Raw genomic sequence first — 72,089 nt, 5'->3', positions numbered from 1 at the left:
GTCGATTAAATTGGCTAAAATAGTATGTCGTGGTTCATGTATTCGTCATTTTAAAATCAGATATATGTTCCATATCCACATAGTTCTTGTGTGTTTTTGATGCACGGGATCATATTTGTTGTGTTTATAGATGGTGTACGATACCAACAAGAGAATAAGAGTATCAAGCAACGATAGAACAATTAGTAAGGAACACAATATTTAACGTGGAAACCTTCCAAAAGATGGAGGTAAAACCAGGGACAACGATCAACAATCCACTATAAATAAAATCGATTACAATGGATCCAATAGTGTGTATAGGCTGTTGGAATTGAATATGAGATCAACAAAGACCTGCTTGAAATTTACTAGAAGGTAGCAGATGAACTAAGCGTATAATTGTGTATATGTATATTTAATCGGATAACGAAACTTAGTTAATCATGAGTCTTTAATATATTATAACTTTGCTTGGTAGTTATCTATTCCCAAGACCTTTTGGATCACGCCTCCAACAATCTCCACCTTTTCCATTATTGTCCGATTCATTCTCTATGCGACACCATTCTGCTGGGGAGTTCGGACGAGAGAATGCTTCTAGCAATGCCCTCCATACGACAATATGAGTTGAATACTTCACCACAAAACTTGAGCCCATTATCCGTTCGTAACTTCTTTACTTTCCGCTCGATTTGATCAATTAGCACCTTCCAATCTCTAAATGTGGAGTTCATCTTTGGTCCTAAGGAAAAAGGACCGAACTTTCCTGGAGTAATCGTCAATTATGGTGAGCATGTATCGTTTACCTCCTCGTGATGTAACCGGAGATGGGGGCCCACAAGTCAGAATGGATGTAATCGAGTGGGACTCTGTCATGTGTATTTGACTAACCTTCTTTTGTTTCCTGAAGACGCGGTGTACACGAAACTCCGGGTCGCACGTTTGTTTCAGCAGGCCCCTTTTGGCCAGTATGTTCATACCTTTCTCTCTGATATGCCGTAGCCTATAGTGCCAACGTTTTGATACGTTGGCTTGCGATTTTGGCTCAGCCATTGAGGCAGCTCCGGTGATGGTGCTCCCTTGAAGTACATATAATCCGTCCGAGTTAATTGCCTTCATTGATACAAGTGCACCTTTATATATTTTCGTAACTCCATTTCCCCCCGAATACCTGTAGCTAGTGGCTTCGAGGGTGCTTAAAGAGATGAGGTTCCGTTTTAATTCAGATACATGACGTACCCCAGTAACATGCCTTGTAATCTCGTCGTGCATTTTAATTTGAATTGTACCTTTTTCAACAACGAGGCATACCGCATGATTTCCCATATAAACGCTTCCCCCGTTGTAAGGTTCGTAGGTGGTGAACCAGTCTCGATAGGGTCATGTGAAAGGTACATCAAGAATCAATTATCCATTCGTCTTTAGACTTCTTCATGTTTATAGCAAGATATACGTCTCCATCAGACTCCCCTTTGGCAATTGGGTAACATCCTGAGATCGGGCCTAGGTGAAATGACCATTTTATCATTGTGTATGGCGTAATTAGTGATTTTAATAATTATATGTTTATAATTATTTGTGTATTTGGTTAAGACCAGTTTGTGACAAGGGTCATAGAACAGGTTTGTTTATTTAATTTGGACTTCGTTTGGGTCACCAGATGATGTACGAAAGATATCAGATAACTGATAAATACCAGTGTGTTGCACAGTGTGGGAATTAAACCCAATTAAGTGACTAATGTGCTGCTTCTCTCATCTCATTTCTAGACTTCTCCACACATACCTCGTTCTTCATCTTCACCTACACTAAAAACCCTAATTCTTAATCTTTGATCTAGAGCTCAAATCGTTCACATCTTCTTGTTCCTTGTGAATTACTGAATCTTTTGAGGTAGGAATCACAAGTTTCATGTTCTAATCTTCAAGAAAATTGAGTTTTTGTGTTAGGTTTTACAAAGTGTGTAATTTGGGTCAAAATGGTTGGATTTGATGTTGTCTGAGTCTAAATCTTGCGGGTTTATGTTTATACATGTTTAGTGTTTTCGATTTAGTCAGTTTTGAGGTTATAATCGAGCTCTAGAGCAAGAATTGGTTGAATTTGGGTGAAACCCGTAACCTTGTTCTTCAGCACCTGCAGATAAACACAGTCGGCCGAGTGTCTCCTGACACTCGACCGACCGTCTCGACCATCGACCGAGTGTGTTAGACACACGGCCGAGTGAGTCTGCAAGAGACCATCGACCGAGTGACCAGAAACTCGACCGAGTGAGTGTGGACAGTCGGCCGACTGTCTCTGACAGTCGACCGAGTGTCTTTGGCAGTGAAAAATTTTACTAAGTGTTGATTTGTAACCGTTATGCTGCCCGTTTGTATAATGATAAGTATATGTATTACATTGTGATTGTGATTGATGTGTGCGAGGCGTACTAGGAAATAGCTTTATTTTTACTAGGAAATGTTATTAAATACGATACAATTTTACACAAGATATTTATTTATTTATAGAATGGATATACCTAAACCTTGCTACAACACTTATAGGCAGTGTACCTAATCGTACAGTAGTGTAATTTTTAGTAAGTCCGGTTCGTTTCACAAGGAATCTTTTAAACAACGCTTAACGCTATATTAGTTTTAATTTATAAAAATACAAATATATATAAGTAATATTATTATTATTATAAAGGGGGGTTTTTAGCGTTTAATGACCGGTTTGTCGATTTTAAAACTTTAGTCGCAGTTAAAACCTAATGTAAAATATTAAAAATAAATACAACTTAATTTAAAGCATAAAGTAAATAATGATAAATAAAATTGCGATAATTAAAATTGCGAAAATTAAAAAGTACGATAATTAAAAGTGCAATTAAATACAATGACAATAAATAAAAGTGCGATAATTAAAAGTGCAATTAAATATGAAAATAAAGGAATTATGCTTATTTAAACTTCCGTAATCATGATGTTTGACGTGTTGATTTTAGTTTATTCCCATGGGTTAATTGTCCTTTGTCCTGGATTATTTAATATGTCTGTCTGGTTTTTGTCCATAACAGTCCATCAGTCATAAATATAAAGTGCGAGTGTCCTCGTCAAATTATCCTTATACCCGAAGTCAAATATTCCAGCTAATTGGGGACTTAAACTGTAACAAGGTTTTAATACTTTGTTATCAATTATGCCAAGTGTCCTTGTACATAATTTCACCCCTGTTTTAATAAATCTATTAACTATTAATCCATTCCCGTGTCCGGTTAAATGAACGATTATTCGTACATATAAATATCCCGCCCATCGTGTCCGATCGAGTGTATGTGGTTATTTATAGGCACGTCCAATTGTAAATCTTCATATTAAATTAACAAACTATCATTTAATTAAACAAATATAAAGCCCATTAATAGCCCATAGTCTAATTTCCACAAGTGTCGTTCTTTTGTTCAAACCCCAATTATGGTACAAAGCCCAATTACCCAATTTTAGTAATTAGCCCAACATCATGATTACTTCGTTTTAAATAAGCATAATAATAACTTAGCTACGAGACATTAAATTAAAAAGGTTGAACATAACTTACAATGATTAAAAATAGCGTAGCGTTACTCGGACAGAATTTCGACTTACACCCTTACAACATTCGCTAACATACCCTTATTATTAGAATTAAAATTAAAATTAAAATTAAAATTATAATATATATATATATATATATATATATATATATATATATATATATATATATATATATATATATATATATATATATATACGTAAGAGATAGATTAGAAAAAGATGTGTAAATTTCGGCAGAATGCTCGGCCTTTTACAGGCCCACGTAATACTATTTGACCTCCGCGAGTGCGGAGGTTTTTGCCTTTATAAGCTCCGCGAGTGGGGAGCTGTGGATTCTAGCTCATACAAGCTTGGCTCCTAGCTTGCCGACGGTTTTATAATATAATATAATATATATATATATATATATATATATATATATATATATATATATTAATTTTAAGAATTAATTATATATTATATTATATTCATGTGCATAGTTGACTTGTAATTTTTAGTCCGTTGCGTCGAGCGTTGAGAGTTGACTCTGGTCCCGGTTCCGGATTTTTGAACGTCCTTGCGTATAATTTAATATCTTGTACTTTGGGTTTTGCACCTTGTACTCTTGTAATTTTGAGACGTTTCTCATCAATAATTTGAACCTCTTTGCTTGTACTTTGTACTTTTTAGCTTTTTGGTCGTTTGCGTCTTCAATTTGTCGAATCTGCCTTTTGTCTTCACCTTTTAATATTTAAACGAATATTCCTTGTAAATAGGACAACTGCAACTAAAAGCTTGCCTTTCTTGAGGGATAATGCTATGAAATATATGTTCGTTTTTAGCATTATCAAATATTTCCACACTTGAGCGTTGCTTGTCCTCAAGCAATATAGTCTTGAAATATACTAGAATCACTTCTTTATTCTTCACACTTTGTACATAAGTGATTTCTATACGGCGGTATGAACAATGGTAGTAACGTTATGGTTTACAGTCCCACATGACTATAAAATTTAGATCCTTTAAGGAAATTGGATCTTTATGAAAATATTTGATCTTTTTGAAAATTCAATCTAGTTTTTACCCTAGATAAGTTTTCCAGAATAACCCTTCACCGATGTTTGCAAAATATTTTTGTGGGTTTGGTGGGTTAATGATATCTAAAATTTTAGCTCAAAACTTGTGGTTTTGTGCCACCCACTTGCTAACCTTGTATTGGGAAAGCAACACGTCCAGTATACTTTTCCGTATATTACCTTTCGGTAAACTACCGTCCGGTTGTAAAGGAAAGCATTGAACAAGCAACTGTTAAGGTAATGTCCCCTGACATGCTTTTAATTATGGTCTATAACGTGTAGGACGCAATTACTATCCTTTGTAGGAGCAATAGTAAAGCCCACCCTTATAATTTTCCGGTCTGGCACAAGGTCCTGTCTTTGACCATGCTATGCAACCACCGTTCTTACGGTTGACACCCGATTTGGTTCAGGTGACCTAATGAATTCCAGGTGAATTCCTAGGATTTTACGTTCAATGGTAATGAACGCATTAAAAATAGGTTTTCAGAAAACAAATCGGTTTGTAATTTTGATCAAAATATTTTCTCGTTCAAGCTCGAGTTTAGATATCATTGAATTCCATGAGTTTGTAATTCTCAATCTTTAAGGTCAATCTCAAGGATTGAGTAATATCAGGCTTAAAAGCTGATTTTTGATCTTTTAAGGAGATTATCCTTTCTGGGGGTCTGATTCATTAGTCTTATCAAGCTAATTTGCACGTCGTCCTCCCCATTTTACAAGACAGATCCTCTCATGGTTAGGATAAGTCTGACCACTTGGCGACCCTGTTTGATGCTGAGGTCCGTGGATTTCCTGCTGATTTTAGTGATGACTTTTCTAGATTTTTCGTCAACCTACAGCTGGTCTGGACGACAACTTCATGACCTAAATCAAGAAGCGCATTTCTTTTTCGGAAGACTTTACTTCCTTTAAGTGATGGAATTGATTCATCGTGTAGATCCATCTTTCTTACAGTAAATCGGATAAAACTGTTTAGTTTAGTCCAAAGCAAAAGTATCTTCAATTATTTGTTACAGAAATATGTGACATATGTTTAAGATAACTTGGTAAATTTTCCCACACTTGACTTTTATTTTCTTTTATTTGCCTTTTTATTGTCCTCTATTCCGTTTTAAATGAATTCTAACATTTTGGTTTGTTTCTCAATTGATGTCCTTTCCGAGGTAACAATAATTTCGGTGTTAACACCTAGTTTTATCGTTAATAAATATGTATAAACATGATTTTGAGTTCATTTAATTGAAAATTTTGAAAAATTTTACTAGAAGTGGGTAGTCAGTATATAAGACTAGGGCTGTTCTTTGTTATCAGAGAGCACTAGATTCTAATACAACTACTACGTTACTAGTATTTTTAATGGTAACCAAGTGTTTAAGTTAAAAATTTTAAAAATTCGAAAGAATTTAACCCCTTCCCACACTTAAGATCTTGCAGTGCCCTCATTTGCAAGAAATCAGTAACAATTTAAATTATTGAGGGTGATTAGCGTAGAAAAATGATTAAATTTTACCAAAGTTTTCAAACACATTGGCGTTTGTTTGCTGAATGATAAATGGTGCACATCATTTGTTCATTCCGTCTGTTGGTACATCACATTTGTTTTTCGTTTTGTCGTCAAAATTAATAGCTTTTGCTGAACTTAATGCCAGTCTTTGAAAATGCGCTGTTTTACCCTGTTTTGTATATGAGATAAACTACAAACACATATATGCATATTTTTGAAGTTGGGTTTTCACACCACATTCAAAAATTATTAAAATCTAATAAAGTTAGAAAATTATAAAAGCTATTATAATAATAAAATAAGAAATAAGAAATAAGAAAATTAAGAATTAGTAACATTACAATAAAATAAACAAAAATAGAAAATTACGGATGAGGAGGATGGTTCCAGTATGGGTCCCAAGCGTATCCATAGATGCTGTAAAATGCTTGGGCCGGGTCATTTGTAGGATATGGTGGTCGGCTCTCTAAAGTCCAAGGAGCAAATTCGGGCATAACGGTAGGAATGTAGTCTCTACCTACGTATGTACAATGACTTATGATTTGGCTTTGATGATACTGCCAATCTTGAAATGCTTTTTATCTAGCCATTTCATACTCGTGTCGAGCCATAAAAATTTGCATTTCCGTCATTGGATTACCCCCTCCCGGTTGACCTTGCTGTTGATCTCTCTCAACCTGTGGATGCCTGCCATCATAACGTACTGCCGCATTGTTTCGTTTCTTTAAGACCTTAGCACCATGATAAACACGCAAATCTATTCTATCATGGGGTTCTGGTTCTGCCATTAATATTCCCCCCCCCCCTCCGACTTCTATCCACACCGAGATATTCAGCAATTAAAGTAATAAATATACCACCTCCTATTATGCTACCACGCCTCATACCCCTAACCATAGTCAATAAATAATAACCCACACAAAAAGGTATACTTACAGCGCTCTGTGGGTCTCGAATACACATGTGGTAAAACAAATCCTGTTCATTTACATTTTCCTTATTCTTACCTCGTTGTGTAATCGAATTGGCTAAAAACCTATGGATTACTCTTAATTCAGCTCTATCAATATCAAGATAAGAGTATAATCCCCCCTGAAATCGGCGATGGCTAGTCATCCTACTCCATACATCATTTGTATCAAAATTCTCATCCACCCTCCTACCATAAACTATTAACCTTTGGCAATCATAAGATGCTAGCTCCTCGGGCGTATATATACCTAAAGCCCGAGCCATGTCTAGTAAAGACATATGGCGCATCTCCCCTCCTAATAAAAATCTAATAAAACTACGATCGGTTAAAGTATTTACCCGATCATTTATTTCAATAGTACACAATAACTCTATACACCATTCTCTATATACAGGTCTACGCATGTTGAATAAATGTACCCAATCACTAAAAGTAGAATTACCATACCTTTGAGTAAGTAATTCCCTGATTGGCTCGGCCAATTCCACTACCTCTAATGGCTCCCAATCTATAACTCTGGGTACCTCAACATTATTAGACACAAGGTTGTGCAGGTTCTTTTGATATTTTGGATAGTCTATCCAATATCTATCAAATCTCAAATTCGGATGTAAATCTGCCTCATGAATGTTTGAATATGAAACAATTGGGTGAGGCATATCTTGTCGGTAATGGTTATTAATTTCCTGTTGATTTGCATCTTCCGGAGGAGCATTGCGAGCCTGGGATGAAGATTCACCCCTTTCAGTCTGCAAAATATATCAAACACAATTTTTGTGTGCATTCAAATATGCATTAGTTTTAGCAAAATAACAACTTAAAACAATCACAATAACATGTTAAATCAAAATTAAACTTATACATATTTTCACATTTTTTTTTTACAATTCTATACTTTTCCAAATATACTTATACAAAAATGTATACAAAGTTTCTTCGCATTTAACTTCTAAAACATGTTAAAAATAATCATTATAACAATTAAACAAGTTCCTCATGGCATTCATATCAATTAAATCAAGTTTATGCAATTTTAGTTCAAAAAGTCCACTTTAATCTTCATAAATCATGTTTAGGATCAAAGTTTTGATCATTTAGCAACCTAAACATGTTACACTACTCAATTTAGCATAAACTAACAACAAAATTTGGCCATAACCTGTTTATATCAAAAAGCCCTAATTTTGCTCAAGAACACAAACCCTAGATTACTCAAAAATTGAAGTTCAAAGCTTCTAATCATGTTAAATAGCATCAATCTAGGTTATATAAGCATAATACACAAACAATTGAAGCATTATTACACTAGAAAGCATCACAATCGAATTAGGCATGAAATTGCTCAAGAACACTAAAAATTCGGATTAAATGGTGTTTAGGTGTAGAAATTTACCGATTTTCTTGAGTAATTCCTTAATAATAGTCTCCTCATTGTAATTTTAGCAACAAATTTGACGATTTATGGTGAAAAATTGCGAATTTGGGCGATTTTTTTCGTGGGTTTTTCGTGAAAAATGGGTATGGTGGTGAAGAAACTGGTCTGTTCGACCAGTTATATTTTTTTCTGGGTTTTTTGACCTCCGCGAGTGCGGTGGTGGGGCCATTTAAACCTTCGCGAGTCGCGGTGTTTTTTTTTTTTTTTTTTTTTATAAAACCTTATAACTTTATAAAACATAAAATTAATTTAAAAATTAAAATTTTGTTTCTTTTTAGGATGAGGGCGTTTCGGATCGATGTCCTAGTCCGTCCCTTGACAAAAAAATTTAAAATTTGTCATTTTTAAGCGTGGTTTTAAAAGCAAAGATTTTTGGGTTTTTTAATATTTTTGGCATACTTTAATTCAATAAGATTAAAAATAATGATAATAAAAGTTCTCGTCCCTCCCTCGGGTAAAGCAATTTCGGTTCAAAGACCTAGTCTTCAACTTACGACGAATTTTAAAAATCATATTTTTAACTTAGCGAAATAAAGTAAATTTTTGTTTTTAAATTCACACCAAACTTATTTTTAAAATGCATAAAATTGAAAATTCATATTAATAATTAAAAATTCACACCAAACTTATATTATATTTTTGTTTTTATACATACAAACTTATATTAAAAATATTAAAATTTTCAAATATTTACAAACTTAAATATATTGATTTTAAAAAAAAATTCACAATATTAATTTAATATTTATATATTAATTTCAAAAACATGGTAAAAATAAAATTAAAAATCTTTTTGGCTTTTATCCCACTTTAATCAATCAAATATTATCAAAAATATGCGCCCCTCTTTTCGGTAAAGTAATTTCGGTTCAATGACCTAATTTAACTCATGACGAATTTTTGAAATATTTTGGGTTGATTGATTAAAGATATTTATACCTTAAGAATAAACGTTAAATTTCGCAGTGATGTAATAAATTTTTGTATGATATCAATAATTTCGGTCGCAAGACCTAATTTTATCGAATACCAATTTAATACTTTATAGCGAACAATTTAGCGTTTATTATCAAAAGGTTAAAAATAAAAATGAAAACTGTACAAACTAACCTGTGAAAGAGATTTCTTAGTGATATGCTCTAGCCCACTCATAAGATAGTCGGACTAATTGGTTTTCCATAGCTACATAGGCGTAACCTCGAGCATTTATCGATTTTTCTTCTAAACATATGAACGGTCCGTCTCTGCATAAAGTAACAAATTCGGTGTTTGAATAGGTTTGATTATTTGAACATTTACCTTCGTGTGACCATTTTCCGCATTTGTGACATCTTTCAAGGTGTCGTGCTCTTCTTTTCGCTGCGGATTTTGATTTTCCTTTACCAAATTGTAACTTATTATTTTCGCATCTGGATTCTTTTCTTACTTCGTCCAATTTGCCTCTGATTAATGATACTATTTCACTTGGAAGGGTGTCATTATTACGTTTAGTAATCAAAGCGTGTAGCATTAGACCATGGTTTAATTCACAGGAAGTCTTCATTTCGTAAAACCTAAAAAAAATAAAAATTTAGAATGGGGGGAGAAGACTAGTTCTTTAGGGTCTGCTAGGGAAAGACCATTCGGGTTCCATTTTCGAGAACTACACGAAAACAGAAAATCTAACTTTAATAGAAATACATATTATCCTTTAAAGACTTGATTCTCCCCACACTTAGTTAGCTGTGGTATCGAAATTGTGATTAACTTCGTTGTCGACTTCCATCGGACTATCTATGTAATGTTTAACTCTGTGACCATTAACCTTAAATTCAATTCCATTTGAATTTATTAATTCTATTGTTCCGTACGGGAAAACTCTTTTGACTATGAATGGTCCAGACCATCTTGATTTCAATTTTCCAGGAAATAACTTGAATCGTGAATTGAAAAGAAGAACTCTGTCTCCTTCTTTAAATTCTTTTGAACTTCTGATTCTTTTATCATGTCATTTCTTCGTTCTTTCTTTATAGATTAACGAATTTTCGTATGCTTCATGTCTAAATTCTTCTAATTCGTTTAGTTGACTTAACCGTAGACGTCCAGCTTCATGTAAATCAAGATTACATGTCTTCAAAGCCCAAAATGCTTTGTGTTCAATTTCTACCGGAAGATGACATGCTTTTCCGTAAACGAGTTTAAATGGAGTTTTGTAGGCTGTTCTAAAAGCCCAGAGTGCATCCTCCAATTTAATGGACCATTCCTTCGGATTTGATCCTACGGTTTTCTCTAGAATACGTTTTAAAGCTCGGTTGGTATTTTCAACTTGTCCACTTGTTTGTGGATGATATGCAGTGGAGATTTTATGAGTTACTCCATATCTTTTAAGAACTTTCTCAAGTTGGTTATTACAGAAATGAGTTCCCCGATCACTTATTAAAGCTTTCGGTGTTCCAAACCTTGCAAAAAGACGTTTTAAAAAGTTGACTACAACTCGTGCATTGTTAGTTGGGAGAGCTTGTGCTTCCGCCCATTTAGATACATAATCAATGGCTACGAGAATATAGAGATTATTATGAGATTTTGGAAATGGACCCATAAAGTCAATACCCCAAATGTCAAATACTTCACATACTTGAATGACATTTTGTGGCATTTCATCACGTTGACTTATTTTTCCGGCCCTTTGACATGCATAACAGGATTTGCAAAGAAGGTGTGCGTCTTTGTAAATTGTAGGCCAATAGAATCCAGCATCGTAAACTTTTCTTGCTGCTAGTTGAGGCCCATAATGCCCTCCTATTGGTCCTGTGTGACAATGGTTTAAGATTTTACTAGCTTCATCTCCAAATACACATCGGCGTATTATTCCATCTGGACAACTTTTAAACAAATGTGGATCTTCCCAGAAATAGTGTTTTATATCACTAAAGAATTTCTTTCGTTTTTGGTACGACAATCCTTTTTCAAGGAATCCACATACTAAATAGTTTGCATAGTCTGCAAACCATGGAATTTCATTATAATCTATCTTCAATAGATATTCATCATGAAAGTTGTCTTGTATGGCCGATTCATTTAGAACTTCTAATTCGGGATTTTCAAGACGAGAAAGGTGATCAGCGGCGAGATTTTCTGCTCCCTTTTTATCTCGGATTTCAATATCAAACTCTTGTAAGAGTAAGATCCAACGGATTAATCGTGGTTTAGCATCTTGTTTCGAAAATAGGTATCTAAGAGCAGAATGGTCGGTATAGACCACCGTTTTAGCAAGAACGAGATATGATCGAAATTTGTCAAAAGCAAAGACAATAGCAAGGAGTTCTTTTTCAGTAGTTGTGTAATTTTTTTGTGCTCCTTGTAACGTCTTACTAGCATAATATATAGGTTGAAATCATTTTTCAATCCTTTGTCCTAAAACGGCTCCCATTGCAAAATCACTTGCATCGCACATTAGTTCAAATGGTAGATTCCAATTTGGTGTTATCATGATCGGCGCATTAGTGAGTTTTTCTTTAAGAATATTAAAAGATTTGATACATTCATCTGAAAAGATGAATGGAGCATCCTTTTCTAGGAGTTTATTCATAGGAGTGACAATTTTAGAAAAATCTTTTATGAAACGTCGGTAAAAACCGGCATGGCCTAGAAAACTCCTAACTCCTCTAACATTGGTGGGATGTGGAAGTTTAGCAATTACATCTACTTTAGCTCTATCCACTTCAATTCCTTCCTTTGAAATTTTATGTCCAAGAACGATGCCTTCTTTAACCATGAAATAACATTTTTCCCAATTAAGAACAAGATTTGATTGTTCACATCTAATAAGCATTCGTTCAAGATTAACTAGACATGATTCAAATGTATCACCGAAGACTGAAAAGTCATCCATGAAAACTTCCATGCATTCTTCTATCATGTCATGAAAAATTGCCATCATGCACCTTTGAAAGGTTGCAGGGGCGTTGCAAAGTCCAAATGGCATGCGTTTGTAAGCAAAAGTACTATAAGGGCACGTGAATGTGGTTTTCTCTTGGTCTTCGGGTGCTATTGGAATTTGAAAATATCCGGAAAAACCATCAAGAAAACAATAGTAACTATTTTCGACTAATCTTTCCAACATTTGATCAATGATATGTAAGGGAAAGTGATCTTTTCTGGTGGCGTCATTTAATTTCCTATAATCAATACATACACGCCATCCTGTTACAGTCCTAGTAGGAATAAGCTCATTTTTCTCATTTGTGATGACAGTCATGCCACCCTTCTTAGGCACGCATTGAACTGGGCTTACCCATGGACTATCAGAAATTGGATAAATTAAACCTGCATCTAGCAGTTTAAGAATTTCTTTCTTAACAACATCTTGCATATTAGGATTTAGTCTTCGTTGGCGTTGCACATACGTTTTATGACCTTCTTCCATAAGGATTTTATGTGTACAATACGAAGGACTTATTCCTTTAATATCATGAATTTTCCATGCAATAGCTGGTTTATGAGCTTTTAGCACAGAAATGAGTTGAGATTTTTCATTTTCAGTAAGAGAAGACGATATTATTACAGGTAATTCAGATTCACCATGTAAATAAGCATATTCCAAATGGTTTGGAAGTGGCTTTAACTCTAATGTCGGAGGTTCTTCTATCGATGATTTATATCGATATCTGTCTTCTTCTTTTAGCATTTGAATTTCTTCTGTTGTTGGTTCATATCCATTAGCCATAAGTGTAGCTAACATTTCAGTTTCATCAATTGGTTCAGTTCCTTCTCCTAAAGAACATTCTCCTGTTCCTTGTAATTCTGGAAATTCTTCTAACAATTCTGCATGTGATGCTATAGTTTGAATATAATAACATGTATCATCTGCAGATTGCGGTTGTTGCATTGCTATATTAACTGAAAAGGTAACACTCTCGTCCTCTATACTTAGGGTTAGTTTCTTACCAAACACGTCTATCATTGCTTTAGCCGTGTTTAAAAATGGTCTTCCTAATATGAGAGGAACTTGAGAGTCGTCTTCCATGTCCAGAACAACAAAATCTACTGGAAATACTAAAGTACCAACTTTAACTAGCATGTTCTCCATTATCCCTCTAGGATATTTTACTGATCTATCGGCTAGTTGTATGCTTATTCGTGTTGGTTTCAATTCTCCAAGGTCTAGTTTAGTGTATAGTGAATACGGCATTAAATTTATACTAGCACCTAAGTCTGCCAATGCTTCTATTGAACTAAGACTACCCAGAAAACATGGAATTATGAAACTTCCTGGATCAGATAGTTTTTCTGGTATCTTATTCAACAACACTGCTGAACAATTAGCATTCATAGTAACAGCCGAGAGTTCTTCCATTTTCTTTCTATTTGAGATTAGATCTTTCAGAAATTTAGCATACCTAGACATTCCTGAAATCACATCAATGAAAGGAAGATTTACATTTATCTGTTTAAACATATCCAAGAATTTAGATTGCTCGGCTTCAAGTCTCTCTTTTCTCATTTTACTTGGGTAAAGAAGTGGTGGTTGGTATGGTTTAACATAAGGTTTTGCCTTAACTGTGTTATCTTCATTAACCTTTTCAACTACCGGTTCTTTTTCCTTATCTTGTTCAGGTTGTGGATCTTGTGGAGTAGGAATAGCTTCATCGGAAATTACAGGTATTTCAGGTGGTTTAAGTGTAATACCACTTCTTGTGGTAATGGCTTTAGCTGTTTCATTCCGGGGGTTAGCATTTGTATCACTAGGTAGACTTTCCGATTTTCTTTCACCTATTAACCTTACTAGGTTACTTACTACTTGTTCCAGATTTTGAATAGAAGCTTGTTGATTTCTAAATGCTTGAGCATTTTGTTCATTGGTTTGTTTCTGAGATGTGAAAAACTGTGTTTGAGATTCAACTAGCTTCGTCATCATATCTTCTAAATTTGGCTTTTTATCATCGGTTTGTGGTGGTTTGTTTTGAAAATTAGATCTTTGCTGATTGTAAGTATTATTAGATACTTGTTGATTGCTAGGATCTTGTTGGTTGTTGTATGGAATATTTCGATTATAATTCTGGTTTTGGTTGTAAATTGGTCTTGGCGGTTGATAATTATTCTGATAATTATTTCCAGACCTTTGGTTTAGATATGAAACATTCTCTCTTTGTTCCATTGTTAGTTCAATACTGAGACAATCTTTTGTCAAATGTGGTCCTCCACACTGCTCACAACTAATTCGTATTGAGTGTATATCCTTAGTCATCTTTTCCATTCTTCTCTCGACAGCATCTATCTTTGCGAAAATGGAATCTAAGTCATGGCTAGAATCGGCTCTAGCTGCTTTAGATGATCTAACGATATCTTTTTCTTGATGACACTCATGTGAGTGGGAAGCAATGTAATCAATAATTTTGTAAGCATCAGTTTCTGTTTTCTTCATAATAGAACCACCAGCTGCTATGTCTATGTCTTTCCTTGTAGTGATGTCGCATCCTTGGTAGAATATTTGTACTATTTGACAGGTGTCTAAACCATGTTGCGGGCATCCTCTTAATAACTTTCCAAATCTTGTCCACGCCTCATATAGAGTTTCATTTGGCTTTTGTGTGAACGTAACAATTTCCCCTTGAAGTCTCACGGCTTTAGATGCCGGAAAGAATTGTTTAAGAAATTTTTCAACTAAAACGTCCCATGTATCAATCGCCCCTTCAGGTAACGATTCTAACCAATCTTTGGCTTCTCCCTTTAAAGTCCAGGGAAATGACATGAGATATATCTGTTCATCCTCCACTTCTCTTATTTTAAATAGAGTACAGATCCTATTAAAGGTACGAAGATGTTCGTTTGGATCTTCCTTCGGCGCACCACTAAATTGGCATTGATTAGTCACCATGTGTAGAATTTATCCTTTGATTTCATAATCTGGCGCATTAATGTCTGGATGAGTAATTGCGTGACCTTGGCCAGTGCGTTTAGCTCTCATTCGGTCTTCCATACTTAGAGGTTCCAGATTCTCCATGATTGAATTTGTTGAATCTGAATCACTAGAGGATTCTGATTTAATGGTTCGTTCCTCAACAATCTCTGTTTGAATGATTGGTGGTTCCAGAGGAAAAATTAATGGTTCAGGATCTCGGAATCGTCCCTGAATATTCTCCGGGTTCTCAATTGTGAGGTCGGGTTCAAAAAATGGATTATCGGAAATTTGAATTGGAGTACTTGGTCGACTGGATGACGATTCTAAAGAAAAATCAACGGCGACAATATTTGCTAGATGTCTTGATCGAGTTACAGGTGGTGAACGTACAAAAGGTGGTGAACGTTTTGCTCGGTGCATTCACTGAATATCCTATTAGTTTTTAAAAAGAAAGAAAAATTATATAAGTTATCCAATTAATAGACTTTTTTGATTTTGCCCACGTTTCGAATAGCCAAAAGATGCAGCGGAGGGGCAGGATTCGTTTGGTCTCAATATAATTGAGTACTGTTTGGCTCCAATAACCCGGTCCACGTACAAATCCAACTATTACTACGAACCAGAAAATTTTGATGTCTATCAATTTAACCGCTTAAAATAATTTTTCGTAATTTAAAGAAATATTAGATAAGAAATAGAGAAAATTCTAAGTCCTAAAAACTAGAATGGCGAGAAATAAGAAAGAAAAAGAGTGCGTCGAAAAACGTCGAAAAATAAAAGGGTTGAAAAATAAAAGGCTTCGAAAAATAAAAATAAGAAAGTAGCGCGTCTAAACTTAAAAAGGAACTAAAAACTAAAAACGGCGTCGCAAAATTTTAAAGCACCTAGATCTTAGTCTAAAGAAAAAGCACTTAAGGGATTTTACGGCAAATCTTAAAAATCTATAAGTAAACACAAAATAACTATGGCAAAAACTATGACTTAAAACTAAATACGAGCGAAAAATACAAATATTACGCTAAAAACAAATAAAAAGGAACAAAATATAAAAATAAACTAAAAGTTGTAAAAATTACAATTTTAATTAAAATATTATTTTTATATAAAACTATTAATTTTATATATTTAATAAAACTTAATATAACTTAAAAATACAAATTAATTAAAAACTAAAGTAAATAATTTAAAATTAAAACCTAATTAATATTAATATTAATATAATTAACCCTAATTTCGCATTAAATGATACCAGGTTTGACCTGTCAGAGGACCTCCGCGAGTCGCGGAGGGTCAAATTTAAGCTGAGAAAGGGTTCGTTTGTTATATATATATTTTTTTTTAATTTTCTGTTTTTCTATAAATATAAAATATATATATAAATATAAATAAATATTTATATAAAACAATAAAATAATTATATTTAAACTCAAAAATAAAAATACTTTTTTACTTTCTATATTTTTTAACAAACTCTTTTTGTATTTTTATATTTTTATATATTTTTTTTAAAAACTTATATTTTTATACGAAGGACTTAATAAAAACTTTTACAAAATTATATTATTATTATTTTTTTTATATCATTAGCGTTGCGCTTTCGGCGTTTAAGTTCCCCGGCAGCGGCGCCAAAAATACTTAATGTGTGCGAGGCGTACTAGAAAATAGCTTTATTTTTACTAGGAAATACTATTAAATACGATACAATTTTACACAAGATATTTATTTATTTATAGAATGGATATACCTAAACCTTGCTACAACACTTATAGGCAGTGTACCTAATCGTACAGTAGTGTAGTTTTTAGTAAGTCCGATTCGTTCCACAGGGAATCTTTTAAACAACGCTTAACGCTATATTAGTTTTAATTTATAAAAATACAAATATATATAAGTAATATTATTATTATAAAGGGGGGTTTTTACCGTTTAATGACCGGTTTGTCGATTTTAAAACTTTAGTGTCAGTTAAAACCTAATGTAAAATATTAAAAATAAATACAACTTAATTTAAAGCATAAAGTAAATAATGATAAATAAAATTGCGATAATTAAAATTGCGATAATTAAAAAGTACGATAATTAAAAGTGAAATTAAATACAATGACAATAAATAAAAGTGCGATAATTAGAAGTGCAATTAAATATGAAAATAAAGGAATTATGCTTATTTAAACTTCCGTAATCATGATGTTTGACGTGTTGATTTTTGTTTATTCCCATGGGTTAATTGTCCTTTGTCCTGGATTATTTAATATGTCCGTCTGATTTTTGTCCATAACAGTCCATCAGTCATAAATATAAAGTGCGAGTGTCCTCGTCAAATTATCCTTATACCGAAGTCAAATATTCCAGCTAATTTGGGACTTAAACTGTAACAAGGTTTTAATACTTTGTTATCAATTATGCCAAGTGTCCTTGTACATAACTTCACCCATATTTTAATAAATCTATTAACTATTAATCCATTCCCGTGTCCGGTTAAATGAACGATTATTCGTACATATAAATATCCCGCCCATCGTGTCCGATCGAGTGTATGTGGTTATTTATAGGCACGTCCAATTGTAAATCTTCATATTAAATTAACAAACTATCATTTAATTAAACAAATATAAAGCCCATTAATAGCCCATAGTCTAATTTCCACAAGTGTCGTTCTTTTGTTCAAACCCCAATTATGGTACAAAGCCCAATTACTCAATTTTAGTAATTAGCCCAACATCATGATTACTTCGTTTTAAATAAGCATAATAATAACTTAGCTACGAGACATTAAATTAAAAAGGCTGAACATAACTTACAATGATTAAAAATAGCGTAGCGTTACTCAGACAGAATTTTGACTTACACCCTTACAACATTCGCTAACATACCCTTATTATTAAAATTAAAATTAAAATTAAAATTAAAATTAAAATTAAAATTATAATATATATATATATATATATATATATATATATATATATATATATATATATATATATATATATATATATATATACACGTAAGAGATAGATTAGAAAAAGATGTGTAAATTTCGGCCGAATGCTCGGCCTTTTATAGGCCCACGTAATACTATTTGACCTCCGCGAGTGCGGAGGTTTTTTCCTTTATAAGCTCCGCGAGTGCGGAGCTGTGGATTCCAGCTCACACAAGCTTGGCTCCTAGCTTGCCGACGGTTTTATAATATAATATAATATATATATTAATTTTAAGAATTAATTATATATTATATTATATTCATGTGTATAGTTGACTTGTAATTTTTAGTCCGTTGCGTCGAGCGTTGAGAGTTGACTCTGGTCCCGGTTTCGGATTTTCGAACGTCCTTGCGTATAATTTAATATCTTGTACTTTGCGTTTTGCACGTTGTACTCTTGTAATTTTGGGACGTTTCTCATCAATAATTTGAACCTCTTTGCTTGTACTTTGTACTTTTTAGCTTTTTGATCGTTTGCGTCTTCAATTTGTCGAATCTGCCTTTTGTCTTCACCTTTTAATATTTAAACGAATATTCCTTGTAAATAGGACAACTGCAACTAAAAGCTTGTCTTTCTTGAGGGATAATGCTATGAAATATATGTTCGTTTTTAGCATTATCAGTGATATTGTTAGTATTTGGAATATGATTTGCTAACTTGTGAGTATTGTTTTCAGGTGATACAGAAGAGGAGAAGACTCGGTGACATTAGACTACCGAGTGATGCCGTTATCGATGAGTGGGACTAACTGGAGTATATAGTATATAGTAGCATGTTATATTATGATTGTCATGCTTGTTAGATATACTTGCTACTATGGTTAGTTAGTATGTTGTGATGACTGCATGTTAGTTGATGCTTGTCTGCTGGATCCCAGTGCGTCCCTATTGTGTGGTAGCCTCGGTAGGAGAGATCAACCTGCGGGTTGGGTTCCTCATGTGGTAGCCTAGTCAATCGTGGTGTGTATATGTGTGAATGACGCGTTCGTCGCGTGTGGATTATATATATACAACACGGTGGTGAAGGAACTTCTGGTAAGCCCCAGTCCGATCAACTGGTGGTTAATGGTTTGGCCGAGCCGCCAGAGTCTCTGTAGACGGCATTTGGGTGATGTTTATGTGTTAGACTATGTGACATGATTAGTATGACTGTTCCTGTATACTATTGCTTGTAGTTAGTTGTACTCACTTAGCTTCGTGCTAATCCCCACATTTTCCCTGCAGGTTATGGATTTGTTGTAAGATAGTTCTCAGGGTGAAGATGGGATGCTGGAAGATATGTTTGACAAAGCCAGAAACTCTGATGTCGTGTCCTTTATATTAAAAGTTGTTTTAATGTTTAATATAACACCCGGACTTTTAAATATTATCGTGGATATTATATTCAAGTGCATTTTATATTATATATATATGATAAACAGGTCTTCCGCTGTATTAAAAAAAAATTATGGGGTGTTAAAACTTGGTATCATAGCGTAGGTTTGGGAGCATGTACATGGAAGTGACATGTTCCCAAACCGCGTGTCGAGTCAAACATATCTTGGGGGATGAGTTAAGTGAATGAAGTAGGTATTGACGAGTTAGTTGGCAGAAACTAACAGATTATCTACTAAGCTTTTGTGTGAGATGTTGTGATAAGACATGTATGAAGATCGATTCCACCTTGTTGGTGCCCCGTTGACCCTCAGTGCTGACAGAACTTCGGTGGACGTGTTTGATGCCGATTTAGATGAAAGACTTGACGAGTATTAGTTGTCGTGGCTCCAGGGATAAGGTTTCAGTTGCATAGCTGATGAGGGTCAAGGGTGCGGGTGCGGGTGCGATCGAGGTGTTGATAGATACAGAAAATGTCTTCTTATTCATTAAGGTACATTCTTGTTACATTACTGTAATTATTATTATTATTATTATTGTACCTGTAGATTGTGTTCATGCCTTTGTCGAATTTTGTGTTTGTTGTAATGATAATCTGTGACGATTAGTGTTTCTAGTTGCGATTGATTGCTTATTCCTATAAGATAGAAATAGATGACAGTTGATGAATCCAGTTACGACGATTGTCTCTGGAGCTACCCTTGCCACTATCGGGACTTTATTCCCTTAGACTGACTGCCATGTTCTGTGAGACTTTATAGATATGACCTTGTGATATTGTGTCATGCTGTTGTGAATTGTTTGTTATATGGCCTGTTATACTGTACGTGAAACTACCGTTGGCATAGACTGGAAGAATTAAGGTGAATGATTTGTTAGTGTTAACCAAGAGAAGTATAAAGTCCTTTCTTTACCGTTGACTGATGGGACACATGTAGTGACCCATAGAGACTGATTAGGCGAGTGACCCCTTGATGATTGGTGAAAGTCTCGCACCCTATTATGTAACTATGTGAAGTGTAGTTTTCATGCTTGTCGACCGTGACTGAACCAGTAGATGACGGACCCTGTGAAATTATAACATGACGGGACTTGTTGTTTTGGACTTTAGGTGAAATGTAATTCCTTTCCATGGATCGACTGGACACACGTAGTGGCCCGTAAGGATTGGAATAGAGTAGTAGTTTCCTTGTCTTCTAATAAGAGGACTCGAACCCTGTTTGTTGTTGTCATGTGTATATGGTTTGCTTGTCACGTATGAGGTTGACTTTTGGTTCACATGATTGTGATCGTAGTAAGACCTTTAGGACTCGCTTTTCCTACCATAGACTCATGTGAGTTGATGGTGACCTTTAAGAAGTATGTTTGAACGGAGCTTTCCACGAAGTCTTGACTGAAGATAGGAAAACTATGTTTTGATATTATGAGAGGAGTATTACTAGCCTGACTGTACCGCTGTAGGATTTGACTAACTATGTAGGACTCGTAGAGTTGTCCTGAGAAGTTGTTAACTTTTGTGAATTGATGTGATTCATTAGATGTCTGTATAGGAGACGTTCGTTTAGTGACTTTCTTGAAAGTAGAGAAGACCTTAACAAGAATAGGAATTCAGTTCAAGCCAAATTATGATGAATCTTGACTAGGTTGGGAGACGTGATTAGAATAGTGATCATATTATTTTTAAGGTAGGATCATTCATCTGGTAGTCCGATAGTGACTGTTGTGAATATTTTATCTTTCAAAGATTTGAATGTAAGGTTGAGGACGGACGATAATAGTATTTGCAAATAAGACGAAGTAAGTAGGTATAGTTTATTGGATGTTGGATCATATATACAAATATGGTTGTTAAAGAGGACTTGGTAGAACTAAGATTAAACTAGAACTGAGTTAGGTGTTTAATTTCAAGACTTTTGCGGTTTTGATAGTCTTAGATTGTAAAATCTATTAGTTTGGGATATAGTGGAAATTTATAACTACCAGTGACTTGAGAAAATAGACCTTGTTGTATCAATGAACTCGATTAAGATCTTGTTCCGAAATACTCGAAATGAAAGTGAGATTTAGAATGATGTATTACGTCTGGCCAACAAAAATACATTGTAGTAAATCATACAGTAGTTTCGAGAGTTGGAAGAGATGTAACAAGTGTTAGACCGGATGTTGTTTGACGATTAATGCGATTTTCGATGACTGGTGACCGAGAGTTGACTTTTCCGTCATAGTAATGCTAGTTGAACAATATTTGGACTTCGGCTATTGATGATCGAATAAGCTTTAGTTTTGAGTTCTGATGAAGTTCTAAGTAAAATAAAGACGATGCAGAGATAGTTTTAGCGGTGTCAGGCGTGTATTGATGTCATTTGACGGACTTAATTGTTAGATGGATGTTTATTGCTTGTGTTAGTGGATATCGTTGACTTGAAATCCATGTTCGAATGATTAATGTTGGTTTGATATTGCATTTGTAAGTGTTTCTTCTAATGATGGTATGAATAAAGCCATGCTTTTAGTGATGACTTTCGGGTAAGTATCGACCTAGATGAGTGATTTAAGACAAAACTCTTAAATAATGAGTTTGAACTAGGTATTTATCTGCAGATATCGGTTGTTTTGTTGTGATCAGTGTTGACCTAGCGTTAAATTATTTGAAGAATTGGATATTTTCTTTGTGTATAGAGGATAGTGTTAGTCTTTGACCTGTGACACAAACCTAACTAATACTTAATACTGAAAATTCGATGAAAAATGATTTAGGAAATAACCCTAAGACGAAATTGATCAATATAAAGTGGTGTCGACCTAGACCTTGTGTATATTCTTGGTTAAAGAGGGTTAAATTTACTGGTTCTGATAGCATTTTAACCAAGTGATGATCTTTGTGATATAACTTTAGCAATGTTAGGCATGTGTATTGATGTTACTTGAAGGAATTAACACTAGGATAATTACTTCCGGAACATGAGGACGGTTAATCTTTACTCAAGATTGTGATGTAATGATTGAATTGACTTAAAATTTTGGTTGGTAATCATTTCTACTATGATTGAGTTAACTAGAAACACAATTTAGTCAATGAATTATTGGGTAAATATCGATACGGTTAAGTGAAATTGGATGAAATTCCTAAGTATCGAAGTTGAAACGGGTATTGAATTACAGAATTTGGGTAATTTTAGTGAAATCCGTGTTGACTTAGCAATACAGTATGATTGGAATTAGCTAAGTTGTGCATTTAAAGGTTAGTAATAAATATTGACTGGTTATTTGGACTATAATGATTTGGAAATCTAATGGAAATGTCTCAGGATTAACTTCAAAAACGATATTGATTGATAAAAAAAAGGGACGCAACATTAGCGGTGATTTGTGACTTAGTGCATTAACCTAGTCATGATGTGACTTATTTAGTGGAATCCATGAGATTGACGATGGAACAAGGTGATTGACCCAAGCTATATTGTGTTCATGAACAAAATTGTGTGTGACTGACAGTGACTGACTTATGACTTGTTAACCCTTTCAGTTTGGGATTCGGACGGAATTTGACTCATTCAGTTTTTGGATAGCAACAGGTTTTCAGTATTGAATTACTTTTTGCAAGTGGTGAGGATGATGATTTAGACCAGAGTGAGGGGAAGGATTTGGGTATTCGTGTAATGTAAGTAAAACTTGCAGACCGGCGTATAGCGGGTCTTTGATTAGAGGGTTAGTAGTCTTATCAAACTATTGTGTTTGACTTTGGACCAATGAGCTTTCATTTGACCGATGAGAATGGGCTGAACTTTGTAACACTTGTGACCGCAAGACGTGACATGACTTATGTCACGTGGTGGCCCGTTGTGGTGGTTTGTAGTATCCTTGACCTTCGTTGACTTTGACTGATCAGATTCCGATGACGAAATCTCTTTAGGGGGGTAGATTTGTAACATTCTGAGATTGGGCCTAGGTGAAATGACCATTTTATCATCGTGTATGGCGTAATTAGTGATTTTAATAATTATATGTTTATAATTATTTGTGTATTTGGTTAAGACCAGTTTGTGACAAGGGTCACAGAACTGGTTTGTTTATTTAATTTGGACTTCATTTGGGTTACCAGATGATGTACGAAAGATATCAGATAACTGATAAATACCAGTGTGTTGCACAGTGTGGGAATTAAACCCAATTAAGTGACTAATGTGCTGCTTCTTTCATCTCATTTCTAGACTTCTCCACACACACCTCGTTCTTCATCTTCACCTACACTAAAAACCCTAATTCTTAATCTTTGATCTAGAGCTCAAATCGTTCACATCTTCTTGTTCCTTGTGAATTACTGAATCTTTTGAGGTAGGAATCACAAGTTTTCATGTTCTAATCTTCAAGAAAATTGAGTTTTTGTGTTAGGTTCTACAAAGTGTGTAATTTGGGTCAAAATGGTTAGATTTGATGTTGTTTGAGTCTAAATCTTGCGGGTTTATGTTTCTACATGCTTAGTGTTTTCGATTTGGTCAGTTTTGAGGTTATAATCGAGCTCTAGAGCAAGAATTGGTTGAATTTGGGTGAAACCCGTAACCTTGTTCTTCAGCACCTGCAGATAAACACAGTCGGCCGAGTGTCTCCTGACACTCGACCGACCGTCTCGACCATCGACCGAGTGTGTTAGACACACGGCCGAGTGAGTCTGCAAGAGACCATCGACCGAGTGACCAGACACTCGACCGAGAGAGTGTGGACAGTCGGCTGACTATCTCTGACAGTCGGCCGACTGTCAGTGGAAAATTTTACTAAGTGTTGATTTGTAACCGTTATGTTGCCCGTTTGTATAATGATGAAGTATATGTATTACATTGTGATTGTGATATTGTTAGTATTTGGAATATGATTTGCTAACTTGTGAGTATTGTTTTCAGGTGATACAGAAGATGAGAAGACTCGGTGACATTAGACTACCGAGTGATGCCGTTATCGGTGAGTAGGACTAACTGGAGTATATAGTATATAGTAGCATGTTATATTATGATTGCCATGCTTGTTAGATATACTTGCTACTATGGTTAGTTAGTATGTTGTGATGACTGCATGTTAGTTGATGCTTGTCTGCTTGAGCCCAGTGCGTCCCTATTGTGTGGTAGTCTCGGTAGGAGAGATCAACCTACGGGTTGGGTTCCTCATGTAGTAGCCTAGTCAATCGTGGTGTATATATGTGTGAATGACTCGTCCGACGCGTATGGATTATATATATACAACACGGTAGTGGAGGATCTTCTAGTAAGCCCCAGTCCGATCAACTGGTGGTTAATGGTTTGGCCGAGCCGCCAGAGTCTCTGTAGACGGCACTTGGGTGATGTTTATGTGTTAGACTATGTGACATGATTAGTATGACTGTTCCTGTATACTATTGCTTGTAGTTAGTTGCACTCACTTAGCTTCGTGCTAATCCCCCACATCTTCCCTGCAGGTTATGTATTTGTTGTAAGATAGTTCTCAGGGTGAAGATGGGATGCTGGAAGATATGTTTGACAAAGCCAGAAACTCTGATGTCGTGTCCTTTATATTAAAAGTTGTTTTAATGTTTAATATAACACCCGGACTTTTAAATATTATCGTAGATATTATATTCAAGTGGATTTTATATTATATATATATGATAAACATGTCTTCCGCTGTATTAAAAAAAAATCTGGGGTGTTAAAAATTGCAACCTCAGGGGTTTTGCCAGATTTAATATCTTTGTTTCCAGCAGCTTCTTGTTCAAGTTTATTCTTTAACTTGAAGTGTAACATCCCGCCTTTTTCCGTTTACTTTTCCGTTTAACTATTTAAAGTCCGTTATATGATTATGACATCCCTCGTTAATACGTGTTTTAAAATATCTCGTTTAGGTAATTCACGCACCCGCAACCGAACTAGAGGGACCATTGTTGCCAAGAGAGCAAAGAGGTGACTAGGTCAACTAGTCAACCCTTCACTCTCATCCATTCATTATTTCTTTTTTTTTTTCATTTTTCTCTAATACTTTCACAAATTCTCTCAAACACCATTTCAAAGATTCATCATCTAATCAAAATCTAGCAAGCTTCAATCTAAACTAATTACATATTTGAAATCCTTGCAACTTCCTCTTCGATTCCATACCGATTACATCTCGTTTGGGTAACTTTCTAAAATCATTAGATTTTGTGTTCTTGATATTTTTAACTTATAAAGTTGTTAATTAGTGTCTATGGCTCAAGTCTAACATGATTATATGATTTATATGCTCGATTTCGTTATTTGAAGTAACTAGCTTGAATATGAACTTTGGTGTGTTTGATTTGGTAATTTGGTTGCTTAAATGTTGTTTTTATGGTAAAGTGCAAGTATTAAATGTGTTACTAGTAACACTAGCTTCAATTTGATGTGTAGGTTGTTTTAGAAAACTTCATAAACTTGATTATTGGTTTTGGTGAATTTGGGTTAGGGTTTGATGAACTTGAAATGAACTTTTGATGCTTTGAATGACATGAAATGTTATTTGTAAGTGTTAGGTTGTATTGTATGCTTGATCACCTTCGAAACGGCATATCATTCATATAAATTGGTTGCCGAATCATCGAATTTCATTTATGAACTTGAGTGCATTTAATGAGGAACTTTGAATGTGATTTTGGTTGTTGTAAAAGTAAATGTGATGGATGAAATGTGTTTAGTTGTTTTCCTTGTCAAAATACATTTTCGATGATATAAGATACATGCTTTGGTTGTTTGCGAGTCATAAATGGTGATTGGTTGAAGTTAGGTTCGTGCATAAAACTTAAAAACTGCCAGAATTCTCTGCACAGGTAATGGCGCGGCGCGCCATATACCCGCGCGGCGTGCCAAAGTGGTCTGTCCAACTTTGTCGATTTTTGAATAATGTTTGCTATGCTACGCACCTCCGATTCACACGTAACTTGTTCTAACTTGCTCATACATGATTAAAAACCTCAGAAAAATAGTTCGGGACCCGACCCGAATGTGTTGACTTTTTCGTTGACTTTGACCGACCAAAGTTTGACTTTTTGTCAAACTTAACCAAATGATTATGCAACCTTCCTAACTTGTTTCTATACTTGTATCTTGCATGAAACTTGACAATTTGATTTCACATGCTACATAATCGAGTCGTAATGAGCCGTAGGACTAATTGAACATCTTTGACCTATCATGTTTACCGTTATTGATACGACCTATTTGTTTAGGTCAAGACTAGCACTATCCTTCGCACACGTTACTTTGTGAAGTACTTTTTATACGTGCACTCAAGGTGAGATCATAGTCCCATCTTTCAAACAACTTTTATGCTTTAAACTATGGGATGAGAAACATATACGTATCATACTTTTATACATTGAACACAAGTACGAAAACGAACATTCCACGTACGGGTTTGAACAAAAATCCTCAATTCAATTATCATTAGTTACACTTGCAGGGTGTAAACGTGAACTTATATTATGTGATCACATGGGCTTGACGAGCCTCATTCGGACGGTTCGCTACCGTTAGCGGATGAAATATATTTTCGGGTCTAGTGTATGTTCTAACACTACGCAAAGGGTGCAAAACAGTTAAGTTTGATAATTGGGTGCCCGCGAAACAAATAACAACTTTGGAATGCAAATGATTTTGATAATCATATTATATTAAATCTTGTGGTTCAAATGCAACGTTTACTAAAACACCTATGATTTCACCAACGTTTTCGTTGACAGTTTTCTATATGCTTTCTCAGGTCCTTGAAAGCTACTTGATACATGCTTCCGCACTCTTTTTGATACTTGCTTGGATGTCGAGTATGCATGCATAGTTGGAGCGTCTTTTGACTACTTTAAATTGTGTCGCATAGGTTTCATTCGTACGTTAAACTTTGTATTGTAACTAATCTTTTGAACTACATTTGTAAACTTGAAACATCCTTTTACTTATGAAATAAATGCGACATATTTTGGTCAAACGTCATGATAAAGACTTATGACCACGTAACGGGACCTAAGTAGTCGGCGCCGTCAAACATGATTTGGTCGGGTCGCTACAGATGGTATCAGAGCGTTGGTTGTAGGGATTTATAGTTCATTGGTGTCAACCCCGAGTCATAGGGTACATTGGTGAGTCTAGACTACAACCGGCATATAGACTTGAAGTAGGAATTACTTGACTACTTGTGCATTTTACTCGAACTCGTCTATCACATCAAATTCTTATTCAATCTTAATCTCACGTTACTTAATTTAATTGACGCGCCACCTTGACTATATGAATTAGTGTCGAATGCACATATGAATTAGGGTAATATAATTTCCGGGATTATATTACGGTGACTCATATGAACATTCCGACATTATGACATAAAGAATTTAAGGCGAGTCAAGGAAAATTTTTTCTCTATCCTTATTCCATATCATGGTTAGTATTATTAAGAATACTAATCAACGGTATTCTTGTGTTTTGAAGGAACAATGCCTCCTCGTCGTGTGCCACGCCATGAGACTCCCGAACAAGCTCTACAACGAATGATAGCCACCGCCGTGGAAGCGGCCATGGCCGATCACTCCTCCAACAATAACAACAACCACAACAACAACAACAATGGAGCCGGTAACTCAAACGAAGGGTGCTCCTACAAATCCTTCATGGGGTGCAAACCTCACACTTTTGATGGAACCGGGGGACCGGTCGTGCTCACCTGATGGTTTGAGCAAACGGAAGCCGTCTTTAGCATAAGCGGTTGTCGAGACCAAGACAAGGTCAAATACTCCACTCACACCTTTGTCGGTGTCGCTTTTACATGGTGGAATACTTATGTACAATCGGTGGGTACCGATGAAGCTCACGCCCTCTCTTGGGCCGATTTAAGGGAAAAGATGGTCATCGAATATTTCCCTCGCGAAGAAACCCGAAAGCTCGAACAAGATCTAAGAACCTTAGAGGCGGTCGGAAACGATCTCAAGGCCTATAATCAACGATTCGCCGAACTATCCTTGATGTGTCCCAACCTCGTGAACCCCGAATCTCAAAGGGTCGAACTTTATATGTATGGTCTTCCAAAGAGCATCAAACAAGGGGTGATGTCATCCAAACCCGCTAACCTACAACAAGCATTGAACATGGCCCGCCAATTGATCGAAACGGTTGACAAAATCGTAGTTCCGGCACCTAAGGCCGAGGATAAATCGGGCGCCAACAAAAGAAAGTGGGAACCCTCCCAATCAAGCAACAACAACTTTACTAAGAAGCCTTACACCTCCGACGCCAAGAAAAGTTATGGCGGAAATAAACTCTTTTGCAACAAATGCCACAAGCACCACTATGGTGAATGTAGCAATCTATTTTGCCACCGGTGCCAAAGGGGTGGTCATGTGGCCAACGATTGTAGAAGTGCCGCCCCCGTCGCTCAAAAGGTGCCCAATGCACCAAAACCGGGTACTTGTTATGAATGTGTCCAAACGGGACATTTTAGAAATGCATGTCCGAAGAAGAAAGCCAACCCCAACACACGCGGCCGAGCTTTCAACATCAACACCGAGGAAGCCCGAGATGACAATGAATTAGTCACGGGTACGTTTCTCCTCAACAACACTTATGTTACTTGTTTATTCGATTCGGGTGCCGATAAGAGTTTTGTATCCAAGACTTTGACTCATTCTTTAAATACTCCACCACTCCCACTAGATACCACTTATACCATTGAAGTGGCCAAAGGAAAACTATTGAGTGCCGACACATATTACCGGGGGTGTACGTTAAACATTTTGGGTAATGAGTTTGAAATTGACTTGATACCCATGGAACTAGGAAGCTTCGATGTATTAATCGGTATGAATTGGCTAGCCAAAACGAAATCTCACATCCTTTGTGATCTTAACGCAATCCGAATTCCTATCGAGAATGGTGAACCTTTGATCATCTATGGCGATAAGAGTTGCACCGGACTCAACCTCGTTTCGTGTATTAAAGTTAGAAAACTACTCCGTAAGGGTTGTTTTGCGATCCTTGCTCACGTTAAGAAAGTCGAGTCCGATGAGAAGCACATCGATGATGTGCCAATTGTTAGTGACTATTCCGATGTATTTCCCGACGAATTGCCGGGTCTTCCACCTCATCGACCGGTTGAATTCCAAATCGATCTTATTCCGGGAGCCGCACCTGTAGCACGTGCACCATATAGACTCGCTCCATCCGAAATGCAAGAATTGCAAAGTCAAATCCAAGAACTACTTGATCGTGGTTTTATCCAACCTAGCCATTCACCTTGGGGCGCTTCGATTTTGTTTGTTAAAAAGAAAGACGGATCCTTACGAATGTGCATTGATTATCATGAACTAAACAAATTGACGGTTAAAAACCGATATCCTCTTCCTCGCATCGATGACCTCTTTGATCAACTACAAGGGTCTTGTGTATATACAAAAATTGATCTCCGCTCGGGTTATCATCAATTAAGGGTTAAGGGGGAAGATGTCTCCAAAACCGCTTTCCGAACTCGTTATGGTAGTTATGAATTTCTTGTAATGCCATTTGGTCTCACTAACGCACCGGCGGTGTTCATGGATCTTATGAACCGCGTGTGCAAACCGTATCTTGACAAATTCGTTATCGTGTTCATCGATGATATTTTGGTTTATTCTAAAAGCGAAGAAGAACACGAGGAACACCTCCGGCTCGTGCTTGAACTTTTAAGACAAGAACGACTCTATGCCAAATTCTCCAAGTGTGAATTTTGGTTGAAGGAAGTTCAATTTCTTGGTCATGTTGTAAGTGACCAAGGTATTAAAGTCGATCCAACGAAAATCAAAGCCATTAGTAAATGGGAGACTCCCACTACTCCTACTCACATTCGTCAATTCTTGGGTCTCGCCGGATACTACCGTAGATTCATCAAGGATTTCTCTTTGATTGCTCGTCCTCTAACCGCTTTAACTCACAAGGGAAAGAAATTCAATTGGGTGACCGAACAAGAATCCGCATTTCAAATCTTGAAAACAAAGCTAACCACCGCTCCTATCTTGTCACTTCCCGAAGGCAATGACGATTTTGTTGTGTATTGCAACGCCTCGAAACATGGTTTTGGGTGTGTGTTGATGCAATGAACGAAAGTCATTTCTTATGCTTCTCGACAACTCAAAATTCATGAACGAAACTACACAACACATGATCTCGAACTCGGAGCCGTTGTCTTTGCACTTAAAATGTGGAGACACTATCTTTATGGAACCAAGAGTACTATCTTTACCGATCACAAAAGTCTCCAACACATCTTCGACCAAAAGCAACTAAACATGAGACAACGAAGGTGGATTGAAACCTTAAACGATTACGATTGCGAGCTCCGTTACCATCCCGGGAAGGCAAATGTAGTAGCCGATGCCTTAAGTCGAAAAGAAAGAGCGGTGCCTCTTCGTGTCCGAGCCTTAAACATCACCATCCACACCAACCTTAATAGCCAAATTCGGGTAGCCCAAGATGAGGCTCTCAAGGATGAAAACGTTTCACATGAGCTCTTGAACATTCTCGTCTCTCGATTCGAAATTAGAGAGACCGGACTCCGATATTTCACCGGAAGGATTTGGGTGCCTAGTTATGGGGACCTACGAAGCCTTATTTTAGATGAAGCCCATAAGTCACGATACTCGATTCACCCCGGTGCCAATAAGATGTACCACGACCTTAAACAACTATATTGGTGGCCGAACATCAAAAGGGACGTAGCTACTTATGTTTCCAAGTGTTTGACATGTTCCAAAGTCAAAGCCGAACACCAAAGACCGTCCGGATTACTTCAACAACCCAAAATCCTGCAATGGAAGTGGGAAAGAATAACAATGGATTTTATCACCAAACTACCAAAAACGACGGGCGGTTATGATACCATTTGGGTTATTGTTGACCGTCTCACCAAATCCGCACACTTTCTCGCCATGAAGGAGACCGACAAAATGGAGAAACTTGCACGACTTTATATCAAGGAGATCGTAGCCCGACACGGTGTACCTTTGTCGATTATCTCCAACCGAGATGGCCGTTTTGTTTCTAGATTTTGGCGTATCTTGCAAGAAGCGTTGGGAACGCGTTTAGACATGAGCACCGCATATCATCCTCAAACCGATGGACAAAGTGAACGTACAATTCAAACCTTAGAGGACATGTTACGAGCTTGCGTGGTTGATTTTGGAAAAGCTTGGGACAAGCACTTACCTCTCGCCGAGTTCTCTTACAACAATAGTTATCACGCGAGTATAAAAGCCACCCCATTCGAAGCATTATATGGCCGAAAATGCCGTTCTCCTCTTTGTTGGGCCGAAGTAGGCGACGTACAAATCACCGGACTCGAACTCATTCACGAAACCACCGAAAAGATCGTTCAAATCCGAGATAGGCTTCGGACGGCCCGGAGTCGTCAAAAGTGCTATACCTACAAAAGACGCAACGACCTTGAATTTCAAGTCGGTGACCGCGTCATGTTAAAAGTCGCACCTTGGAAAGGTGTAATCCGTTTTGGGAAACGCGGGAAGCTAAATCCGCGGTATATTGGTCCTTTTGAAATCTTGGAGCGTATTGGAACCGTTGCTTATCGTTTAGATCTTCCGCCTCAATTGAACTCCGTTCATCCTACCTTCCATGTATCTAACTTGAAAAAGTGTCTTGCCAAACCCGATATCGTCATCCCTCTCGAGGAACTTACTATTGATGACAAACTTCATTTTGTGGAGGAACCGGTTGAAATTGTGGACACCTCCGTCAAGACATTGAAACAAAGCCGAATCCCGATTTTTAAAGTCCGTTGGAACGCCAAAAGGGGACCCGAGTTTACTTGGGAAAGGCAAGATCAAATGCAAAAGAAATACCCTCATTTATTCCCGGCTCCGGAAACGCAAGATCCCGAGGAAGAAACAACGACTACTACGCCTACTTAAAATTTCGGGACGAAATTTATTTTAAGGAGTAGGTAATGTAACATCCCGCCTTTTTCCGTTTACTTTTTCGTTTAACTATTTAAAGTCCGTTATATGATTATGACATCCCTCGTTAATACGCGTTTTAAAATATCTCGTTTAGGTAATTCACGCACCCGCAACCGAACTAGAGGGACCATTGTTGCCAAGAGAGCAAAGAGGTGACTAGGTCAACTAGTCAACCCATCACTCTCATCCATTCATTATTTCTTTTCTTTTCCATTTTTCTCTAATACTTTCACAAATTCTCTCAAACACCATTTCAAAGATTCATCATCTAATCAAAATCTAGCAAGCTTCAATCTAAACTAATTACATATTTGGAATTCTTGCAACTTCCTCTTCGATTCCATACCGATTACATCTCGTTTGGGTAACTTTCTAAAATCACTAGATTTTGTGTTCTTGATGTTTTTAACTTATAAAGTTATTAATTAGTGTCTATGGCTCAAGTCTAACATGATTATATGATTTATATGCTCGATTTCGTTATTTGAAGTAACTAGCTTGAATATGAACTTTGGTGTGTTTGATTTGGTAATTTGGTTGCTTAAATGTTGTTTTTATGGTAAAGTGCAAGTATTAAATGTGTTACTAGTAACACTAGCTTCAATTTGATGTGTAGGTTGTTTTAGAAAACTTCATAAACTTGATTATTGGTTTTGGTGGATTTGGGTTAGGGTTTGATGAACTTGAAATGAACTTTTGATGCTTTGAATGACATGAAATGTTATTTGTAAGTGTTAGGTTGTATTGTATGCTTGATCACCTTCGAAACGGCATATCATTCATATAAATTGGTTGCCGAATCATCGAATTTCATTTATGAACTTGAGTGCATTTAATGAGGAACTTTGAATGTGATTTTGGTTGTTGTAAAAGTAAATGTGATGGATGAAATGTGTTTAGTTGTTTTCCTTGTCAAAATACATTTCCGATGATATAAGATACATGCTTTGGTTGTTTGCGAGTCATAAATGGTGATTAGTTCAAGTTAGGTTCGTGCATAAAACTTAAAAACTGCCAGAATTCTCTGCACAGGTAATGGCGCGGCGCGCCATATACCCGCGCGGCGCGCCAAAGTGGTCTGTCCAACTTTGTCGATTTTTGAATAATGTTTGCTATGCTACGCACCTCCGATTCACACGTAACTTGTTCTAACATGCTCATACATGATTAAAAACCTCAGAAAAATAGTTCAGGACCTGACCCGAACGTGTTGACTTTTTCGTTGGCTTTGACCGACCAAAGTTTGACTTTTTGTCAAACTTAACCAAATGATTATGCAACCTTCCTAACTTGTTTCTATACTTGTATCTTGCATGAAACTTGACAATTTGATTTCACATGCTACATAATCGAGTCGTAACGAGCCGTAGGACTAATTGAACATCTTTGACCTATCGTGTTTACCATTATTGATACGACCTATTTGTTTAGGTCAAGACTAGCACTATCCTTCGCACACGTTACTTTGTGAAGTACTTTTCATACGTGCACTCAAGGTGAGATCATAGTCCCATCTTTCAAACAACTTTTATGCTTTAAACTATGGGATGAGAAACATATACGTATCATACTTTTATACATTGAACACAAGTACGAAAACGAACATTCCACGTACGGGTTTGAACAAAAATCCTCAATTCAATTATCATTAGTTACACTTGCAGGGTGTAAACTTGAACTTATATTATGTGATCACATGGGCTTGACGAGCCTCATTCGGACGGTTCGCTACCGTTAGCGGATGAAATATATTTTCGGGTCTAGTGTATGTTCTAACACTACGCAAAGGGTGCAAAACAGTTAAGTTTGATAATTGGGTGCCCGCGAAACAAACAACAACTTTGGAATGCAAATGATTTTGATAATCATATTATATTAAATCTTGTGGTTCAAATGCAACGTTTACTAAAACACCTATGATTTCACCAACGTTTTCGTTGACAGTTTTCTATATTTTTTCTCAGGTCCTTGAAAGCTACTTGATACATGCTTCCGCACTCTTTTTGATACTTGCTTAGATGTCGAGTATGCATGCATAGTTGGAGCGTCTTTTGACTACTTTAAATTGTGTCGCATAGGTTTAATTCGTACGTTAAACTTTGTATTGTAACTATTCTTTTGAACTACATTTGTAAACTTGAAACATCCTTTTACTTATGAAATAAATGCAACATATTTTGGTCAAACGTCATAATAAAGACTTATGACCACATAACGGGACCTAAGTAGTCGTCGCCGTCAAACATGATTTGGTCGGGTCGCCACATGAAGCACTCTGACACGGCGTGACCAGTTTCTTGCAGTATTTGCACACTTTGTTTGATATTTTTCCGCGGGATTGGGATCAGCATTTGTGGTTATTGGAGCGACTGATTTTGTCTCGATCATGGCTACGTCCTCTTGCTACTAAACATTCTCCACTCTCAGGTACATCATCATCGTCGTCATACTTTTGTTTAGACAGTAACGCATATTTAACATAATCGAAAGATAATGTTTCATGATTGCTATAAAGCATAATCTCCTTAAAGTGTTTGTATGATGTTGGTAAGGAGATGATCAATTAGACCGCTTTGTCTTCATCATCTATAGTGTCTTCTAAATTCTCTAAGTCGAGAAGTATGCTATTAAACTAGTCCAGGTGATCCTCAATGTTGGTGCCTGGTTTCATACGAATAGTGTAGACGTGATCCTTTAGTCGAACCTTGTTTGTTAAGCTCTTTGTCAAGTAGAGTGATTCGAGCTTAAGCCACAAACTGGCATCAATCTTCTCGTGAATGACCTCTCGGAGGACTTCACGGGTCAAGAAAAGTTGTATGGTAGCGATTCTCGTCTAGTTCTATCCAATCTTCGTCACTCATCGTTGCAGGTTTATCGGCAATGCCTTTGAGTGCTTTCTGAACCCTTGGTGTGTTAAGATTGCTTGCATCTAAACTTTCATATGACAAAACTAATTTGGCCATCAAACTTGTTGATATCGAATTTGGTGACCATCATGACCAAGACCAAACTCTCTTACCACTTGTGTTTATAGATGGTGTATGATATCAACAAGAGAATAACATTATCAAGCAACGATAGAACAATTAGTAAAGAACACAATATTTAATGTGGAAACCTTACAAAATATGGAAGTAAAACCACGGGCAACAATCAACAATCCACTATAAATAAAATCGATTACAATGGATCCAACTGCTTGAAATCGACTAGAAGGTAGAAGATGAACTAAGCGTATCATTGTGTTATATGTATATTTAATCGGCTGCTAGAGGATCTATTTATACCTGAACACGGTGTACGTAAATAACAATTGTTAGTGGATAACGATTAATCGGGTGCTATAAGATCTATTTATACCTGAACACGGTGTTATTTCACGGTGTTATTTCACGGTGTACGTGAATAACAATTGTTAGTGGATAACGAAACTTAGTTAATCAAGAGTCCTTAATATATATTATAATTTTTTTTTTTGTAGTTATCCATTCCCAAGGCCTTTTGGATCACGCCTCCAACAATATTCAATCTAGTTTTTATACCGATATCAGTGACTTGTGTACACAAATATAATAGTAAATACCAATAATCCATAGCCTTCACATCAAAATTTCGTATGTAGTTTAGACCTTGCTGCAGTTTCGAATATGGACTTTTGTCACACGACTTTTTGAAAATTATCGACGATTTAGGGGTTTAAGCATAAGAGTTTGCAAACATAACGATTTTATATTACTAAAATACGTGTACTCAACTTAACTAAGTAAATGATGACAAGGTCCTAAGAATAAAAATCATGCATCTAGAGTTCTATGAAACAACATGATAATTAAAATTTTAATATTTATTTAATTAAATTTAAATGTATAACCCAAAATACTTTTATCAATCAAATGAAAATTTAATATATAATTTTTATTAGGATATTTATTAATATCGATTTTACAAATTATATATATTACGTAGTACTAGTAATAATTAAAATAAATGGTACCTACGTTGATAATAATTAAACAACGTACGTTTGAAATATGGAGTCAAACCCTTATACTATATACGGAGTAATAAGCAAACACAAAACAAACTATAATACTTCGATGAAGAAATTGGCCACTACCTGAAAAGATGCACGACGAGAGTTTACTTGGAGATTACAAAGGGACTTGCTCACTTGTTTCTTCAAAAGGTGTTGTTTACTGGTCAAAAGCGATCTCTTGTGATGAGAGAAATCCAGAAATTGAAGTTCGAAGTAACGACGGCAGAAAAGAGCCATATATGGACGTTAAATTTCACCGACATCACAAACCTACAAGAATTTCTCTGCATTACTATGACAATTCAACATGTTTCGAGGTATATGAATCAAATAAATATGTTTCTTATACTTATTTAATGTCAATTAATTGCATTAGTTAAGTCACAATATTTCGATTTCAAGTTTTAACCGACAAAAATTATATTCAAAATCTGATTGAAGATAATGGGAGGGCGGAACACGATCATCACGATATTGATGTTCCGGGCAATTGTTTACAATTAGAAAACATATCCACAAGATTTCAGAATATGGATGGGAATTAAAGTTCCCTGTTTACAAAGCTTCATACAACAAGATTGAGAGAAAAAGTATTTAGCGTCAAAGAATCAATAGAGCTCGAGTTTTTCAAACAGATCTGCGCCGACTTGAAAGTCTAAGAAATTCTAAAAGAAAGAGTTGATAATATCGTGTTGCATGAACAATTTACATCCAATAAAAGGACTATAGGGGGAAAGTTTGACGGGCATAATATAGCCATCAAAGTTATTAGAAAAGAAAAGGGTTTTTCGAAAACTCATGTGTAACAATGAAAAACCCTTTCATTTCTAATAACTTTGAGAGTCGCCTTGTGCCTATCAAAGTTTCCCCTACAATCCTTTTGCTTGATGTAATATGTTCATGTTGTACGATATCATCAACTCTTTCATTTAGAATTTCTTAAACTATCAAGTCGGTGCAGAGATGTCTAAAACATTCGAGGTCTAATGATTCTTTGACGCTCAATACTATTTTTCCTTAATCTTGCATCTTTCACGCTGAAATCTTGTAGAAATGTGTCCTGGTTGTGAACATTTGTCCCGAGATATCAATATCCCGATGATCTTATTCTACTCTCCCATTATCTCCAAAGAAGATTATGAATATAATTTTCGTCAGTTTTAACCTGAAAAGTGAAATACTGATCTAACTAAAGCAATTGATTGACACTAATTAAGTACAGGAAACATAATTTATTTTGTTCATACAACTTGAATCATTTTGACTTGTCATGGTAATAGAGATAAATCGTTGTAGGTTCTTGAGATCGGTGAAATTTAACGTCCATATATGGTTCTTTTCAGCCATGGTTACTTCAAACTTCAATTTTTGAAGTTCTACCATCATCGGAGGCCGTTTTCGACCAGTAAACAACACTCTTCGAAGAAACAAGTGAGCAAGTCCCTTTGTGATCTTTTTGTGATCTACAAGTAAATTGTCGTTGTCTATCTTTTCAGGCGATGGAGACGGTGGTGGCCAATTATTTGCCGGAGTATCAAGACTTGTTTGGTGTTTTTTATTACGGAGTATTCGGGTTTAAATCCAGAGTTCCCGCGTACATTATTTATTATTATCAACGTCAATACCATACCATTTACTATAATTACTTAACTTATTACTCGTAATACGTAATATATTTAATTAATAAAATCAATATTAATAAATACTCCCTCTGCCTCAATTCTATTGTCCATTATTCCTTTTTAAAATGTCCAAAATTATTTGTCCATATTTTCATGAATGGATAAGAATAATGTGATAAAGTTCTTTCGTTTACTTTATATACGTAAGATAAAAAGATAGGTAAAAAGTAAGTGGTAAGATTGGAAAGTAAATAAAAAGTATTTTTTTAAAAAGCAAACTCACACACCCACCTAATAGTAACACGAATATATACACCACGAAATGTTCAAAGTAGGACTCGAGCACTCAACCTCAAGGTTGTAAGGGTGACCTCGATACTGTCAAGTCATTGGCTCTTTGGTAAATAAAAAGTATATCTCACAATAGATTTGGGACGGATAGAGCATATCTTTAACAAAATGGTATTCAAAAAATATAAATATAAAACATCTTATTTTATTTATTGAATTTTTTAGAGTTTAGAGTTGGTGAATGAAAATGATATTTTTATTTTCATTTGGTTGATAAAAAATATTTGAGGGTATACATTTAATTTAATTATTTAATGTTGTTATAAAATGAAAACTAATATTAATATTTTAATTATTAGATTGTTTCATAAAACTCTGGATGCATGATTTTTTTTCTTAAGACTTTGTCATCCGTTCAGTTCAATTCTTAGGGACAATGATATTGCTCTTTTTATACATATTTACATTCGCAATATCAGTCCTTTTGTCGTATATTTGAGCATGTTTTAGTTCTATTACCACTTGTTTTGCATGTAGATTGTTTCCGGCATATCTGTGGCGGAGTGACAGTTTTGGTCAAAAACAGCCCTTAACTTGCTATATCTTGAGTCTTGATTGCACTATCCCTCAATAATAGTGTACACGCCCATCCACCTTACCCTTCTTTTATGCAATGTTTATTTAATAAACATCGCTCAACGTTCTGAGGTGAGGCACGTGTTCCAATGATGAACGAAAATCCTATAAATCCGCGAGAATTCAAATGTAGGTCACGTGATTTATTTCTCATGTTATCAGTCCCTCGTCCCTCATCTGATACGGAGGTTGCATAGCATGGTCAGAAACTAGACCATGTGTCAGACCACAAACTCTTAGGGTTTGACTGCGCTATTTTTCCTCACAAGATAGTGAATGCGCCCGACCACTTTACCCAATTTATATGCATGTCACCGAGACATTGTCAAAACGCCCACATATATAATCTAAAGTTATTACGATAACCTGGGCAAAAATCCTATTCTTAATACATCACTTGAATTATATTCTAGTGTTAACAGTTTCTTGCTGATCGCTTTGTTTGTCACCGAGAAAGTTCGTTTCGGGAGTTGGTGCAGCCCTCTAAGTGTTAAAACGATCCAGATTTCAAGTTCCGGACAAGGATACGACGCATCCTATCTAAATGCGGAGCATCCCACATCCATTTGGCCAGATTTCTACTCGAGGAATTATGATGCAGCATATCCATTCTAGGTTTTTGAAGCAGCATCTGGGTCGATTAACAGCATCGATTAACAGCAGCTCCGGATTTTGTTCTTTTATTGGTGGAAACATTCACAATTGTCCTATGCTTTTTCCAAGACCTAACCTTGGGCGATTTTTTTGGTTTAAGAGACGTTCTTCATCAATTTCAAGTGTTCTTAACATCACGATTAAAGATTTGCTTAATAATTACGATCGTTAATCTCGGTAACATTTATTTTAGTGATAAAGTTATGTTTTCCATAATTCTCAATTGTTTTGTTGATTTTTCTCTGAACATGATTAGCTAAACTCTTTGTGTGTTTACTTAAATGTTGAATACTTGATGTTGGATTGTTTAATTATTTATATTACAAACATTAATTGATTGTTTAAATTGCGTTCAACCAAAAGATCCATTGCTTTCTTATTTGATACTTTAATTATATTACATAGATTGTTGAATGATTAATGAGTGTTAATTTTTAATATATGATCTATGCTTCAACACTTTTTGAGATCAAGACAATAGAACAAATATTGCTAAGTGATTAGAATATAAGTTTAATTGGTAATTGAATGGTATATTAGTGTCAAAATCATGTAACTACATTTGAGTCATTCGAGTGATCATTGTGGTTTGGTTATTACGAGAGAAAATCCAAGTTGAGTCTAGGTTTATAATCGGAATATAGTTCTGTAGATCTGGAAAGATTGATGATAGTTAACCTGATTTAGTTAACTGAGGTTTTGTGAATATCAGCGGGTAGTTATAAGACTATATATTCTTAGCATTGTTTATCGTTTTAACTGTAAGAACAATCGGCATTTATTCAGGGGAAATATCTAAGTGAACACCGCTTCCTCTTACTGGTTAATCGTTTATATAATTAACCTTGTTTTTAGTTTTAATCAAAATCAACTTTGAAAACCCTTTTTTCTTAGAATGAGTAAATCATTTGAAATTCTTAATTACCTTTCTTCCTGTGGAACGAACTGGTCTATTTAATTGCTAATTACTGCACGGTCAGGTCTAGTTGCATGTATTGTGTGATGGGTTTTGAGTAGATTTTCAAGTTTTTGAGTAGTTGTACAAGAATTACCTCAAAAACGCCATGATTTCTGTTGTGGATATCCAGGCATCCCCATCACATCCTTTCTTCTTGACTAATTCCATCAAAAAGGATGAATCTCGTTACAAAATTGCACGAGGGAGACATGAACATTATTAATTAATAAATAATTTATAAAAAAAACCTGCTGCTGTTGTTGGTGGGGTTGGGCAGCAATACCACGTTGGATTGGGATATTTTCGGGATTTATTGCACCGCCCATCCCAGCCTGAGATGCAAGATTATAAGCTGTCATATTCTGTTGTTGCATTCCTTGCACGCCAACCATATGCATTGGTCGTGGGACATTTCTATTCGCCATTATATACGAGCCGCCCATATCCCAACCACCTGGTTTCCTGAAGTGATAAAAATGTTGAAACATTTGTGAGCCCATTAGTCCACATAAGTATTCAATTTTTTTCTGAAGTAAGATGCCAATATGCAAATTGTTCTAGATGACAATCTTGTAATAAAAAATAAAGGTATACGTGTTGAGCTGGCTGAAGACTAGTTGTACCCTCGAAATCTGTGTTTGTATCCACTGGACGCGTTGGATAACTGATGGTTTTCTCCCCATGAGGCAGCACCGGTGAACTGGTGAACTGAGCATTGAAATTTAAACACATCATCAAAAAGATTGATAACATCAAAAAAAAAACATAAAAAAAAAATGCAATAATTAGCCAAAAACAATTTTAGGCTTTCATACAAAATATAAGCCAGCTCATATCAGCAGCATGAGGTACTTAAATACATTAAGTGATTTACAATGAAGTTCATAAAGGAAGAAACTTTACTTGCGTCCCGGTAAAGGTTCCATCCGAAAATACCTACAATACAAAGAACCGTTAGAAATGGAATACATAAAAGTTTATGAAGACGCTGAAAAAGTATCAACGTAACTTGCTATTTGAAAAAAGAACTATACGAGAACTGAAAAGAAAAAAAAAAATGAACAATGATCTGCTTTGTTACTAAGCCAGAGACTTAACAAGGAAGATGGTTGATGATAAAAGATCATCCTCAATTGTTAGAAATTACAAGTGGAATTATTCATAACTTGAGACGCATTTTTTTAAAAACAGGTTGGGTATCGAACTACAAACTGATTATTTATAAAATTCGTTAACCCTAGAAATGTGGGGTTCCCATTGATGTGAAAAAAGCTGATGTGGAACTATTGGAGTACTCGAATCATGAAGTGTATAAAATCACAATCATCAAGTATGTGTGTAAAAAGATAACTCACTCATGAACAAGAGATTGTGCTGCTGTAATACGTTTTCGGGGATCATATCTATATCTATCTACAATATACAATATAGAAATAGAAATAGTAAAAAAAATTAAATAAAACAAGCTTAAATAAGTGAGTAAATGGTATAATGGGACATCCAACAAATTAAATAAGCTGAAAGAACGTACGAACAGCAGCTCAGGGTGGCCCATCAATTAAAAAGTTGTGGGTTCATGATACATGTATATATAATAAATAAATGTATAATACTTGTGTAAATTTTACATAAAAGAAAAAGTTTGACCCAAAATGTTATTCATTTACTCTGTGAATAATGCCAATATAATGACATGCTTCGTAGATATAATTCATAACAGAACTTTTTTTCACATGATAGATTAAACATTGATTCTTAACCATGTCTTATAAAAAGTTTAGTGAAAAAGTTAGTAACTTTAAAACTTATGAGGTAGCACATACTCCAACAATTTAGAGAGAAGATCATAGGCGGAATTATTTGGAGAGAGATGAACAACGCTGTACAGACCAGTACTATCACTGTGTGGAGCATAGATAGATGACAGGTGTAAGATGGTGTCTACAAAATTACATATTATTCACAAAATCACAAAATTTAAAGAATGACGCATGTTCCCAAAAGTAAGAAAAAGGACTTAATAATTGCTCCAGTAGACAAATGATAAATCTTACCAAAATATTAGAGGGCTTAAGATCTTGATGCATAATCCAGTTGCTACATCCAGTTTACTAAATGTAAGAGTTCGGATTATATTGAATTGGTGACTATAATATCAAAACGAATTATCACACGGGTTTTGCTTACCTATGAAGATAATTTAGCCCATTAAGCAACTGCCAAAGTATTTACTTCACTGTGTATTGATTAATATCCTGGTTAACCTTGTCTCTGTGATGTCTGATAATTTCCTGATATTTTCACACATAAAATGTATAAGTACCATACTGTAATAGTAGATCATCTCTGTGTATGTAATGCATATCATAAAATTTTTTAATTAAATTCACATTAAAAGAAACCAGTATATAGGCAAATGAAGTGCCATGTATTGATTGTAACTCATTTGTTCACAATGTCTAAAGGAACATTCGAAATATAGCATGTACAACATGTTATAGTCGGTATAAGAATATAAATGGGTATAAAGTATGCTTACATAGAGGTCATATTCAGCATAGTCGAAAGCCAGATAGAGAGACATATCTATACGATTGATGTGCACATTCACCAGCTTGACAACGTTATCATGGGATATCTCCCTAAGCAACGGCACAAACATCGTAACGTTTTCAGCATAACATGAAAGTATATATAGAAACTTAGCATTTATAGATTAACTACAAATGGTGCTTCATCAATATTGGGGGCTGGTTACTCAATAAGTCATCAGATATCGCTGTTTCAAACAAAGATAAGTCATCATATAGCAAAAAATAAAAGTAGAAATGGGAAAGACGCAACGGGAAGAAAATAAGTTCTAATAAAACGGGATTTAAGCAGTAGAGAAGACAAAATTTATGTTGTATTTTAGAAACACTGACATGAGTCCTAACTTGCTGCACAATTTTTAATAGATGCAACTACTTTAACGCTACTATGTAATGAATGTATCGGAAATTTGAAATTTCTAACTTGAAGAATCCACCGATCCATTGAAAACCAATCATGGTGCTCCTTTAAGAAAGATTGTTTCATTTATTGAAAGTATTCAGAAGAGAGCAGATAAATGAACAAAAAATCCTCCTGCTCTTATATAAATGTGAACTTTCTTGAAGCTTTTAACACATATCATGCAATATTACCATTTACTAAGAAGTCTTCTCATAATACATATTAGTTGATTAGTTACTTCGACACTAATTCCATAATTAGTCATCTACCAAAATTGCAAATTCTTAAGTTATGATATCAAACTTTCCTCTTCAACCAAAAACAGGAAGGAAAAAAAAAAAAAAAAACTGAATAAGCCTTCAAATTAATTAACACTCGTCAAATAAAGATTCTTTAAATTGTTACCACATTTGAGTTGAAAGTACAGATTCAAGTACTAATTCCAATCAAAGGCATTAACCTTTTCAACACAATTAATTAATATAAAAAATATCACAAACCCTGAATTTAAATCCCCAACATTGATATGAAAAATAAAAATACAAACCATAATTTCACGAATTGCCGTGGGAGAAACAAACACCATCACCATCTTTAGATTGCTTAAATTTCTTAATCGCAATCGATTTGCTTCGATTAGATTTTATTTTAGCCAAGAACACAAGACCGTAAGTTCCTTCATGATATGACTTAATCTGGATTACAAATCGGAATTAAGCCTAGATAACGATCTGAAAGCTTGATAATAAGAACAAGCAATGGAATCGAGATCTGAAAATTAGTTCATTGAACGTAATTGAAATTACAATTGAAAGTGAGAGAGAAATACAATACATTGCACAAAACTGACTAACTACTTCAACTAATTACACTTATACTAGTGTTCTAACAGAATTCGGTTGCTCCTCTAACCGTCTTCATTTCTGGCAATCGACGAGCTGAACCTGCAATTGACATAGCACGTGTTTGGCATGTGGTGTGTTTTGAAAGAGGAACACGTGCATATCACGTGTTACTTAACGGACCTCTAACAGACAAATCAAAATGGTTAACGGCTAGATAACAGTTCATAACAATTCCTCTCCCCTTCAAAATCATTCTTGACCTCAAGAATGGTCATTTAACAGAAAATTGGGAAATCGAAGCTGAATGTCGTCAATTAGCTCCCAAGTTGCATCTTCTGGTGTACCATTAGACCATTGAACTAGAATGTACACTGCAGCAACATTGTTCCTCTTTGCAAGCTTTCGATCCAATATTTTCATTGGCTCTGGGGCCAATTGACCTAATTGGTCAATTGGAGTAACACTCCAATTGCAGTAGGTGGATCACCCTTGTGCAATTTCAACTGTGAAATATGGAATACAGGGTGAACTTGTGATGCTGAATGTAAGTTCAACCTATATGCCACCTTCCCAATTCTAGCTTCAATTTGAAAAGCGCCATAAAACTTTGGACTTAATTTGTGTTGCCGACCCCCCCTCACTGTAATTTGCCTATAAGGTTGCAACTTAACATAAACCCAGTCATGTAAAGCAAACTCTTTGTCAGTTCTTTTTGCATCTGCAAAATGTTTCATTCGATGTTGAGCTCTTTTGAGGTGATACTTGAACATAGCAATAGTGTCCTCCCTAGCTGTCAATGACCTATCAACTGCATCAACTGGGCTGGTACCTGACGTATACATCAAGGGTTGGTTTGAAGTTTGGCCATAAACAACTTCAAAGGGTGTGGTGTTAATAGCTGAATGGTGATTAGTGTTGTACCAATATTCAGCTAAAGACAACCATTTCAGCCATTCCTTTGGCTTATCTCCAGTCATACAACGAAGATAACACTCCAATCCCTTATTAACAATTTCAGATTGGCCATCCGTTTGTGGATGGTAAGCTGTAGATAAATGTAGGGTAACATGCAGGCGCCTAAACAATTCTTGCCAAAACCTGCTCACAAATACTCTATCCCTATCACTCACTATTATCTTAGAGAGACCATGGAGCTTGTAGATATGATCCAAGAATAAGCTTGCCACATGGGCAGTCGTATATGGATGGACTAGGGGAATAAAATGTGCATACTTACTAAGTCGATCCACCACCACCAAAATCACATTTTTTTCCATAAGAGAGTGGTAGTCCTTCTATAAAATCCATGGAAATTTCCTGCCAAATCTTCTCTGGTATAGGTAGGGGTTGTAGGAGACCTTGATATTTTGACAAATTGGGCTTGCATCTTTGACAAATGACACAATTCTGGATAAACCTCTTGACTTGTTTCTGCATTTTCCTCCAGTAAAAACTTGATGAAATATTTTTGAATGTGACATGGATACCAGAGTGACCACTTGCAGGGCTGCAATGAAAATGAGTGATCAATTCATTTCTCAAATTGTCATCTGCTCCTACTACTAGTCTTCCTTTCCTTAGCAGTTGACCATCTTTGACTTCATAATGTTTTGAAGTGGTAGCATTTTGTTGTACTTGAGTTATCAATTGCTGCAAGTCAATGTCTTCAGCAACACTTTTAGCTATTCTTTCTTGTAGATTTCCAGAAATAGTAGTAGCATACATCTGATGAAGTTGACCAATCCCTTCCACCCTTGAAAGTGCATCTGCAACTATATTATCATTTCCCTTTTTATAAACTATCTCATAATCAAACCCTAGCAGTTTTGGCAGCCACTTCATTTGATTAGGAGTAGAGATCCTCTGATCTAACAAATATTTCAGGCTGATGTGGTCAGTTTTGATCTTAAAATGCATGTCCAATAAGTACCCTCTCCATCTTTCAAGAGCCAAAATGACTGCTAAAAACTCCCTTTCATAGGTTGACATTGATTGATGATGTGGAGCTAATGTCTTACTTAAGTAAGCAATATGGTGGCCCTCTTGTTGTAGAACTGCCCCAATACCAATTCCTGAAGCATCAGTCTCCAAGGTAAATTCCTTATCAAAGTCAGGCAATTGTAGAACAGGAGCTTGCTGCATAGCTTGTTTTAAAGATTCAAAAGCTATAGTAGCTTCATTTATCCACCGGAAAGCATCTTTCTTGGTCAACTTAGTTAAGGGTTGTGCTATAGTAGCATATCCCTTAATAAATCGCCTATAATACCCTGTCAATCCCAAGAAGCCTCTCAGTTGTTTGAGATTTTTGGGTAATGGCCACTTTGTCATTGCTTCAACTTTAGTGGGATCTGTGGATACCCCTACTCTGGTGATTATATGCCCCAAATATTCTACCTTTTCAGCTGCAAACATGCACTTAGACTTCTTTGCATAAAGAGTATTGTTTCTCATAGTTTGCAATACCACTCTTAGATGCATCAAGTGTTCTTCTAAAGTGGAACTATATATGAGAATGTCATCAAAAAATACCAAGACAAACTTCCTTAGGTAATCTTTGAAAACAGTATTCATCAGAGATTGAAATGTTGAAGGAGCATTAGTGAGGCCAAAAGGCATGACCAAAAATTCATAATGCCCCTCATGTGTTCTAAAGGCTGTTTTAGCAACATCATCTTCATACATCCTAATTTGGTGGTATCCTGACCTTAGATCCAATTTAGTGAAAATTGTTGACCCACAGAGTTCATCAATCAATTCCTCAATAATAGGAATTGGAAATTTATCCTTCACAGTGTGCTTATTTAATTCCCTGTAGTCAATACACATCCTCCAACTACCATCCTTCTTCTTGACCATCACTATTGGGGCAGAAAATGGGCTTTGACTATGCCTAATTACCCCTGTGCTCAGCAATTCGTTGACCATTGACTCAATAGCATCTTTTTGTGTTGGTGGTTGCCTGTAAGGCCTCACATTAACAGCTTGAATACCTTATTTTAATGGTATTCTGTGATCATGTGATCTTTTGGGTGGTAGCTCAGTTGGTTCTTGAAATACATCATCAAATTCTTTAACTATTAGGTCAACAGGTGAGTCAACACTTGAATTTTGACCAATGATGCTACACAATTGTGCAGGGTAAACATACAAGCACATTGAAGCTAGTTGCACCCGATTTTCATCAATTGACTTAACTAGCTTCCTACCATCTACCCACTGTAAAGCAGGTTTTTTAGTACCCCTAAAACTAACCTTTTTTCCATGATGAGTGAAAGCCATGGTTAACTTCTCAAAATTCCAAATGATATCTCCTAGGGTACTCAACCATTGTATTCCCAACACCATGTCACATCCCCCTAATGGAATTAATATCATACTACTAGAAAACCTTTCTTGACCAATACTCCAGGTTACCCTTTCACATTCATGTTTACTCAAGATTTTATTCCCACCAGGCACCATTACATGCATTGGTATCATTTCTTTCACTTGACACCCAACTCTTTTAGCCATTTCTATATCTAAAAAGTTGTGTGTGCTTCCAGAGTCAATGAGTATATGTATACCTTGTTTTTGTATGTAGCCAACTAGACTCATAGTTTGATAGTTACTAGCTCCAGTTAAAGCACTCAATGAAATCTGTGGTAGTGAATCTTCTATTCCTACAGGGAAACTCTCTTCACAGCTAACAAATTGCTCTTCACTTTGATCATCATCTTCTTCCTCCCCTAATACTTCTAGTGAGTACATTTGACCACTGCACTTATGCCCAGGTGTATACCTCTGATCACAATAAAAGCATTGATTTTTGGCTCTCTTTTCTTCAAGCTCCTTCTGGGTCAACCTTCTGCCATTACTTCTTTGAGAGTTGTTGTAAGATGTACTTGGTAGTGCTAATTGAGTTGGTGTTGGATTAAGACTTACACTCCTGGTAACAGCTGGAGTGTAGCTCACATTTCTTGAATTGAACCCACTTGAATTAGCTTTAGGTGTAGGTAACACGGCTGCAAATCTCCTTTTGGTGGCTGCTATTGTATCTTCTTGAAGCTTTGCTAGACAGAAAGCATCTTCTAGTGATTTGGGTTTGAACATTCTAACTTGTAATTCGATCTCTTTTTGCAGACCAGCCAAGAACAGACTAATAGCTTGACTAGCACTGATTTCAGTCTTATTCAACAACACTTCAAATTCATCATAATATGCCTGTACAGATCCAGTTTGCTTCAGGTTCTTTAGGTCAGCCAGTGGATCTGTAACACTATCACCAAATCATTTGAGAAGGGCTTCTTCATATGCAACCCAAGCTACATCATCACCAGAAGTCTTCACAAATTGTTGATGCCAACTAAGTGCCTTCCCATACATGTGTATTGATGCAATCCTAACCTTTTCTTCCTCAGCCACATGATCTACAACAAAAAATTGCTTACATCTATAGATCCAACCAGTCACATCATCTCCTTCAAATTTAGGAAATTCAACTTTTGACAATCTTGTGATTTGGTTTGACCGATTGCTCGAATGATCACCATTCTTGAGTCTCTACACATCATCCGACAGGTATTGTTGCTGGACCAATACACCATCTATTCTACTATTGATCGCCGCCGTTAGTTCTGCAATGGCAGCCCTAACGATTTCTGCTATGTTGTCGTCACCATTACTGGTGCCGCCATTGTTGTTTCTTGTGTTTATCACCATTTTTCGCTACAATTCGCCCAAGAAAGCGCTCTGATACCACTTGATATGACTTAATCTGGATTACAAATCGGAATTAAGCCTAGATAACGATCTGAAAGCTTGATAATAAGAACAAGCAATGGAATCGAGATCTGAAAATTAGTTCATTGAACGTAATTGAAATTACAATTGAAAGTGAGAGAGAAATACAATACATTGCACAAAACTGACTAACTACTTCAACTAATTACACTTATACTAGTGTTCTAACAGAATTCGGTTGCTCCTCTAACCGTCTTCATTTCTGGCAATCGACGAGCTGAACCTGCAATTGACATAGCACGTGTTTGGCACGTGGTGTGTTTTGAAAGAGGAACACGTGCATATCACGTGTTACTTAACGGACCTCTAACAGACAAATCAAAATGGTTAACGGCTAGATAACAGTTCATAACACTTCACCGATTTGACCGATCAAAACGTATTGTTGTAACCATTTAGGGCGATTGCTGTTTTTATTACTGCTGCCACTATTATTAGAGTGCTCCCAATGGTCCGTCCTCAAATCTCACCCACCTTAGCCCAGCCTGGGCGCCGATGGCACGGAGGCCGCCCAGCCCCATCGCCCTTGGTTTGGTCCTTTTTCAGCACATTTGTGGACGGATGGACGGATATACATGCATATATTACTTATACCATTAACCTTAACATTAAAGCTTATAACATCTTTAATTAAATAATTTAAGTGGGTCCAATTTATTTGAGGAGGTATGTCATTGTTAGGAGTGGTTAGTCCTGAGTTTAGTCCTGGGAAGGAAGTGGGATGGAAGTGATGATGTGTCGCTGAATGGTTGGCTAGTCCTAGAAGAAGTCATGTCTTCATTGGAAGCACTCTTAGTATTACTACCTCTATTGCTCGTATTATTTAAAAAGCCCCAAATTGGCTTGTAGTTAGGGCATGTAAGAGATCATAGGTGTTTGGCTGAATTGATTGACAAATGTTTGACTCATCAGGAAAGTGATATTTCCAAACACATTTTTGATAAATCCACATAGATTTACTAAACTGTCCTTAATGATATGATACACAAGTTTTTTACTACAAATTATTGTAGGGACATTATTGGAAAATATCAACAAAAGTGTGTGGATCTATAAAAAAACTTGTTTGGAAATATCACCTCTTTTATTTGTTGCAACAAAATTACTGTATTATAGAAATTGCAAAAAGATATAATAATTATTTGAAAAGTATAAATTCATCACATTTTCAAAAATAACCTTAAATAAATTCTAACATTCTAACATAAAACTTGTGTAAAAAATCATTAAAGATATTTAATTAATTTTAGCTGAATCTATTAAGAATAAAGTTGGAAATATCAAATCTCAAAAACTCAACGTCAAATCAACAGTTGCTTTGTTAGAAACTAGTCAAGGACCCGCGAATTCGCGGGTTTTATTTAAAAAATGATTAATAAATTATCTCAATAAATAAAAAGTGTGTGTAGATTCAAATGGTGTACATGAAATAACGTGAAATAACGTGAAAGGATGTTCACATAAAAACAAAAGGTTGTTGAGTTTACCTATACATAACGATAATATATATAAAAATTCTGAAGAGAAATAAAAAATTATTTATCCAAGTATAGAATCTCATTGGTGATTAAAGGAACTTAATCGCTTTTGGTAGTTGTGAAGTGTAAGCAATGTCAAAGATCTTTGTCTTATCTTTAGTAAATCCAGCATCTTCTTCAAGATATCAATGCGTAATTCATCTGCCTGTAAAAGTATACACATACAACCAGATGACATACATGAGACACTCAGCCAACAAACTCTAGGGGATTGCTTAATTCTAATTGAATCGATCAAACAAAATGCACAGAATAAATACGCATCATAGCATATGTTATAAACGACATTTATGTTGGTGAATAACCAACTGGAGCCGAATAGAATATATGAGACATATATTGAAACCATCCACAAGATCAAACTGGAAGATAATATGAAGAATACATATAGAAAATCAATATAAGAACCAGAAGTAAAATTTGACATGTAAACAACAAATTCAGCAAATATATTTTAAATTAAATATTGATTACCTTCTCCCTTGCTCTTTCCATCATCTTTTCTTCCTCTTCTTTCTTTTTGCGAGCTCGTTCCCTAGTATAAAATATAAATAAATAACAAAAATAAATCAGTAAAATCAGTGTTGTCCTTCAATTATTAATTAACGCAAAAGAAAATATTATACTTGAGTTCTTGGGTTGCCCTTTCCTTGGAAAACCCCATTGACTCAAGCTTCTCAAGTAGCTTTGAATCAACTTCAGGATCAACCTTTTCTAAAAAAATACACATGAAAAACCACACGTCAGATGGCATATTCACAAATGCTGAACATGTAAAAAAAATAAGATTAAACTAATATACTTCCATATATGTGTTCATCACTTCATCAAATACAACCAACGTCACTATGAACAAAAGGGGTTTTTCATCAAATACTAAAGTATGTTTCCATGTGTGCTCTATCAGTCATCTTACATCCACATTATCAAAGTATGGCTTTTTGTACAATTACATAAGCAGACATTAAAAATAACAACTTTTAAACAAAAATGTTGAATTTATATGCAATGTTGCAAAAGAATGTTATACTTGCAGGTTACCAAATGACACAAAACAGTACACAAACATATCTATCTGTGAATTAGATGTATCAGATTACAAACTGATTCGACACACACGAAAAGAGTCAAGACATTGATCACCAACAATGATGTAAGATAGTATAAAGATCAAGATCATACACAAACACGCAATTACAAATTACATACAATCATGTAATTATCAAAAGTTATATAACTAATAATATACCCTCAGGTTCAACAGCAGTAGCAGCATCAACCATATCATCATCATTTTTCTTAGCAACTTCCGAAGCAATCGGTTTAACTGTTTCTGACGTCTTATCCATGAATTCAGTATGTCCAGTCCTCTTTGTATGCAAATCTCTCTCCTGTTAACAATTTAGAAACAAACTCGAAATTAAACTTCATCAAAATAATCAAGAAATGAAGAAGTAATGATAATTCTGGAAAATGTAAAGTTCAAATTAATGAGCTAAAAATGAGAGATATAATGGCAGTTAAGCAAGCTGCAGCAACATGGGGCTTGATAAATTGAACCCTAACAAATAAATCCTAACAAATGCATACCCGTATCACATTAAATTGAAAATCACCTATGAATCCATTTGCTCTAAAGATAATGCAATATAACTCTTTTGGCAAGATCCAGAAGTGTGAATAAGGGTACATAAACGCTATTATCCATTCTGAATTAAGTATTGTATGACATTCTGATATGGTACACCATAAAATATTTTAAAATAAATTCAGAAATATAACTAAACCTTACATGCCAAAAAATAGGAAGTAAAGTTATATCGGACATCTAAAACCATTGCTACAAATACAATTCATTCATAGCCATAAGAAAAGTCAACTGAATTTGTATATACTTAGAAAAAGAAAGGGTATATAAACCCTAAGAGTAAATAGATTGATGAATCACCATGAATGATTTTAAAAGTTGTTAAAATAAGAAGAAGATGAAGGTGTCATTCTAAATTGAAATGGTGTAATGATGATAGCAGAGAAATTTATTGGGCGATGGAAAAGAAAGGGGATGATAGTGTTTTCCTATCCTTCCAATCCGTTCAAATATGGGCGGAGAGTGTTGTTAACAAAATATTATTGTACCATCCTTTCTAATTAAAACTCGAGAATCACTATTATTTTTTAATCCGTCTATTTCCTTTCCATTAAAAAAACTCTCGAGAATGCACCATTACCATTCTGATTCTTAACCTGCAAATATCAACTTAAGAAAACGAATTTAATATAACTTACAATCAATAGAAATTACGAATTCTTTCTTGAATCCTTACAATCAATAGAACTTACCAATTCTTTCTTGAATCTTTAAAACAATTGTAAAACTCTTCATCTGCACAAACGGTTTCGACATCGAGTAAAAGAAATCGACTTTTATGAGAGTAATGAATGGTGTTAGGACTTCTATTATAGCAAAAATACGCAAAACAATGTATACCTAAGAACAAAGGCAATAAATTCAGACATAATAATATACATAAAGTTTTGACTGATGAAGGTCAATAAAATAAGAAGGGTTTACATAATGACAAACATGTCGATTTTAACCCATTAAAATATGAATGGGTCAACTTGTGCTGATTACATAAACAACTTAAATAGATGGGCCAAACGGGTTTGAAAGCATCCCAAAATAGGAAGACATCTAGAATGTTGGGTATATGTAAATTTCTATAGGATAATTATAAAATGAGTGCTCCCTCATTCCCTCCTAAAATACTGAAAAACCTCACTATTTCCGATGGATTTGGAACTGATCTTTAATAATAAACGGGCAGAATTACTGCCCAAAAAGCAGCAACAGTCACAGTTAAGAATGTAGCTCTAGGAGTGAATCACTTAGTTAGAACGTATTATGAGTGAATGACGTACCTTAGAACATGTAGTATGATGACCTGTGACTATACCATCATAATAACCTAAACACTTTAATCGATCTCCATTAACACAATATGATCCAGAAGTGTCAAATAATTCCTATAATTAATAATTAATCAAACCAAGCATTCATAAATGAGCTATTAAAACCTTTTAAAAAAGGAAAAACATATGAGGTAGATGGTTACAAATATAAATTATTCAAGAGGGTTTTAGACAAGGTTGTCAAAGACAATTCAACGTAATAAGTCTAATCTTATTAGTAGTCCATCAAATGAACCAAAACAGTGTGTTAGCATATCCATGAAAGGAAGAAGAAAAAAAAAAAACACGCCCAACAAAACTACCACTACCACCTACTTTGGCTTGAATACGAATGTGTAAGATTCGAAGAGAGATGATTTAGCAAACAATCTTTAGGGGCAATTCTTACCTGATTAAATCAAACTTTCGATCAATCAATGATAAACCGTCGTAGAGTTGCTAATTTTTTTTCCGGTTGAATGATTCCCTTATCCGTTTGAATACCTCATCACCTAGTAATAAAATATCGATGGTTGATGAAAAAAATAACTTTAGAAGATTGAAAAATCTTAAGATATCAAATCGTTATAAATCAAAATTAAATACCCAAAATTTAGAAACATATGAATGAATGTTTATGACTGGCAAGCTAAAAAAGATGTAATCATACCATTTATGAACATCTTCTGCAGAATTAAAATCGATAAACATGTTCATCGATTCGTTTCAATAAAAGAAGGTGTTCAGATTCAATTGTCCCAAAAGGATAGATCGAATAGATCGATGTTGATGTCTGTTTCCTGATTGAATCGCCAACCCTAAATTTTTGCAGTAACGTAACCAACGAAATCAGATCAACAATCAAAACCCTTATTTTTGCCAATATCGCGAACGATGAAAAGGATAAAGATTATCCTTCATGAATGTGGTGCAGAAGAAGATTGGAAATTTGAAATCTGTGAGAAAATTCGCTAGAATGAGGAAGTTAAAAAAAGGTCGCGAGAGTAAGATATTTAAGGGATTTGACTCAATTATAACGTAATTGACGGATATTGATTGTTCACTTTCAAATTTAAAAACCATATGCCCATAATTATTTCCTGTATAAGGGTTTGAAGTTTTTTAGAAAAATTTGTTTCCCAAAATAATTATATACCTATATCTAAAAGCTAAAAGCTAAAGTGAAAATGAATGGTGCTATTTCTTTTTCAATTTTCACAAACTTAATCTCCTAACTTTCATTATAATACAAATCGAACCCCCACTTTATACGTATATTTTTCCTCTAAATTTCACAAGCTTAACCCCCTAACTTTTACTAAAATACAAATCGAACCCTCACTTTACTAACTTTTATTTTTTTTTCCTAATATTCAATTTTCACAAACTTAACCCCCTAACTTTTATTAAAATACAAATCGAACCCCCACTTTATAAGTAAATTTTTTTCAAATTTCACAAACTTAACCCACTAACTTTTATTAAAATACAAATCGAACCCCCACTTTACTAACTTTTTTTTAAGTGGAAATGAATAGTACTATTCCTTTTTCAATTTCCACAAAATTAACCCCCTAACTTTCATTATAATACAAATCGAACCCCCACTTTATACGTATATTTTTTTCCCAAATTTCACAAGCTTGATCCCCTAACTTTTATTAAAATACAAATCGAACCCCCACTTTACTAACTTTTTTTTTTTTTTACTAATATTCAATTTTCACAAACTTAACCCCCTAACTTTTATTAAAATACAAATCGAACCCCCACTTTATACGTAAATTTTTTTCAAATTTCACAAACTTAACCCACTAACTTTTATTAAAATACAAATCGAACCCCCACTTTACTAACTTTTTTTTTTAAATAAAACCCGAACGCTAAAAGAGACAACTTTCACAAAAGGAACAACCCTTCAATGTTATGTCGAAAAAAATTCTTTTTTACAAAATAGATCAAGACTTTTTTTTTAACTCGCATTCAAAACGGAGCCCCCGGCGCGAAGCGAGGGCTCCACAACTAGTTGGCTAATTAAATAGGGGTAATGTGGTAATGTGTAATTAAAATGAAATTTGTATTAGGTAATATTTATTTGATATTTTGATCTAAGGGTTGCAATTAATTTATTTGATTAAATGAATGATCAAGATCTCCTTATTGAAAACAATATTACTTATTTTAGCTTTTCTTTTAATAAGAAGAGGGATATTTGTTTTTTGGTTATTATTATTATTATTATTATTTTTAAGATTATTCATTTATCACGATTAGTTATTTACAGTAAAACTAAAAAAAAAATATTAATATTAACGAGTAAAAAAAACTGCGTTTTGCTGTAGGGTTATTTTAGTCGGTTAATTGAAGGAACGGTTTTTGTCGATTAACGATCGACTAACTTGTTCGATTGATTAAACATAAAAAAAATTAAAGGGATGAAAGGGAATGCGAAAAAAAGAGGGTGCCAACCTTGTGGGTTAAATTGGTCCATTTATTAAAAATCCATATGATATGCTTAGTTCTATATGGAGATATCCTTAATCTATATGTTTCGTTAAAAATCCACCTCATTCAATATACTCCGTTCTATATTAAGATATCAATACTTTAATTTATAAGGTGAAAATTGAATTTCTATACAACTTTAGACTCTTTTTAATGGTGATGGGTGATGGGGGGTGATGGGGTTTTTGTCGGGTATAGTGCTGATGTGGCAAAGGTGATGGGTGATGGAGTTTGTAATGGTAGGCGTGATTAGGGCTGTTAACGAATCGAGCTTTTAACGAGCTACTCGAGCTCGAGTTTTAGCGAGTTCGAATTCGAGTCGAGTTCGAATATAAGATACTGCTCGATTAGTTTCACGAGCCGAGTATAAAAATATAATAATCGACTCGCTCGAATACTCGATTAATAGTCGAACGAGTATTCGTGCTAATATGACTCGAATACTCGTTTAGTTGTCGAACGAGTAGTCGAGCTAATATGACTCGTATACTCGTTTATATTGTGGTGTTATCAAGCTATACGAGCCTTGTAGAAAAACATGAAATTTTAAACTCCAAAGGAGTTTTGAACCCAAGACCACAAGAACAAGTACTCGCAGTTTTACCGCTAGGCTATTTGGTGTTTTGTTATTATATTTGTACTTAATGGTACTTATATGCTCTTAATTTTTTTTATTTCATACCTTTCATTTGTAAAATATTTACGCAATCAGCTCTATATTATACTAAATTATTATTATTAGTAATATTAATACTAATATATAATATATATGAAATATGAAATTTTACGTAAGTTTTAATACCATTCATATATTCATATATAATTAGCTTTTACTTAATTTGATAATACATAATCACAATTCACAATTGTGTATTAAAAAAATCATCCCATTATGCGCGCGCGCGCGCGCGCGCGCACACACACACACACACACACACATATATATATATATATATATATATATATATATATATATATATATATATATATATATATATATATATATATATATATATATATATAAGGTTTTATCAATTGAGTTTATCAATCACTTACGGAGTATTTTTTAAGCTAATATTTTCAATAAAATAATAATAATTGATAAAAGTATTGAATTACTAACACTTTATAAAATAGTTAGTGTATGGAGTCCGTGCATTACACGGTAGTTAAACAAATGTATGGAGTCCATGCATTTCTTTTTAACCATGGTAATATTTATTTGGCCAATTTCTTTTTAACCATGGTAATATTAATAAATATGTTGTATGTCCGTTAGTCGCCTACTATTATAGTTATATATTGTCATCTTCTATTTAAACTAACGATAGCCAAACGACTCCTATTTTCACCTGAAGGTAAGGATCACACTATCAATGATGCACTAAATCACATTAATCATAACTTTCTTTATATCAAATCATGGCGAAGCAACAACAAAGGAAAAGAAGAAATGGGAGCATTCGAGGACATCAATATCATAGCAACTAGGAAGCCCATGTTTGTTATCATTAGTAAAAAAAAGCCACCGAAACAGCTACTAAGCGCGTATGTGTTGTACAGTTTGATCATTAATTTTCTACTATGTACTGCTATATTGTATGTAAAAAGCCACTTATTTATCATATTTTGCGCCGCGAAGCGCGCTCACCATTCCTCTTTTGGTCTACAGAGACCACCCCGAAATCAGTTTTATGATTGATGGGATCGAAGTGATTCGCATTATACAATTGGCAGAGCCATTTACAAGTATAGTGCAAGTTTGGACCTTTAAGCATATATTTTTTCTTAATTAACAGTACATTTAAGAACCAATCACTCATCTATTTTTCATCGAATATCATATAAGACAAACAAATTTATAAGTTATATAAAGTTTTTCGTCTATTTTTATAAGTCTATTTTTCCATCTATTTTTAGTTTCATGACTTATGACTTATAAGTTACTGTATATAAAGTTTTTTTAAAAAGCTATTTATATATTACTAATATATATATATGTGGAAATCCCATTCAAAAATTATAGTCATGTTACATGACTGATGTATAGTGTAAGTCTGTAACATTCCGTATCTTTTAAGTTATACTAGTTACATAAGTTACATATAAATAATGGGGATGATTCTCACACATACTTTTTTGATCCTCACACACCAATTTAAAGAAATGGAGTATTATTAGAAGAGTAAAAGGTTAAAATAGGTGTGTGAGGATCAAAAAAAGGTGTGTTAGAATCATCCCCATAAATAATATTCTATATCTTCTCATTTTTTTTAATAAAAGTAGGTGGATACATCTTTTCAATTTTCAATTAATTAATAAAAGTAGGTGAATAAAGTACAACTCATACAAGGCTTTAACCCATTCAACTTCCTTTTATGTATATGGAGATTTTGACGATTCACAATTAGGGTTACGAGTTGAGAAGCGGCTAGTCGAATTGTTCAAATCCAACACCTAATATTTCATCTTCTTCTACAATGTAAGTTTAAAATTTAGGTCTTACATCTATAATGCCTTTGGATGAGTTTTATTTTTTTCCATCTATGCCTTTTGTTACCTTTTGCTACTCCTTTACTTGATCAAACCCGAGATTGCCTTTTACTACTGCTGTACTTAATATTTCATCTTCTAATATATTTAGATGTATTCTCTTTAGTTTTTACTTTTTGCATATGTTCTCTTTGTTTTTTTTCGTTTTTATTTTTATTTTTTCATCAAACTAATGATTATCTTTTGTTGATAGATGGCTTTGGATGATCACGAGTTGACGGATAATCATGAAACAGGAGCAAGTGGTTCGAGTCAACATAATGAATCTGAAAATATAAATGAAGGTGAGAATGAAAACGTTTCGATGATTCTCGTATGTTTGTGGTTGATATGGTCACAAGTATGAAAGAAAAGTTTGATAAGTATTGGGGTGAATGTAATATGCTGTGTTGCTTGTGTCTTAGATCCAAGGTGTAGGCTAGATATGATTAAATTTTATCTTAAGTCTTAAGGATGTTTATGATAAGCCAAAAATGGATGCTTATATTGAAGATGTGAAAACATTTTTAAGAGAAATACACCAAGTGTAACGACCGACTTTTTCGACTTGCTTGTGTGCCTTGTGTTTTAGTGAAACTGCGTATTTGTGCGTACTGTGCTACTTTATACTCTGGAATCTTTATACACATGGCTTACTTTCATTTATGTGTTAAAACGTGCCTTGAAATACGTAGGATACTTAACTTGATCACCAGAAACCTTTACAACCGTTAGTGTCACTTGACGTTATATATATATATATATATATAGCAAACTGTGTACTGCGTACACGTTTAACTTTTGTCGTAATCGGAATATTATGACTACGAAATCTTAATTATTATTTTATAATAATAATTACTTGGGTTTATGGATGCTTAATTACGCGTAGTAATTTACTTATGCTTACTAGCTAGTCTTGTTGGACTTTCTACTTTGTTGGGCCTTAGCCCACCCTACACTAGTTAGTGGACTATTTAACTAGCCCAATTATTATTAGCTAGTGACCCATTAATATGTAAGACAAATGCTCATTTATTAGAGGGAACATACTAGCATTTATGTCAAGTATTATCCTTAATGTTGCATGAGATCTCAACATAAGCACCAACTTTAGACAACCATTAATCAAAAAGCAAACTTTTGTCCCCTTGTCCCCTCCCCCCATTTCCAACGGCCCAAACCCCCTCCCCTTACCCCATTCACCTATAAATACTAGCCTTATTTCATCCATTTTACACTTGATTTCATTTGTATTTCACACACACTCACTCTCTAATTCTCTCTAGTTCTTTCTCTCTCTAAAAGTGTAAGTATTTTGAATTTCTCTTCTTCTTCTCCTTCTCATCATCACGAATTCATCATCATCATCATCATCTTGGATCTAACTTTTTAGCTTTTGATCTTAATTACATCTTATAGATTCAAACATGGATTTGAATCTTTCAAGAACATGGAAGATTCAAGCTTTGAATCTTCACCCACTTTGTAGATCTATATTTTTTAACTTTAATCTTGCTATTTTGTTATAAAGATTCAAACTTGTGTTTGTAATCTTCATGTAACTTAAAGATCCAAGCTTTATGCTTCAAGATCTTCAAGGGCAATCAAGATGCAAGCTTTCTAGCTTGGATCTTCATATCTTTTGATGGATCTAAATTTTCTAACTTATGATCTCATTATTTTGTTATAAAGATCAAAACTTGTGTTTATGGTCTTCATATAAGCTAAAGATCTAAGCTTTATGCTTCAAGTTCTTCAAGAACACTAAAGGTTCAAGCTTTCTAGCTTTGTGACCTTATTCCAAGCTCTCTAGCTTAGGGTTCCATCACTTCATTTGACTTAGATTATGTTCATACTTGCTTGATTGAAGTAAAGTTTGTAGCTTTAGTTGTAAATGTAACTTGTAATTATGTTAAGACTAAGGATATGATGTAACCTTGGTTCATCATCCATCTAAGACTCTTAAATGAGTTGTGTTCTTACTTGGTCTTAACATATTGTGTGTTGATGGTAGAATCTTGGTCAAGGTGATGCTAACCCATTAACGAGTTGTACACTTGAAGCTACAAGCATCAAGGATGAGAACCGTGATGAGCATCAAGCACTAAGAACCCCACCGGAGCACCTTGCTTACTGTTTTCGTGATCTGATCAGACCACCTGGGCTACTGGAAAGTTAATTTTCAGTTAGTTCGGTTCGATTAGATGATTTTCCTTTTAGACCTCGTCTTAATCCGAATTACGGTTTAGGATTTATGGCCTTCCGAAAGTCATTATACCCTATTAACGTTGTGCTGAAATTTCTGACATACTCGCACTTAAACCGTCGCCACGGTCAAACGAAGACGAGTTTGGTTCTGGAAATTGGTCAGCAACTAGGGGACTCATATACGGAGCCATATCCACTGATTTCGCATCTTTTCGATTTACGTAGAGGTCGTAGCAGCTGACCGAAGTCAGCCTATTGTTTCGATCTCTATTCTTGTCAAACTTACTTAGCTTTTATGGGGATTATCACCAAAATGCCCAAATATTTTTTACCCCTTGCACCAGAGCCCAATTTTTTTTTTTTTTTTGACAAAACGCCCTCGCAAGGCGCAAGCCTTCTTGCGTCCTTGCGTCTTTGCGTCCTTGCGCCCTTGCGTCCTTGCGCCTTTATGGATAGGTTTTTCAGGATAAGATTTCATTAGATTTTCTAGATTTTCATGGATAGAATTTCGATCCTATATAAAGAATGTCCCTGGAACTTGTAATTTATCATTTTCTAACAACTAATTCCAAAAGAATTTCAGTGATTATTGGCTACACAAGGTACATTTTCAAGCATTTTTTTCACTAACTAAGTATTTATGAATTGTGTTAATGAAGATAAATTTGTTGTTCATATATGTTGTGGGGGTTCTTTTGAGTACATTAACAACATTCCCATGTATTTACCCCTAGATTGCTTTAGAATTCGGCTAAAACTACCTGTTGCACCTGTAAAACCAATGAATCAGAGAATATTATTAAAATATGTTCTTAAAAAATACAAATGCCACCCAATTCACCTGTTTCAATGAGATACATTTATAATAACCATGTTTTTGATATTATGGATGATTATGAAGACTTTCAAGAGTTCTTACAATATGCAATTGTAAATGCTCCGATTGATATTTATGTTGTTGAGAAAGTACGAATGAATCTACCACAACGAAACCCAGAAACACACGTACCACAACGAAACTACGAAACACACCAACCACAACGAAACCCAGAAACACTCCAACCACAGCCAAACCCAGAAACACACTCAACACAAGTCACTGAACCAAACCATCATAATTTAGAAGCGGGAGAGCCTGAAATGCCACCTCCAAACACTGAAGAGTTTGATATGTTTAACTATGGTGTTGAAAACGTATGTAAAATTAAAGAAGGAGACCACCCGTTTGAGATATCTGTTGTCGCATCTAGTGATTCAGATGGAGAAAAAGACGGAGACGAAGACGAAGAAGATCAATATGAAGAAGAAAAGCAAGATTTATTCTGGAATATGCCACCTCTATTGAGTCAGCAAGAGCAAGAGCCTGAATTTACGACGCAAACACCAACCACGTATAGGGTATCAGATTTAATTAAAGTTCGTCAAACTTTTTTGAACAAGGCCGAGTTCATAAACACTCTATTTACAAAATTTCTTGAAGAAAACTTCCAAATTAAGCCTGTAAAGACGGACAAATCTCGATACACCGCTAATTGTGTGTTGCCAAATTGTGAATGAAAAATTAGTGCTTACAAAATACGGAACACTGAAAACTTTATGGTAAAGAAATTGCATGACGTACACACATGCTCACGCACACTAAGTATGCTTGTGGATTCTTTCAAGTCTGCAAACCGGGAATACAAAGCAAATGATATACGTGCGGATATAGGACAACGGTTCGGTGTCAGCATATCTTACAATCAAGCATGGAGGGCCAAATGTCATACATTACAGATGCTTCGTGGCAGTGCTGAGGACTCGTTCCTCTTGCTTCCCCTTTACCTATATAACATTAGGATCCACAACCCGGGAAGTGTAAGTAATTTGGTCACCGACAAAGAAGATAGATTTTTGATGTGTTACTATTCCCTTGGCGTAGTTGTAAGTATCGATAATCTCTCTCATTTTTAACTTATAATTGACCTTATTATAATTGAACACTTTTGACCTGCTAAAATCTATGTAGGTTCGATCATTTGTTCAACATTGTCGCCCGGTAATCATCGTCGATGGTGCGCATTTGAAGGCAGGGTACTCGGGGACAAATTTAGTTGCCGTTGCGATGGATGGAAATAATGGAATTCTGCCATTGGCCTATGGAATTGGTGGCGGCGAGACAAACGAGGTTTGGTCATGGTTCTTAGGCAAGCTAAGAGATCATTTAATGAGTTGTGGTATGAGTGATCGTATTTCAGAGCTTACTTTTATTTCTGATCGTGCTGCTTCAATTGCACATAGTGTTTCAACTGTGTTTCCTGAAGCCTTTCACTGTTTTTGCGCACGTCATTTGTTTGGAAGCATCAAGACTAAATCTAACAAATTCAAATATTTTGAATGGCATTATTGGAAAATGGTGAAAGCTTACCGTGGGTCGGATTTTGAGGATCATCTTAGTGTATTTCGAAGAAGATTGAGAGCGTCTTACAATTATTTAGAACAAGTTGGTTTCCACAAATGGTCCAGAAGTAGAGCTGAACATGTTAGGTATTCATACCTTACTAGCAACAGTGTAGAGTCTGTTAACGCACTATCCAAACATGCTCGAAAACTACCTGTTTGCATGTTGTTTGAGTTTTTTCGCGCTTCAGTACAAGATTGGTATTTCAAACATCGCAACCAGTCGGTTAGTCTTACTTCAATGGTTACCCCATATGCTGAACGTAAACTAGGCAAGAGGACGAGAAAATCTAGAAGATGGCAAGCAATTCCATCGACAAACAATCTAATAGAAGTGCGAGATGGCAGAAAAAATGGAATGGTTAATCTCGACGATAAAGTATGTTCATGTGGGCAGTGGCAGTTATCGGAGATACCTTGCGGTCATGTTATTGCAGCAGCACGACTTTTCGGCGTGGAGGATGTTACTCAATTTGTATCACACTGGTTCACAACTCAAACTTATATAAATACGTATTTGGAACACATCCTTCCTTTGCCCCATCGGTCAGAATGGTCGTATCCGTCGCCCGACGTTTTACAAATTGTAAACCCTCCCATTAAGGTGAAAAGAGCCCCTGGACGCCCTAAAAGTACAAAATGTATTCCGTCGAAGGGTGAAGATAATGAAAAAACCGTAAGAACTTGCACTCGTTGCAAAGAACCAGGTCATGGTAGGGATACGTGCACAGCTTCTTATGACCGAACAGGTGAATCAACTTCTAAAAGGGTAGTAAAAACATCGGCCTCAAAATCGAAGAAGGGTAAGGAGAAGGCCACAGATGCTGAAGCTTTTAAGGCATATCAGTCTCAGTTTTATGCAACGTGCAATTTAGGGAGCGATAATTAGTAACACTATCGCATTTGTTGTAATGTCAGTTTTATTTTTAACTTATTGTTGGATTTCGTTAGTTGTAATGTATTGTTGTATTTCCCTTGTATTCTAGGTACCTACTGTGTTATTTTATGTAATAAATGTAATTTGTTTTACAACACACGCAAGGAAGCAAATCACTTACTGCGTTCGCAAGGCTTTGCTTGCGTACGCAAGATAGACGAAAGTATACACACGCAAGGACGCAAAATCTTGCTTGCGTACAAAAAACAGCCAAAAATATGTACACGCAAGGACGCAAATCTAAGCTTGCGTACGCAAGCATAAGCTTGCGTCCTTGCGTGTAGTGTCAAATACAACTGTTGCAAAAGTGAATTTACCAGCAACCTATTTACACCATATTTGCATACAAGACCTGCTACCTATTAGCTACAATGTATCAATCAACCTGAATCTCTACTGGTGGAGTTGGTGGCGGCGGTTCTTGTGTATCAAAACGTGCACGAAAAAACGTCCTTGCCATTCTGTTTCTATACTGCTCTGCAGCCTTTTTAGCATCTCCAATGTTGTCAACCTCCTCCCTTCCATAAATAATCCTCTCCATATGTATGCACACCCAAATCCCACAATCACCATGACCACCAGTCTGAATTGGCACAACGGGACCAGGTTCAATCATCAACTCCACACTCTCTTTATTTTCATAGTATCCGACAATTTGGGAGTCTTACGTCTTGTTAAAATAGTCAATCTCCTTCAAGTACACTGGCAGGTTGTCACCCAAAATCTTGAAAACTGCGTCAAGTTTTTTTTTCACTGACACATCCGGGTAAACTGTCGTACACAAAAACCTTCATTTCTTCTAACTTCAACTGAAGCAGCAGGAAATGTTCTTCGTCATAAAAATGTATTGGAATAAAGACCTGTAACAGACAGGCAGAAAGGTTAAAACAAAATAACAGACGCAAGGACGCAAGATAAACCTTGCGAATACCCAAAACATACGCAATGGCGCAAAGTCAACCTTGCGACAACGGGACGCAAGGACGCAAGATAAACCTTGCGTAGCCAAAACACACGCAAGGCGCAAGGTTGACCTTGCGACATAGACACGCAAGGACGCAAGGGAGAACTTGCGTCCAGTAACCAAGGCGCAAGGTCGCAAGAATGTCCTTGCGTCTGCTCCAGAACAACAAATGCTGTAAAAATTCTTGTGTTTACCTGATCACAGTCAGCCCAATATGGATATAGGTCAACACTGCCGTCTCCAAGTCCAATTAAGTACATGTAATCTGGAGGATTTTGGCCAATAATTCCCTCTCCATCTGTTGTAGATTCCTCCTGTGTGCCCACCTCCTTCTGAGTATTGTCAAAATAAGTGTTGAACCTCTCAAACATGTTCAGGAATCCCAGTGGCATAATAGTCCATCTAGAACTAGCCTTAAGCACCTCAGCTGGAAACTCAGGAGTGGCATAAACTTGATTGGCTCGGGGGAGAAATCTCTGACGATATCTCAACAGAAATGTAGCCCAGCCGTCAATGTGCTATAAATATAACAAGTTAACATATACAGTGTAACCTTAGTATAATTTATAAATTGTATAAAATTATATAAAATTAACAAAAGAATAACAAAATAACGAACTTACAAACTTACCAAGTTATCCAAATAACCAGAATGCCCTAATGCCAGTAATCGAAGCCAAAACTCTTGATTTATAAAAATGAATTGCTCATTTTGAAAGATGAACATGCAACGCGTCTCTTGCTTGCTCTCAATCATTGTCTTTGGATCTTTTGCTAGACCTGCATGCTTTCTACCATCTCTCCAGGCATTAGGTGGCGGTGGTTGGAGAGTTCCTTGATCATTTATAAACCTGTCAATCATCCCCCAAATTTCTTCCTCAGTAGCCCAGTTTTGTTCCTTTCTTTTTCTCTTAGTCACTTTAACAGACTGCTTATCAACACTAACCTACAATAATTATGGGAAACAAGGTTAATATAAATTAATTCAAACAGACGCAAGGACGCAAACATAATCTTGCGTGTGTGGAATACACCACACGCAAGGACGCAAGAACAACCTTGCGCCTAAAAGATAACAGACGCAAGGACGCAAATGTTTGTTTGCGCCAGACAAACTCACCTCTGCTGCTGCATCTGTGCCCATGGGTACCACATCCTCATTAATTTGTTGTTGACCTTGATCTTCTTCAGTCCCTAACTTTACAGCATTCATGCTTTCCACTTTCTCAATCACATCTTTTGACAACTGAGTAAAATACAAATGCTAACTTAGTAAACAACAATACGCAAAGACGCAAACTCAACCTTGCGACAAGCCCACGCAAGGACGCAAGTACAACCTTGCGTGCCTAGAAGCCAAGACGCAAGAACACTCTTGCGACACGCAAGGACGCAAGGCATGTCTTGCGTCCGAGACAGTAACAGAAAACAACATTAAATAGCCATTGTTTATTGCAATAATTTAACATACAACTTTTTTAATTTGCTGGGTTGTACCTTCTCAATGGGTTTTCTGTACCCAGGTGTTGTGAATGGGGACCTTAATACACCAGTTGGCTTTCTTTCTCTGATTCCACGTCGAATGTGCATTGGAGACGGCCTTTCAGTCTCATTATCAGACAAAGATCGATTGAAACACATATCATCATCCTAAACACAATAAATAACATAAGTAATAAATAAATCAATAAATCAATTCAATTAATACCAAAATAATAATAAATAAATCAACATAAATCAATTCAATTCAATGTACCTGATATTGTTGTTGTTGTTGTTGCGATAAAAGTTCTTCGTGTTGCATAACAAGTTTTTTGCAATCAATTAACTCTTTCTCTTGTTTGTCCACCCGCTTTGTCAACAACTCTAACATACGATGTAAATTGTGTACATCGTGAAGGCCCTCTGTATGAACATCTTCTGTTGAATGCTTGTGGTGTGTCTGCTCAGACCCATCAACAATTGGATCATCTGTATCAACTTCATCATCCTGGACCTCAACCCCGATCTCATCTTCTGGTACATTTCCTCCTCTAAAGTACACGTCACTCTGAATCCACCATTGAAAACTCTGCTCTGTTTCAGTTGGCTGCAGACCACGAAAAGGTCTCTTTTTCTTGGGACACTCATCCTACAATTAATTATTAATTATTTAATTATCAAATAAGAATATTAGCAGAAACCAATACGCAAAGACGCAAAGAAAAGCTTGCGTCCGTGTACGCAAGGACGCAAACAACGCTTGCGTTGATGAACAAAACCACACGCAAGGACGCAAGGTCTACCTTGCGTCAACATAAAAATAAACGCAAGGACGCAAGGTATACCTTGCGTCCATACCAGAACCTGTCTGTAAACAGATAACAGATAAACTATGAACAATTTAGGATAGGCTAACATTTTAAAAATGTAACTAACCTGAATATGTAGGAGTTTAAGGTATTCAGACATTCCAAATGACTCGGCAGATGAACGCTTCCAAAAAAGAGCCCTCGGTACTCCATTCTTGTTAGTCTTTTTTGCAAACGGTTTAATGGTACGACGGTAAGACTCGAGAATCCAAATCTACAAATAATAAAACAATTAATTTAATTTATGTTACATCTTAAATATTAACATTAAATAACAAATATTTAACCATTTACCTTGAAAGCCCACATAAATCCCGCCAAAGTGTACGCCTTTCCACTCTCTAATTGGCTTTCACGAATAACAAAGCCTTCACTAACCGCTTCGTAAGTTGGCTCCCAAATATGAGACCCCCATGGGTACTGATTAACACGCGATAACTCTTCGACTAGCCATAAAAACTTTTTATTCACAACATGGATCCCTTGTTTACCCATAAAACCTCTCTCTACAATCAAGATAATTGCTAATCGCACCGCATCATCGTCACTAATACGGCGGTGATCAGATTTTAAAAGCATCTTTTCAACATCACTAATCAAAACATTTTGAGAATCTTTAAAACCCTTAAATAAACGTCGTCTAATAGGTGCGGTCTGGACGTCATAATTCTTCGGGATGTAATGTGCCATGTCCGTCCGGCTACTAAACAAAAAACCCGTCACAAGACAAAATTCACGGCGACCAAATCTAATCGAAAAATTGTTCTGAAAATGAAACCATATATCCTCATGCTCATCGGGGTACTTAACATTATCCAGTCTTTCCGGCCGCACACTCTTCCGTTAAAGCATGCAATGTACAAGCCCGAGATCATTACCAAAGTATTCTAGATCTAACCATGGACCAAAATGAAATGTCCCGTTCTTATTGATTAAAAACGTTCCATATTAATTGATTTCGTTGCGAGGTTTTGACCTCTATATGAGACGTTTTTCAAAGACTGCATTCATTTTTAAAACAAACCATAACCTTTATTTCATAAATAAAGGTTTAAAAAGCTTTACGTAGATTATCAAATAATGATAATCTAAAATATCCTGTTTACACACGACCATTACATAATGGTTTACAATACAAATATGTTACATCGAAATCAGTTTCTTGAATGCAGTTTTTACACAATATCATACAAACATGGACTCCCAATCTTGTCCTTATTTTAGTATGCAACAGCGGAAGCTCTTAATATTCACCTGAGAATAAACATGCTTTAAACGTCAACAAAAATGTTGGTGAGTTATAGGTTTAACCTATATATATCAAATCGTAACAATAGACCACAAGATTTCATATTTCAATACACATCCCATATATAGAGATAAAAATCATTCATATGGTGAACACCTGGTAACCGACAATAACAAGATGCATATATAAGAATATCCCCATCATTCCGGGACACCCTTCGGATATGATATAAATTTCGAAGTACTAAAGCATCCGGTACTTTGGATGGGGTTTGTTAGGCCCAATAGATCTATCTTTAGGATTCGCGTCAATTAGGGTGTCTGTTCCCTAATTCTTAGATTACCAGACTTAATAAAAAGGGGCATATTCGATTTCGATAATTCAACCATAGAATGTAGTTTCACGTACTTGTGTCTATTTTGTAAATCATTTATAAAACCTGCATGTATTCTCATCCCAAAAATATTAGATTTTAAAAGTGGGACTATAACTCACTTTCACAGATTTTTACTTCGTCGGGAAGTAAGACTTGGCCACTGTTGATTCACGAACCTATAACAATATATACATATATATTAAAGTATGTTCAAAATATATTTACAACACTTTTAATATATTTTGATGTTTTAAGTTTATTAAGTCAGCTGTCCTCGTTAGTAACCTATAACTAGTTGTCCACAGTTAGATGTACAGAAATAAATCGATAAATATTATCTTGAATCAATCCACGACCCAGTGTATACGTATCTCAGTATTGATCACAACTCAAACTATATATATTTTGGAATCAACCTCAACCCTGTATAGCTAACTCCAACATTCACATATAGAGTGTCTATGGTTGTTCCGAAATATATATAGATGTGTCGACATGATAGGTCGAAACATTGTATACGTGTCTATGGTATCTCAAGATTACATAATATACAATACAAGTTGATTAAGTTATGGTTGGAATAGATTTGTTACCAATTTTCACGTAGCTAAAATGAGAAAAATTATCCAATCTTGTTTTACCCATAACTTCTTCATTTTAAATCCGTTTTGAGTGAATCAAATTGCTATGATTTCATATTGAACTCTATTTTATGAATCTAAACAGAAAAAGTATAGGTTTATAGTCGGAAAAATAAGTTACAAGTCGTTTTTGTAAAGGTAGTCATTTCAGTCGAAAGAACGACGTCTAGATGACCATTTTAGAAAACATACTTCCACTTTGAGTTTAACCATAATTTTTGGATATAGTTTCATGTTCATAATAAAAATCATTTTCTCAGAATAACAACTTTTAAATCAAAGTTTATCATAGTTTTTAATTAACTAACCCAAAACAGCCCGCGGTGTTACTACGACGGCGTAAATTCGGTTTTACGGTGTTTTTCGTGTTTCCAGGTTTTAAATCATTAAGTTAGCATATCATATAGATATAGAACATGTGTTTAGTTGATTTTAAAAGTCAAGTTAGAAGGATTAACTTTTGTTTGCGAACAAGTTTAGAATTAACTAAACTATGTTCTAGTGATTACAAGTTTAAACCTTCGAATAAGATAGCTTTATATGTATGAATCGAATGATGTTATGAACATCATTACTACCTTAATTTCCTTGGATAAACCTACTGGAAAATAAAAAAAATGGATCTAGCTTCAATGGATCCTTGGATGGCTCGAAGTTCTTGAAGCAGAATCATGACACGAAAACAAGTTCAAGTAAGATCATCACTTGAAATAAGATTGTTATAGTTATAGAAATTGAACCAAAGTTTGAATATGATTATTACCTTGTATTAGAATGATAACCTACTGTAAGAAACAAAGATTTCTTGAGGTTGGATGATCACCTTACAAGATTGGAAGTGAGCTAGCAAACTTGAAAGTATTCTTGATTTTATGAAACTAGAACTTTTGGAATTTATGAAGAACACTTAGAACTTGAAGATAGAACTTGAGAGAGATCAATTAGATGAAGAAAATTGAAGAATGAAAGTGTTTGTAGGTGTTTTTGGTCGTTGGTGTATGGATTAGATATAAAGGATATGTAATTTTGTTTTCATGTAAATAAGTCATGAATGATTACTCATATTTTTGTAATTTTATGAGATATTTCATGCTAGTTGCCAAATGATGGTTCCCACATGTGTTAGGTGACTCACATGGGCTGCTAAGAGCTGATCATTGGAGTGTATATACCAATAGTACATACATCTAAAAGCTGTGTATTGTACGAGTACGAATACGGGTGCATACGAGTAGAATTGTTGATGAAACTGAACGAGGATGTAATTGTAAGCATTTTTGTTAAGTAGAAGTATTTTGATAAGTGTATTGAAGTCTTTCAAAAGTGTATAAATACATATTAAAACACTACATGTATATACATTTTAACTGAGTCGTTAAGTCATCGTTAGTCGTTACATGTAAGTGTTGTTTTGAAACCTTTAGGTTAACGATCTTGTTAAATGTTGTTAACCCAATGTTTATAATATCAAATGAGATTTTAAATTATTATATTATCATGATATTATCATGTATGAATATCTCTTAATATGATATATATACATTAAATGTCTTTACAACGATAATCGTTACATATATGTCTCGTTTAAAAATCATTAAGTTAGTAGTCTTGTTTTTACATATGTAGTTCATTGTTAATATACTTTATGATATGTTTTCTTATCATAGTATCATGTTAACTATATATATATATATCCATATATATGTCATCATATAGTTTTTACAAGTTTTAACGTTCATGAATCACCGATCAACTTGGGTGGTCAATTGTCTATATGAAACATATTTCAATTAATCAAGTCTTAACAAGTTTGATTGCTTAACATGTTGGAAACATTTAATCATGTAA

At 35.2% G+C, this 72,089-nt stretch overlaps 1 pseudogene; it reads right to left on the bottom strand.

Annotated features, from left to right (window-relative positions):
- Positions 1 to 36,776: 36,776 nt before the first annotated feature.
- Positions 36,777 to 51,995, bottom strand: LOC139863541 (cyclin-dependent kinase E-1-like; annotated as a pseudogene).
- Between the last annotated feature and the right edge of the window lie 20,094 nt (positions 51,996 to 72,089).

Source organism: Rutidosis leptorrhynchoides, chromosome 1 (assembly GCF_046630445.1).
Source record: "Rutidosis leptorrhynchoides isolate AG116_Rl617_1_P2 chromosome 1, CSIRO_AGI_Rlap_v1, whole genome shotgun sequence".
Lineage (NCBI taxonomy): Eukaryota > Viridiplantae > Streptophyta > Magnoliopsida > Asterales > Asteraceae > Rutidosis > Rutidosis leptorrhynchoides.
Note: the sequence above shows the minus strand (reverse complement) of the source record. Positions and strands in the feature narration are given on the sequence as shown.